The sequence below is a fragment of the Schistocerca piceifrons genome, chromosome X, assembly GCF_021461385.2.
Source record: "Schistocerca piceifrons isolate TAMUIC-IGC-003096 chromosome X, iqSchPice1.1, whole genome shotgun sequence".
NCBI lineage: Eukaryota > Metazoa > Arthropoda > Insecta > Orthoptera > Acrididae > Schistocerca > Schistocerca piceifrons.
The window spans coordinates 973,454,332-973,526,420 of NC_060149.1; positions in this window are offsets into that span (position 1 = coordinate 973,454,332).

The following is a 72,089-nucleotide window of genomic DNA, read 5'->3' on the forward strand; positions in this document are numbered from 1 at the left end:
CATTGTAACGTTTGTAATAAATCCAGACGCTATATCTGTGTTTCATCGTTAATGTGAAGGTACAAGGGATAGAGTAATGCTGCAGTAGTGCTTCGGAATCTAATACTGATCAGCCAGGAAACGCTCAAAGCAAACCACAGACAATGAGATGATTTACTCTTCTTGTACCTAAGTCGGCAATTTGCCTTTTGTATTAAATCTGACGCAATTTCTGTGTTTCATCGTCAAGGTAAAGGTCCAAGTTATACAGTAAAGCTGCAGTAGTGCATCGGAATATAATCCTGATCTCCCAGGAAACGCTCAAAGCAAACCTCAAACAATGAAAAGATTTATTCTTCTTGTACTGAAGTCGGCATTGTGCCTTTTGTATTAAATCCCGACGCAATTTTTGTGTTTCATCCTCAATGTGAATTTACAAGGCATACAGTTAAGCTGCAGTAGTGCATCGGAAACTAATACAGATCTCCCAGGAAACGCTCAAAGCAAACCACAAACAATGAGAAGATTTCATCTGCTTGTAAATAAGTCAGCATTGTGGCATTTGTATTAAATCCCGGCGCAATATGCGTGTTTCATCGTCAATGTGAAGGTCCAAGGGATAGATTAAGGCTGCAGTAGTGCACCGGAATCTAATACAGATCTCCCTGGAAACGCCCAAAGCAAACGACAAACACTGAGGAGATTTACTCTTCTTGTACTTATGTCGGCATAGTGCCTTTTGTATAAAATACCGACGCAATTTCTGTGTTCCATCGTGAATGTGAAGGTCCGACGGATAGAGTAAAGCAGCAGTAGTACATCGGATTGTAATACTGATATCCCAGGACACACTCAAAGCAAACCACAAACATTGATAAGATTTTCTCTCCTTGTACTCAAGTTGATAATGTGACTTTTGTATTAAAACCCGACGCAATTTCTGTACTTCATCGACAATGTGAAGGTCCGAGGGATAGAGTAAACTGCAGTAGTGCATCGGAATCTAATACTGATCTCCCAGGAAACGCTCAAAGCAAACCACAAACAAAGAGATGATTTACTCTTCTTGTACTTAAGTCGGCATTGTGACTTTTGTATTAAATCCTGACGCAATGTCTGTGTTTCATCGACAAAGTGAAGGTCCAAGGGATAGAGTAAATCTGCAGTAGTGCATCAAAATCTAACACTGATATCCCAGGTAACGCTCAAAGCAAAACACAAACAATGAAAAAATCTACTCTTCTTGTACTTAAGTCGGCATTGTGCCAATTGTATTAAATCCCGACGGAATTTCTGTGTTTCATCGTCACTGTGAATGCCCAAGGGATAGAGTGGAGCTGCAGAAGTGCATCGGAATCAAATACTGATCTCCCAGGAAACGCTCAAAGCAAACCACAAACAATGAGAAGATTTACTCTTCTTGTACTAAAGTCGGCAATGTGCCTTTTGTATTACATCCCGAGGCAATTTCTGAGTTTCATCATCAATGTGAAGGTCCAAGGATTAGAGTAAAGCTGCAGTAGTGCATTGGGATATAATACTCATCTCCCAGAAAACGCTCAAAGCAAACCACAAGCAATGAGAAGGTTTACTCTTCTTGTACTTAGGTCGGCATTGTGCCTTTTGTATTGAATCCCGAGACTATTTCTGCGTTTCTTCGTTAATGTGAAGGTCCAAGGGATAGAGTAAAGCTGCAGTGTGCATCGGAATCTAATACTGATCTCCCAGGAAACACTCAAAGCAAACCACAAACAATGAGCATATTTACTCTTCTTGTATTTAAGACGGCGTTTTCCTTTTGTATTATATCCCGACGCAATTTCTGTGTTTCATCGTCAGTGTCAAGGTCCAAGGGATAGGGTAAAGCTGCAGTAGTGCATCGCAATCGAATACTGATCTCCCAGGAAACGCTCAAATCTAACAACAATCAATGAGGGGATTTACTCTTCTTGTACTTAAGTCGGCATTGTTCCTTTTGTATTAAATCCAGACGAAATTTCTGTGTTTCGTCGTCAATGTGAAGGACCAAGGAATAGAATAAAGCTGCAGTAGTGCATCGGAGTCTAATACTGATCTCCCATGCAACGTTCATAACAAACCACAAACAATGACATGATTTAACCTTCTTGTACATAAGTCGGCATTGTGCCTTTCGTATTAAATCCGACGCAGTTTCTGTGTTTCATCGTCAATGTGAAGGTCCAAGGGATAGAGTAAAGCTGCAGTAGAGCATCGGAATCTAATACTGATCTCCCAGGAAACGCTCAAACAAACCATATACAAGAGAAGATTAAACCTTCTTGTACATATGTCGGCACTGTGCCTTTTGTATTAAATCCCGAGGCAATTTCCGCGTTTCATCGTCAATGTGAAGGTCCAAGGGATCGAGTAAAGCTGCAGTAGGGCATCGGAATCTAGTACTGATCCCCCAGGAAACGCTCAAAGCAAACCACAAACAATTAAAAGTTTTACACTTCTTGTACTTAAGTCGACATTGTGCTTTTGTTTAAATCCCGACGCAATATCTGAGTTTCATCGGCAATGTGAGTTTCCAAGGGATAGTGTAAAGCAGCAGTAGTGCATCGGAATCTAATACTGATCTCCTGGGAAACGATCAAAGCTAACAACAAACAATGTGAAGATTTACTCTTCTTGTACTTAAGTTGGCATTGTGCCTTTTGTATTAAATCCCGGGGCAATTTCTAATATTCATCGTCAATGTGAAGGTCCAAGTGGTACAACATAGCTGCAGTATTGCATCGGAATCTAATACAGATCTCCCAGGAAACGCTCAAAGCAAACCACAAAATATGAGAAGGTTTAACCATCTTGTACGTTAGTCGGCATTGTGCCTTTCGTATTAAATCCCGACGCTATTTCTGTGTTTCATCGTCAATGTGAAGGTCCAATGGATAGAGTGAAGCTGCTGTAGTGCATTGGAATCTAAAGCTGATCTCCGAGGATACGCTCAAAGGAAACCATAACCAAAGAGAATATTTACTCTTCTTGTACTTAAGTCGGCATTGTGCCTTTCGTATTAAGTCCCGACGCATTTTCTATGTTTCATCGTCAATGTAAAGGTCCATGGGATAGAGTGGAGCTGCAGCAGTGCATCGGAATCTATTACTGATCTCCCAGGAAAAGCTCAAAATACCACAATTAATCAGAAGGTTTAACCTTCCTGTACTTAATTCGGCTTTCTGCCTTTTGTTATTAAATCCCGACGCAATTTCTGTGTTTCATCTTCAATATGAAGGTCCGAGCGATAAAGTAAAGCAGCAGTGGTGCATCGGAATCTAATACTAATCTCCCAGGAAACGTTCATAGCAAACCATAAACAAAGAGAATATTTACTCTTCTTGTTCTTAAGTCGGCATTATGACTTTTGTATTAAATTCCGACGCATTTTCTGTGTTTCATCGTCAATGTGAAGGTCCAAGGGATAGAGTAAAGCGGCAGTAGTGCATCGGAATCTAGTACTGATCCTCCAGGAAACGCTCAATGCAAACCACAAACAATGAGAAGATTTACTCTTCTTGTACTTAAGTCGGCATTGTGCCTTTTGTATTATATTCCGACGCAATTTCTGTGTTTCATCGTCAATGTGAAGGTCCAAGGGATAGAGTAAAGCTGCAGTAGTGCTTCGGAATCTAATACTGATCTCCCAGGAAACGCTCAAACAAACCACATACAATGAGAATATTAAACCTTCTTTTACTTGAGTCGGCATTGTGCCTTTTGTATTATATTCCGACGCAATTTCTGTGTTTCATCGTCAATGTGAAGGTCCAAGGGATAGAGTAAAGCTGCAGTAGTGCTTCGGAATCTAATACTGATCTCCCATGAAACGCTCAAAGCAAAAAACAAACATTAAGAAGATTTACTTTTTTTATGGACTTAAGTTGGCATTGTGCCTTTTGTATTAAATCCCGACGCAATATTAGTGTTTCATTGTCAATGTTAAGGTCCAAGGGATAGACTAAAGCTGCAGTAATGCATCGGAATCTAATACTGATCCCCCAGGAAACGCTCAAAGCAAACCACAAACAAAGAGAAAATTTTCTCTTCTTTTACTTAAGTCGGCATTGTGCCTTTTGTATTAAATCGCGCCGCATTTTCTGTGTTTCATCGTCAATGTGAAGGTCCAAGGCATAGAGTAAATCTGCAGTAGTGCATCGGAATCTAGTACTGATCCCCCAGGAAACGGTCAAAGCAAACCACAAACAATGAAAAGATTTATACTTCCTGTACTTAAGTCGGCATTGTGCCTTTCGTATTGAATCCCGACGCAATTTCCCTATTTCATCGACAATGTGAAAGTCCAAGTGTTAGAGTAAAGCTGCAGTAGTGCATCGGAATCTAATACTGATCTCCCAGGAAAGGCTCATAGCAAACCACAAACAATGAGATGATTTAACATTCTTGTACGTAAGTCTGCATTGTGCCTCTTGTATTACATCCCGACGCAATTTCTGTGTTTCATCGTCTATGGGAAAGTCCAAGGAATACTGTAGAGCTGCAGTAGTGCATCGGAATCTAATACTGATCTCCCAGGAAACACTAAAAGCGAAACATAAACAAAGAGAATATTTTCTCATCTAGTACATAAGTTGGCATTGTGCCATTTGTATTAAATCGCGATTGATTTTCTGTGTTTCGCCGTCTATGTGAAGGTCCAAGGGATAGAGTAAAGCTGCAGTAGTGCATCGGAATGTAACACTGATCTCCCAGGAAACACTCAAAGCAAACCACAAACAGTGAGAAGATTTACTCTTCTTGTAGTGAAGTCGGCATTGTGCCTTTTGTATTAAATCCCGACGCTATTTCCCTGTTTCCTCGTCAATGTGAAGGTCCAAGGGATATAGTAAAGCTGCAGTAGATCATCGGAATCTAATACTAATCTCACAGGAAATGCTGAAAGCAAACCTCAAACAATGAGAAGATTTACTCTTCTTGTACATAAGTCGGCATTGTGCCTTTTGTATTATATCCCGGGGCAATTTCTGTGATTCATCTACAATGTGAAGATCCAAGTGGTAGAGCAAAGCTGCAGTATTGCATCGGAATCTAATACAGATCTCCCACGAAATGCTGAAAGCAAACCACAAACAATGAGAAGACTTAACCTTCTTGTACGTTAGTCGGCATTGTGCCTTTCGTATTAAATACCGACGCTATTTCTGTGTTTCATCGTCAATGTGAAGGTCCATGGGATGGAGTCAAGCTGCAGTATTGCATCGGAATGTAGTCCAGATGCCCCAGGAAACGCTGAAAGCAAACAACAAACAATGAGAAGATTCACACTTCTTGTACTTAATTCGGCATTGTGCTTTTTGTAATAAATCCCGACGAAATTTCTGTGTTTAACCGTCAATGTGTAGGTCCAAGGGATAGTGTAAAGCTGCAGTAGTGCAACGGAATCTAATACTGATTTCCCGGGAAACGCTCACAGCTAACCACAAACAATGAGATTATTTACTCTTCTCGTACTTAAGTCGGCATTGTGCCTTTTGTAATAAATCCCGACGCAATTTCTGTGTTTTATCGTCAAAGTGAAGGTCCAAGGGATAGAGTAAAGCTGCAGTAGTGCATCGTAATCTAATACTGAAATCCCAGGAAACGCTCAAAGCAAACCACAAACAATGAGAAAATTTACTCTTCTTATACTTAAATTGGCATTGTGCCTTTTGTATTAAATTCCGAAGCAATTTCTGTGTTTCATCGTCAATGTGAAGTTCCAAGGGATAGAGATAAGCTGCAGTAGTGCATCGGAATCTAATACAGATATCCTAGGAAACGCCCAAAGGTAACCACAAACAATGAGAGGATTTACTCTTCTTGTACTTAAGTCTGCATTGTGGCTTTTGTCTTTAATTCCGACGCAATTTCCGTGTTTCATTGTCAATGTGAAGGTCCAAGGGATAGAGTAAAGCTGCAGTAGTGCATCGGAAACTAATACTGACCTCCCAGGTAACTCTGAAAGCAAACCACATCCAATGAGATGATTTACTCCTGTAGTACTTAAGTCGGCATTGTGCATTCTGTATTAAATCCCGACGCAATTTCTGTGTTTCATCGTCAATGTGATGTGCCAAGGGATAGAGTAAAGCTGCAGTAGTGCTTCGGAATCTAATACTGATCTCTGAGGAAACGCTCATAGCAAACAATAAACAATGAGTAGATTTACTCTTCTTGTACTTAAGACGGCATTCTGCCTTTTGTATTACATCCCGACGCAATTTCTGTGTATCATCGTCAATGTGAAGTTCCAAGGGATAGAGTAAAGCTGCAGTAGTGTATCGGAATCTAATACTGATCTCTCAGGAAAAGCTCAAACACACCTCAAACATTGAGAAGATTTCACCTTGTTTTACTTAAGTCGGCATTGTGCGTTTTGTGTTAAATCCCGACGCAATATCTGTGTTACATCGTCAATGTGAAGGTCCAAGGGATATGGTAAAGCTGCAGTAGTGAATCGGAATCTATTACTGATTTCCCAGGAAAAGCTCAAACGAACCACATACAATGAGAAGATTTACCCTTCTTGTACTTAAGTCGGCATTGTGGATTTTGTATTAAATCCCGACGAAATTCCTGTGGTTCATCGTCAATGTGAAGGTAAGAGGGATAGAGTAAAGCTGCAGTAGTGCATCGGAATCTAATACTGATGTCCCAGGAAACGCTCAAACAAACCACATACAATGAGAATATTAAACCTTCTTTTACTTGAGTCGGCATTGTGCCTTTTGTATTATATTCCGACGCAATTTCTGTGTTTCATCGTCAATGTGAAGGTCCAAGGGATAGATTAAAGCTGCAGTAGTGCATCGGAATGTAATACTGATATCCCAGAAAACGCTCAAAGAAAACCTCAAACTCTGAGAAGATTTTCTCTTCTTGTACTCAAGTTGATATTGTGCCGTTTGTATTTAAACCCGACGCAATTTCTGTACTTCATCGACAATGTGAACGTCCAAGGGATAGAGTAAAGCTGCAGTAGTGCATCGGAATCTAATACTGATCTCCCAGTAAACGATCAAACAAACCACATACAATGAGAAGATTAAACCTTCTTGTACTCGAGTCGGCATTGTGCCTTTTGTATTATATTCCGACGCAATTTCTGTGTTTCATCGTTAATGGGATGGTACAAGGGATAGAGTAAAGCTCCAGTAGTGCATCGGAATCTAATACTGATCTCCCAGGAAACGCTTAATCAAACCAGAAGCAATGAGAAAATTTACTCTTCTTGTACTTAAGTCGGCATTGTAACTTTTGTATTAAATCCAGACGATATTTCTGTGTTTCATCGCCAATGTGAAGGTCCAAGGGATAGAGTAAAGCTGCAGTAGTGCATCGGAATCTAATACTGAAATCCCAGGAAATGCGCAAAGCAGAAAACAAACAATGGGAAGATTTACTCTTCTTGGACTTAAGTCGGCATTGTGCCTTTTGTATTAAATCCCGACGCAATTTTAGTGTTTCATCGTCACTGTGAAGGTCCAAGGGATCGACTGAAGCTGCAGTAATGCATCGGAATCTAGTACTGATCTCCTAGGAAACGCTCAAAGCAAACCACAAACAAAGGGAAAATTTACCCTTCTTTTACTTAAGTCGGCACTGTGCCTTTTGTATTAAATCCAGACGCATTTTCTGTTTCATCGTCAATGTGAAGGTCCAAGGGATAAAGTAAATCTGCAGTAGTGCATCGGATTCTAGGACTGGTCCCCCAGGAAACGCTCAAAGCAAACCACAAACAATGAAAAGATTTACACATCTTGTACTTAAGTCATCATTGTGCCTTTTGTATTTAATCACGACTTAATTTCTGAGATTCATCGTCAATGTGGAGGTCCAAGGGATAGTGTAAAGCTGCAGTAGTGCATCGGAATCTAATACTGATCTCCCAGGAAACGCTCGAAGCAAAAAACAAACAATGAGAAGATTTACTCTTCTTGGACTTAAGTCGGATTTGTGCCTTTTGTATTAAATCCCGACGCAATTTTAGTGTTTCATCGTCAATGTGAAGGTCCAACGGATAGATTGAAGCTGCAGTAATGCATCGGAATCTAATACTGATCCCCCAGGTAACGCCCAAAGGAAACCACAAACAATGAGAAGATTTACTCTTCATGTACTCAAGTTGGTATTGTGCCTTTTGTATTAAATCCCAACGCAATTTCTCTATTTCATCTACAATGTGAAAGTCCAAGTGTTAGAGTAAAGCTGCAGTAGTGCATCGGAATCTAATACTGATCTCCCAGGAAAGACTCACAGCAAACCACAAACAATGCGATGATTTAACATTCTTGTACGTAAGTCTGCATTGTGCCTCTTGTATTACATCCCGACGCAATTTCTGTGTTTCATCGTCTATGGGAAAGTCCAAGGGATACAGTAGGGCTACAGTAGTGCATTGGAATCTAATACTGATCTCCCAGGAAACACTAAAAGCGAAACACAAACAAAGAAAACATTTTCTCATCTAGTACATAAGTTGGCATTGTGCCATTTGTATTAAATCGCGATTGATTTTCTGTGTTTCGTGTCTATGTGAAGGTCCAAGGGATAGAGTAAAGCTGCAGTAGTGCATCGGAATATAATACTGATCTCCCAGGAAACGCTCAAAGCACACCACAAACAGTGAGAAGATTTACTCTTCTTGTACTTAAGTCGGCATTGTGCCTTTTGTATTAAATCCCGACGCAATTTTAGTGTTTCGTCGACAATGTGAAGGTCCAAGGGATAGACCAAAGCCGCAGTAATGCATCGGAATCTAATACAGATCTCCCAGGAAACGCTCAAAGCAAACCACAAACAAAGAGAAAATTTACTCTTCACTTACTTAAGTCGGCATTGTGCCTTTTGTATTAAGTCCCGACGCATTTTCTGTGTTTCATCGTCAAAGTGAAGTTCCAAGGGATAGAGCAAATCTGTAGTAGAGCATCGTAATCTAGTACTGATCCCCCAGGAATCGATCAAAGCAAACCACAAACAATGAAAGATTTACACTTCTTGTCCTTAAGTCAGCATTGTGCCTTTCGTATTAAATCCCGACGCTATTTCTGTGTTTCCTCGAGAATTTGAAGGTCCAAGGCATATAGTAAAGCTGCAGTAGTGCATCGGATTCTAATACTGATCTCCCAGGAAAGGCTCATAGCAAACCACAAACAATGAGTTGATTTAACCTTCTTGTACGTAAGTCAGCCTTGTGTCTTTCGTATTAAATCCCGACGAAATATCTGTGTTTCATTGTCAATGTGAAGGTCCAAGGGATAGACTAAAGCTGCAGTAATGCATCGGAATCTAATACACATTTCCCAGGAAACGCTCATAGCAAACCTTCAACAAAGAGAAAATTTTCTCTTCTTGTACTTAAGTCTGCATTGTGCCTTTTGTATTTAATCCCGACGCATTTTCTGTGTATCATCATCAATGTGAAGGTCCAAGGGATAGAGTAAAGCTGCAGTAGTGCATCGGAATCTAGTACTGATCCCCCAGGTAACGTTCAAAGGAAACCACAAACAATGAGAAGATTTACTATTCTTGTACTATAGTCTGCATAATGCCTTTTGAATTAAACCCGACGCGATTTCTGTGGTTCTTCGTCAATGTGAAGGTATAAGGGATAGAGTAAAGCTGCAGTAGTGCATCGGAATCTAATACTGATCTCCCAGGAAACGCTAAAAGCAAAACACAAACAAAGAGGACATTTACTAATCTTGTACATATGTCGGCATTGTGCCATTTGTATTAAATCGCGATTGATTTTCTGTGTTTCGCCGCCTATGTGAAGGTCCAAGGGATAGAGTAAAGCTGCAGTAGTGCATCGGAATATAATACTGATCTCCCAGGAAACGCTCAAAGCTAACCACAAACAATGAGAAGATTTACTCTTCCTGTACGTAGGTCGGCATTGTGCCTTTTGTATTAAATCCCGACGCAATTTCTGTGTTTCATCGTCAATGTGAATGTCCAAGGGATGGAGTCAAGCTGCAGTATTGCATCGGAATGTAGTCCAGATACCCAGGAAACGCTGAAAGCAAACAACAAACAATGAGAAGATTCACACTTCTTGTACTTAATTCGGCATTGTGCTTTTTGTAATAAATCCCGACGAAATTTCTGTGTTTAACCGTCAATGTGTAGGTCCAAGGGATAGTGTAAAGCTGCAGTAGTGCAACGGAATCTAATACTGATTTCCCGGGAAACGCTCACAGCTAACCACAAACAATGAGATTATTTACTCTTCTCGTACTTAAGTCGGCATTGTGCCTTTTGTAATAAATCCCGACGCAATTTCTGTGTTTTATCGTCAAAGTGAAGGTCCAAGGGATAGAGTAAAGCTGCAGTAGTGCATCGTAATCTAATACTGAAATCCCAGGAAACGCTCAAAGCAAACCACAAACAATGAGAAAATTTACTCTTCTTATACTTAAATTGGCATTGTGCCTTTTGTATTAAATTCCGAAGCAATTTCTGTGTTTCATCGTCAATGTGAAGTTCCAAGGGATAGAGATAAGCTGCAGTAGTGCATCGGAATCTAATACAGATATCCTAGGAAACGCCCAAAGGTAACCACAAACAATGAGAGGATTTACTCTTCTTGTACTTAAGTCTGCATTGTGGCTATTGTCTTTAATCCCGACGCAATTTCCGTGTTTCATTGTCAATGTGAAGGTCCAAGGGATAGAGTAAAGCTGCAGTAGTGCATCGGAAACTAATACTGACCTCCCAGGTAACTCTGAAAGCAAACCACATCCAATGAGATGATTTACTCCTGTAGTACTTAAGTCGGCATTGTGCATTCTGTATTAAATCCCGACGCAATTTCTGTGTTTCATCGTCAATGTGATGTGCCAAGGGATAGAGTAAAGCTGCAGTAGTGCTTCGGAATCTAATACTGATCTCTGAGGAAACGCTCATAGCAAACAATAAACAATGAGAAGATTTACTCTTCTTGTACTTAAGACGGCATTCTGCCTTTTGTATTACATCCCGACGCAATTTCTGTGTATCATCGTCAATGTGAAGTTCCAAGGGATAGAGTAAAGCTGCAGTAGTGTATCGGAATCTAATACTGATCTCTCAGGAAAAGCTCAAACACACCTCAAACATTGAGAAGATTTCACCTTGTTTTACTTAAGTCGGCATTGTGCGTTTTGTGTTAAATCCCGACGCAATATCTGTGTTACATCGTCAATGTGAAGGTCCAAGGGATATGGTAAAGCTGCAGTAGTGCATCGGAATCTATTACTGATTTCCCAGGAAAAGCTCAAACGAACCACATACAATGAGAAGATTTACCCTTCTTGTACTTAAGTCGGCATTGTGGATTTTGTATTAAATCCCGACGAAATTCCTGTGGTTCATCGTCAATGTGAAGGTAAGAGGGATAGAGTAAAGCTGCAGTAGTGCATCGGAATCTAATACTGATGTCCCAGGAAACGCTCAAACAAACCACATACAATGAGAATATTAAACCTTCTTTTACTTGAGTCGGCATTGTGCCTTTTGTATTATATTCCGACGCAATTTCTGTGTTTCATCGTCAATGTGAAGGTCCAAGGGATAGATTAAAGCTGCAGTAGTGCATCGGAATGTAATACTGATATCCCAGAAAACGCTCAAAGAAAACCTCAAACTCTGAGAAGATTTTCTCTTCTTGTACTCAAGTTGATATTGTGCCGTTTGTATTAAAACCCGACGCAATTTCTGTACTTCATCGACAATGTGAACGTCCAAGGGATAGAGTAAAGCTGCAGTAGTGCATCGGAATCTAATACTGATCTCCCAGTAAACGATCAAACAAACCACATACAATGAGAAGATTAAACCTTCTTGTACTCGAGTCGGCATTGTGCCTTTTGTATTATATTCCGACGCAATTTCTGTGTTTCATCGTTAATGGGATGGTACAAGGGATAGAGTAAAGCTCCAGTAGTGCATCGGAATCTAATACTGATCTCCCAGGAAACGCTTAATCAAACCAGAAGCAATGAGAAAATTTACTCTTCTTGTACTTAAGTCGGCATTGTAACTTTTGTATTAAATCCAGACGATATTTCTGTGTTTCATCGCCAATGTGAAGGTCCAAGGGATAGAGTAAAGCTGCAGTAGTGCATCGGAATCTAATACTGAAATCCCAGGAAATGCGCAAAGCAGAAAACAAACAATGGGAAGATTTACTCTTCTTGGACTTAAGTCGGCATTGTGCCTTTTGTATTAAATCCCGACGCAATTTTAGTGTTTCATCGTCACTGTGAAGGTCCAAGGGATCGACTGAAGCTGCAGTAATGCATCGGAATCTAGTACTGATCTCCTAGGAAACGCTCAAAGCAAACCACAAACAAAGGGAAAATTTACCCTTCTTTTACTTAAGTCGGCACTGTGCCTTTTGTATTAAATCCAGACGCATTTTCTGTTTCATCGTCAACGTGAAGGTCCAAGGGATAAAGTAAATCTGCAGTAGTGCATCGGATTCTAGGACTGGTCCCCCAGGAAACGCTCAAAGCAAACCACAAACAATGAAAAGATTTACACATCTTGTACTTAAGTCATCATTGTGCCTTTTGTATTTAATCACGACTTAATTTCTGAGATTCATCGTCAATGTGGAGGTCCAAGGGATAGTGTAAAGCTGCAGTAGTGCATCGGAATCTAATACTGATCTCCCAGGAAACGCTCGAAGCAAAAAACAAACAATGAGAAGATTTACTCTTCTTGGACTTAAGTCGGATTTGTGCCTTTTGTATTAAATCCCGACGCAATTTTAGTGTTTCATCGTCAATGTGAAGGTCCAAGGGATAGATTGAAGCTGCAGTAATGCATCGGAATCTAATACTGATCCCCCAGGTAACGCCCAAAGGAAACCACAAACAATGAGAAGATTTACTCTTCATGTACTCAAGTTGGTATTGTGCCTTTTGTATTAAATCCCAACGCAATTTCTCTATTTCATCTACAATGTGAAAGTCCAAGTGTTAGAGTAAAGCTGCAGTAGTGCATCGGAATCTAATACTGATCTCCCAGGAAAGGCTCACAGCAAACCACAAACAATGCGATGATTTAACATTCTTGTACGTAAGTCTGCATTGTGCCTCTTGTATTACATCCCGACGCAATTTCTGTGTTTCATCGTCTATGGGAAAGTCCAAGGGATACAGTAGGGCTACAGTAGTGCATTGGAATCTAATACTGATCTCCCAGGAAACACTAAAAGCGAAACACAAACAAAGAAAACATTTTCTCATCTAGTACATAAGTTGGCATTGTGCCATTTGTATTAAATCGCGATTGATTTTCTGTGTTTCGTGTCTATGTGAAGGTCCAAGGGATAGAGTAAAGCTGCAGTAGTGCATCGGAATATAATACTGATCTCCCAGGAAACGCTCAAAGCACACCACAAACAGTGAGAAGATTTACTCTTCTTGTACTTAAGTCGGCATTGTGCCTTTTGTATTAAATCCCGACGCAATTTTAGTGTTTCGTCGACAATGTGAAGGTCCAAGGGATAGACCAAAGCCGCAGTAATGCATCGGAATCTAATACAGATCTCCCAGGAAACGCTCAAAGCAAACCACAAACAAAGAGAAAATTTACTCTTCACTTACTTAAGTCGGCATTGTGCCTTTTGTATTAAGTCCCGACGCATTTTCTGTGTTTCATCGTCAAAGTGAAGTTCCAAGGGATAGAGCAAATCTGTAGTAGAGCATCGTAATCTAGTACTGATCCCCCAGGAATCGATCAAAGCAAACCACAAACAATGAAAGATTTACACTTCTTGTCCTTAAGTCAGCATTGTGCCTTTCGTATTAAATCCCGACGCTATTTCTGTGTTTCCTCGAGAATTTGAAGGTCCAAGGCATATAGTAAAGCTGCAGTAGTGCATCGGATTCTAATACTGATCTCCCAGGAAAGGCTCATAGCAAACCACAAACAATGAGATGATTTAACCTTCTTGTACGTAAGTCAGCCTTGTGTCTTTCGTATTAAATCCCGACGAAATATCTGTGTTTCATTGTCAATGTGAAGGTCCAAGGGATAGACTAAAGCTGCAGTAATGCATCGGAATCTAATACACATTTCCCAGGAAACGCTCATAGCAAACCTTCAACAAAGAGAAAATTTTCTCTTCTTGTACTTAAGTCTGCATTGTGCCTTTTGTATTTAATCCCGACGCATTTTCTGTGTATCATCATCAATGTGAAGGTCCAAGGGATAGAGTAAAGCTGCAGTAGTGCATCGGAATCTAGTACTGATCCCCCTAATAACGTTCAAAGGAAACCACAAACAATGAGAAGATTTACTATTCTTGTACTATAGTCTGCATAATGCCTTTTGAATTAAACCCGACGCAATTTCTGTGGTTCTTCGTCAATGTGAAGGTATAAGGGATAGAGTAAAGCTGCAGTAGTGCATCGGAATCTAATACTGATCTCCCAGGAAACGCTAAAAGCAAAACACAAACAAAGAGGACATTTACTAATCTTGTACATATGTCGGCATTGTGCCATTTGTATTAAATCGCGATTGATTTTCTGTGTTTCGCCGCCTATGTGAAGGTCCAAGGGATAGAGTAAAGCTGCAGTAGTGCATCGGAATATAATACTGATCTCCCAGGAAACGCTCAAAGCTAACCACAAACAATGAGAAGATTTACTCTTCCTGTACGTAGGTCGGCATTGTGCCTTTTGTATTAAATCCCGACGCAATTTCTGTGTTTCATCGTCAATGTGAATGTCCAAGGGATGGAATAAAGCTGCAGCAATGCAACGGAGTCTAACTCTGATCTCCCAGGAAACGCTCATAGCAAACCACAAGCAATGAGACGATTTAACCGTCTTGCTCGTAAGTCGGCATTGTGTCTTTCGTATTAAATCCCGACGCCATATCTGTGTGTCTTCGTCAATGTGAAGGTCCAAGCGATAGAGTAACCAGCACTGGTGCTTCGGAATCAAATACTGATCTCCCAGGAAACGCTTATATCTAACCACAAACAAAGAGAATATTTACTCTTCTTGTACTTAAGTCAGCATAGTGCCTTTTGTATTAAATCCCGACGAAATTTCTGTGTTTCATCGACAATGTGATGGTCCAAGGGTTAGAGTAAAGCTTCAGTAGTGCATCGGAATCTAGTACTGATCCCCCAGGAAACGCTCAAAGCAAACCACAAACAATGAGAAGATTTACTCTTCCCTTACATAAGTCGGTATTGTGTCTTTTGTATTAAATCCCGACGCAATCTCAGTGGTTCATCGTCAATGCGAAGGTCCAAGGGATGGAGTAAAGCTGCAGTAGTGCGCCGGAATCTAATACTGATCTCCCAGGAAACACTCAAACAAACCATTTATAATGAGAAGATTAAACCTTCTTTTACTAACGTCGGCATTGTGTCTTTTGTATTAAATCCCGACGCAATTTCTGTGTTTCATCGCCGATGTGAAGGTCCAAGGGATAGAATGAAGCTGCAGTAGTGCATCGGAGTCTAATACTGAACTCCCAGGGAACGCTCATAGCACACCACTAACTATGAGATAATTTAACCTTCTTGTACCTAAGTCTACATTGTGCATTTCGTATTAAATCCCGATGCAATTTCTGAGGTTCATCGTCAAACTGAAGGTCCAAGCGATAGAGAAATGCTCCAGTAGTGCATTGGAATCTAATACTGATCTCCCAGGAAACGCTCATGGCAAACCTTAAACAAAGAGAATATTTACTCTTCTTGTACTTAAGACGGCATTGTGCCTTTTGTATTAAATCCCGACGCAATATCTGTGTTTCATGATCAATGTGATGGTCCAAGGGATAGGGTAAAGCTGCAGTAGTGCATCGGAATCTAGTACTGAACTCCCAGGAAACGCTCTAAGCAAACCACAAACAATGAAAAGATTGACAGTTCTTGTACTTAAGACGGCATTTTGCCTTTTGTATTAAATCCCGAATTAATTTCTGAGTTTCATCGTCAATGTGATGGTCCAAGGGATAGTGTAAAGCTGCAGTAGTGCATCGGAATCTAATACTGATCTCCCAGGAAACGTTCATGGCAAACCTTAAACAAAGAGATTATTTACTCTTCTTGTACTTAAGTCGGCATTGTGCCCTTTTTATTAAATCCCGACGCTTTTTCTGTGTTTCATCGTCAATGTGAACGTCCAAGGGATAGAGTAAAGCTGCAGTGGTGCATCGGAATCTAATTCTGATCTCCCAGGAAACGCTAAATCAAACCACAAACAATGAGATGATTTACTCTTCTTGTACTGCAGTCGGCATTGTAACTTTTGTATTAAATCCAAACGCAATTTATGTGTTTCATAGTCAATATCAAGATCCAAGGGATTGAGTAAAGCTGTAGTAGTGCATCGGAATCTAATACTGATCTCCCAGGAAACGCTCAAAGCAAACCAGAAACAATGCGAAGATTTACTCTTCTTGTACATAAGTCTTCATTGTGCCTTTTGTATTAAATCCCGACGCAATTTCTGTGTTTTATCGTCAATGTGAAGGTCCAAGGGATAGAGTAAAGCTGCAGTAGTGCATCGGAATCTAATACTGTTCTCCCAAGAAACGCTCAAAGCAAACCACAATCATTGAGAAGATTGACTCTTCTTGTACTTAAGTCGGATTTTTGCCTTTTGTATTAAATCCCGACGCAATTGCTGTGTTCCATCGCGAATGTGAAGGTCCAAGGGATAGAGTAAAGCTGCAGTAGTGCCTCGAAACTTAATACTGATATCCCAGGAAACGCTCAAAGCAAACCACAAACAATGAGAAGGATTAAACTTCTTGTATATAAGTGTGCATTGTGCCTTTTGTAATAAATCCTGACGCAATTTCTGTGTTTCATCGTCAATGTGAAGGTCCAAGGGATAGAAAAAAGCTGCAGTAATGCATCGGAATCTAATACAGATCTCCAGGAAACGCTCATATCAAAACCACAAACTATGAGATGATTTAACCTTGTTGTTCGTAGGTCGGCATTGTGCCTTTCGTATTAAATCCCGACGCAATTTCTGTGACTCATCCTCAATGTGAGGGTAGAAGGGATAGAAAAAAGCTGCAGCAGTGCATCAGAATCTAATACAGATCTCCCAGGAAACGCTCATATCAAAATTACAAACTATGAGATGATTTAACCTTGTTGTTCGTAGGTCGGCATTGTGCCTTTCGTATTAAATTCCCGACGCAATTTCTGTATCTCATCGATAATGTGAGAGTCCAAGAGTTAGAGTAAAGCAGCAGTAGTGCATCGGAATCTAACATTGATCTCCCAGGAAACACTCAAAGCAAACCACAAACAATGAGGAGGATTACTCTTCTTGTATTTAAGTGTGCATTTGTAATAAATCCCGACGCAATTTCTGTGTTTCATCGTCAATGTTTAGGTCCAAGGGATAGAGTAAAGCTGCAGTCGTGCCCCTAAATGTTATACTAATATCCCAGGAAACGCTCAAAGCAAACCACAAACAATAAGAACGATTACTCTTCTTGCATTTAAGTGTGCATTGTGCCTTTTGTAATAAATCCCGACGCAATTTCTGTGTTTCATCGTCAATGTGAAGGTCCAAGGGATAGAATAAAGCTGCAGTAGTGCATCGGAGTCTAATACTGATCCCCCAGGAAACACTCATTGCAAACCACAAACAATGAGATGCGATAACCTTCTAGTACGTAAGTCGGCATAGTGCCTTTCGTATTAAATCCAGACGCAATTTTTGTGTTTCATCGTCAATGTGACGGTTCAAGCGATAGATTAGGGCAGCAGTAGTGCATCGAAATCGAATTCTGATCTTATAGGAAACGCTCAAAGCAAACCACAAACATTGAGAAGATTTACTCTTCTTGTACTTAAGTCGGCATTGTGCCTTTTGTTTTAAATCCAGACGCAATTTCTGTGGTTCATCGTCAATGTGAAGTTCCAAGGGATAGGGTAAAGCTGCAGTAGAGCATCGGAATTTAATACTGATGTCCCAGGAAACACACAAACAAACCACTTCTACTGAGAAGATTAAACCTTCTTGTATTTACGTCGCCATTGTGACTTTTGTATTAAATCCTGACGCAATTTCTGTGATTCATCCTCAATGTGAAGGTCCAAGGGATATATTAAAGCTGCTGTAGTGCATCGGATCTGATACTGATCTCCCAGGAAATGCTCATAGCAAACCACAACCAACTAGAAAATTTACTCTTCTTGCACTTAAGACGGCATTGTGCCTATTGTATTAAATCCCGACGCATTTTCTATCTTTCATCGTCAATGTGAAGGTCCAAGGGATAGAGTAAAGCTGCAGTAGTGCATCGGAATCTAGTACTGATTCCCCAGGAAACGCTCAAAGCAAACCACAAACAAATAGAAAATTTACTCTTCTTGCACTTAAGTCGGCATTGTGCCTATTGTATTAAATCCCGACGCATTTTCTATCTTTCATCGTCTATGTGAAGGTCCAAGGGATAGTGTAAAGCTGCAGTAGTGCACAGAATCAATTACTGATCTCCCAGGAAAAGTTTAAACAAACCACAAACGATGAGAATATTTAACCTTCTTGTACTTAAGTCGGCATTGTGGATTTTGTATTAAATCCTGACGCAATTTCTGTGATTCATCGTCAATCTGAAGGGCCAAGGGATAGAGTAAAGCTGCAGTAGTGCATCGGAATCTAATACTGATCTCCCAGGAAAAGCTTAAATCTAACCACAAACAAAGAGAATATTTACTCTTCTTCTACTCAAGTCGGCATTGTGCCTTTTGTAATAAATCGCGACGCAATTTCTGTGTTTCATCCTCAATCTGAAGGTCCAAGGGATCTAGTAAAGCTGCAGTAGTGCATCGGAATCAAATACTGATCTAGCAGGACACGCTCATAGTAAACTGCAAACAATGACATGATTTAACGTTCTTGTACGTAAGTCGGCATTGTGCCTTTCGTGTTAAATCGCGACGCAATTTCTGTGTTTCATCGTCAATGTGAAGGTCCAAGGGATAGAGAAATGCTCCAGTAGTGCATCGGAATCTAGTACTAAACTCCCAGGAAACTCTCTAAGCAAACCACAAACAATAAAAAGATTGACACTTCTTGTACTTAAGTCGGCATTGTGCCTTTTGTATCAAATCCCGAATTAATTTCTTTGTTTCATCGTCAATGTGATGATCCAAGGGATAGTGTAAAGTTGCAGTAGTGCATCGGAATCTAATACTGAACTCCCAGGAAACGCTCATGGCTAATCTTAACCAAAGAGATTATTTACTCTTCTTGTACTTAAGTCGGCATTGTGCCCTTTGTATTAAATCCCGACGCATTTTCTGTGTTTCATCGTCAATTTGAAAGTCCAAAGGATAGAGTAAAGCTGCAGTAGTGCATCGGAATCTAGTACTGATCCCCCAGGAAACGCTCAAAGCAAACCATCAACAAAGGGAAGATTTACTCTTCTTGTACGTAAGTCATTATTGTGCCTTTTGTATTAAATCCCGAAGCAATTGCTGTGGTTCTTCGTCAATGCGAAGGTCCAAGGAATAGAGTAAAGCTGCAGTAGTGCATCGGTATGTAATACTGATCTCCCAGGAAACATTCAAACTAACCATATATAATGAGAAGATTAAACCTTCTTGTACTTCCGTCGGAATTGTGCCCTTTGTATTAAATCCCGACGCAATTTCTGTGTTTCATCGTCAATGTGAAGCTCCAAGGGATAGAGTAAATAAAGCTGCAGTGGTGCATCGGAATCTAATTCTGATCTCCCAGGAAACGCTTAATCAAACCACGAACAATGAGAAGATTTACTCTTCTTGTACTTAAGTCGGCATTGTGCCTTTTGTATTAAATCCCGACGCAATATCTGTGTTCCATCGCGAATGTGAAGGTCCAAGGGATAAAGTAAAGCTGCAGTAGTGCCTCGAAACGTAATACTGATATCCCACGAAACGCACAAAGCAAACCACAAACAATGAGAAGATTTACACTTCTTGTACTTAAGTCGGCATTGTGCCTTTTGTATTAAATCCCGACGCAATATCTGTGTTCCATCGCGAATGTGAAGGTCCAAGGGATAGAGTAAAGCTGCAGTAGTGCCTCGAAACGTAATACTGATATCCCACGAAACGCTCAAAGCAAACCACAAACTATGAGAAGATTTACTCCTCTTGTACTTAAGTCGAGATTGTAACTTTTGTATTAAATCCCGACGCTATTTCTGTGTTTCATCGTCAATGTCAAGTTCCAAGGGATAGAGTAAAGCTGCAGTAGTGCATCAGAATCTAATACTGATCTCCCAGGAAGCGCTCAAATCAAACCACAAACAATGCGAAGATTTACTCTTCTTGTACGTAAGTCTTCATTGTGCCTTTTGTATTAAATGCCGACGGAATTTCTGAGTTTCATCATCAATGTGAAGGTCCAAAGGATAGAGTAAGCCTGCAGTAGTGCATCGGAATCTAATACTGATCTTCCAGGAAACGCACAAAGCAAACCACAAACAATGAGAAGATTTACACTTCTTGTACTTAAGTCGGCATTGTGCCTTTTGTAATAAATCCCGACGCAATTTCTGTGTTTCATCGTCAATGTCAAGGTCCAAGGGATAGAAAAAAGCTGCAGTAGTGCATCGGAATCTAATACAGATCTCCCAGGAAACGCTCATATCAAAACCACAAACTATGAGATGATTTAACCTTGTTGTTCGTAGGTCGGCATTGTGCCTTTCGTATTAAATCCGGACGCAATTTCTGTGATTCATCCTCAATGTGAAGGTCCCAGGGATATATTAAAGCTGCAGTAGTGCATCGGATCTAATACTGATCTACCAGGTATCGCTCAAAGCAAACCAAAAACAATGTGAAGATTTACTCTTCTTGTACTCAAGTTGGTATTGTGCCTTTTGTATTAAATCCCGACGCAATTTCTGTATCTCAACGGCAATGAGAAAGTGCAAGAGTTAGAGTAAAGCAGCAGTAGTGCATCGGAATCTAACATTGATGTCCCAGGAAACGCTCATAGCAAACCACAAACAATGAGATGAGTTAACCTTCTAGGACGTAAGTCGGCATAGTGCCTTTCGTATTACATCCAGACGCAATATCTGTGTTTCATCGCCAATGTGAAGGTTCAAGCGATAGATTAAAGCAGCAGTAGTGGATCGGAATCTAATACTGATCTCCGAGGAAACGCTCAAAGCAAACCACAAACATTGAGAAGATTTACTCTTCTTCTACTTAAGTCGGCATTGTGCCTTTTGTTTTAAATCCAGACGAAATTTCTGTGGTCCATCGTCAATGTGAAGTTCCAAGGGATAGAGTAAAGCTGCAGTAGTGCATCGAAATCACATACTGATGTCCCTGGAACGCTCAAAGCAAACCACAAACAATGAGAAGATTTACTCTTCTTGTACTTATGTCGGCATTGTGCCTTTTGTATTAAATTCCGACGCAATTTCTGTGTTTCATCGTCAATGTGAAGTTCCAAGGGATAGAGTAAAGCTGCAGTAGTGCACCCGAATCTAATACTGACCTCCCACGAGAAGCTCAAAGCAAACCACAAACAAAGAGAAAATTTACTCTTCTTGTACATAAGTCGGCATTGTGCCTTTTGTATTAAATCCCGACGCATTTTTTTGTTTCATCGTCAATGTGAAGGTCCAAGGGATAGAGTAAAGCTGCAGTAGTGCGTGAGAATCTAATTCTGATCTTTCTGGAACCGCTCAAAGCTATCCACAAACAATGAGAAGATTTACTCTTCTTGTACTTAAGTCGGCATTGTGCCCTTCGTTTTAAATCCCGACGCAATTTCTGTGTTTCATCGTCAATGTGAGGGTCCAAGGGATATATTAAAACTGCAGTAGTGCATCGGGTCTAATACTGTTCTCCCAGGTAACGCTCAAAGCAAACCACAAACAATGTGAAGATTTACTCTTCTTGTACGTAAGTCCTCATTGTGCCTTTTGTATTAAATCCCGACGCAATTTCTGTATCTCATCGACAATGTGAAAGTCCAAGTGTTAGAGTAAAGCAGCAGTAGTGCATCGTAATCTAACATTGATCTAATAGGAAACACTCAAAGCAAACCACAAACAATGAGGAGGATTACTCTTCTTGTATTTAAGTGTGCATTGTGCCTTTTGTAATAAATCCCGACGCAATTTCTGTGATTCATCGTCAATGCGTAGGTCCAAGGGATAGAGTAAAGCTGCAGTCGTGCCTCGAAATGTAATACTGATATCCCAGGAAACGCCCAAAGCAAACCACAAACAATGAGAACGATTACTCCTCTTGTATTTAAGTGTGCATTGTGCCTTTTGTAATAAACCCCGACGCAATTTCTGTGATTCATCGTCAATGTGAAGGTCGAAGGGATAGTATAAAGCTGCAGTAGTACTTCGGGGTCTAATACTGATCTCCCAGGCAACGCTCATAGCAAACCACAAACAAAGAGAAAATTTACTCTTCTTGTACATAAGTCGGCATTGTGCCTTTTGTATTAAATCCCGACGCATTTTTTTGTTTCATCGTCAATGTGAAGTTCCAAGGGATAGAGTAAAGCTGCAGTAGTGCGTGAGAATCTAATTCTGATTTTCCTGGAACCGCTCAAAGCTATCCACAAACAATGAGAAGATTTACTCTTCTTGTACTTAAGTCGGCATTGTGCCCTTCGTTTTAAATCCCGACGCAATTTTTGTGTTCCATCGTGAATGTGAAGGTCCAAGACTTAGAGTGAAGCAGCAGTAGTGCATCGGAATCTAACATTGATCTCCCAGGAAACGCTCAAAGGAAACCGCAAACAATGAGTAGTATTACTCTCCTTGTATTTAAGTGTGCATTGCGCCTTTTGTAATAAATCCCGACGCAATATCTGTGTTTCGTCGTCAATGTGTAGGTCCAAGGGATAGATTGAACCTGCAGATGTGCATCGGAATCGAATACTGATCTTCCGGGAAACGCTTAAAGCAAACGACAAACAATGAGTAGATTAACTCATCTTGTACTGAATTCGGCATAGTGCCCTTTGTATTAAATCCCGACACCATTTCTGTGTTTCATCGTCAATGGGAAGGTCCAAGCGATATTGTTAAGCTGCAGTAGTGCATCGGAGTGTAATACTGATCTCCCAGGGATCGCTCAAAGCAAACCACAAACAATGAGAAGATTTACTCTCCTTGTACTTAAGTCGGCATTGTGCTTTTGGTATTAGATCCCGACGCAATTACAGTGTTTCATCGTCAATGTGAAGGTTCAAGAGATGGAGTAAAGCTGCAGTAGTGCATCGGAATCTAATACTGGTCTCCCACGAAAGGCTTAAAGCAAACCACAAACAGTGAGAGAATTTACTTTTCTTGTACTAAAGTCGTCATTGTGCTTTTCGTATTAAATCTTTACACATATTCTGTGTTTCATCGTCAATGTGAAGGCCCAAGGGATAGAGTAAAGCTGCAGTAGTGCATCGGAATCTAGTACTGATCCCCAAGGAAACGCTCAAAGCAAACCACAAAAAATGAGAAGATTTACTCTGCTTGTACTTAAGTTGACATTGTAAATTTTGTTTTAAATCCCGACGCAATATCTGTGTTTCATCGTCAATCTGAAGGTCCAAGGGTTAGAGTAAAGCTGCAGTAGTTCATCGGAATCTAATACTGATCTTCCAGGAAACGCTCAAAGCAAACCACAAACAATGAGAAGATGTACTCTTCTTCTCCTTAAGTCGGAATTGTGCCTTTTGTATTAAATCCCGTGGCTAATTCTTTGTTTCATCGTCAAAGTGAAGGTCCAAGGGATAGTGTGAAGCTGAAGTAGTGCATCGGAATCTATTACTGATCTAATAGGAAACGCTCAAACAAACCACAAACAATGAGAAGATTTAACCTTCTTTTACTTAAGTCGTCGTTGTGCCTTTTGTATTAAATCCGTACGCAATGTCTGTGTTTCATCGTCAATGTGAAGGTCCAAGGGATAGAGTAAACCTGCAGTACTTCATCGGAATCTAATACTGATCTTCCAGGAAACGCTCAAAACAAACCACAAACAATGAGAAGATTTACTCTTCTTGTTCTTAAGTCGGCATTGTGCCTTATGTATTAAATCCCGTGGCTATTTCTTTGTTTTATCGTCAATGTGAAGGTCCAAGTGATAGTGTAAAGCTGAAGTAGTGCATCGGAATCTATTACTGATCTAACAGGAAACGCTCAAACAAACCACAAACAATGAGAAGATTTAACCTTCTTTTACTTAAGTCGTCGTTGTGCCTTTTGTATTAAATCTGGACGCAAATTCTGTGTTTCATCGTCAATGTGAAAGTTCAAGGGATAGTGTAAAGCTGCAGTAGTGCATCAGAATCTAATATTGATCTCCCAGAAAACGCTCAAAACAAACCACAAACAATGAGAAGATTTACTCTCCTTGTACTTAAGTTGACATTGTACATTTTGTTTTAATTCCCGACGCAATTTCTGTGTTTAATCGTCAATCTGAAGGTCCAAGGGATAGACTAAAGCTGCAGTAGTGCATCGGAATATTATACTGATCCCCCAGAAACCGCTCAAACAAACCACATACAATGAGATGATTTAACCTTTTTGTACATAAGTCAGCAATGTGCCTTCTGTATTAAATCCCGACGCAATTTCTATGTATCAACGTCAATGTGAAGGTCCAAGGGATAGATAAAGCTGCAGTAGTGGATCGGAATATAATACTGATGCCCCAGAAAACGCTCAAACAAACGACATACAATGAGAAGATGTAACCCTTTTGTACTTATGTCGGCATTGTGCCTTTTGTATTAAATCCCGAAGCAATTTCTAAGTATCTGCGTCAATGTGAAGGTCCAAGGGATAGAGTAAAGCTGCAGTAGTGCATCGGAGTCTAAAACTGATCTCCCAGGAAACGCTCAAATCAAACCACAAACAATGCGAAGATTTACTCTTCTTGTACATAAGTCTTCATTGTGCCTTTTGTATTAAATCCCGACGCAATTTCTGTGTTTCATCGTCAATGTGAATGTCCAAGGGATAGTGTAAGGCTGCAGTAGTGCCTCTAAATGTTATACTAATATCCCAGGAAACGCTCAAAGCAAACCACAAGCAATAAGAACGATTACTCTTCTTGTATTTAAGTGTGCATTGTGCCTTTTGTAATAAATCCCGACGCAATTTCTGTGTTTCATCGTCAATGTGAAGGTCCAAGGGATAGAATAAAGCTGCAGTAGTGCATCGGAGTCTAATACTGATCTCCCAGGAAACGCTCATAGCAAACCACAACTAACGAGAAAATTTACTCTTCTTCCACTTAAGACGGCATTGTGCCTTTTGTATTAAATCCCGACGCATTTTCTAACTTTCATCGTCAATGTGAAGGTCCAAGGGATAGAGTAAAGCTGCAGTAGTGCATCGGAATCTATTACTGATTCCCCAGGAAACGCTCAAAGCAAACCACAAACAATTAGAATATTTAGTCTTCTTGTACATAAGTCGGCATTGTGCCTTTTGTATTAGATCCCGACGCATTTTCTGTGTTTCATCGTCACTTTGAAGGTCCAAGGGATAGAGTAAAGCTGCAGTAGTGCATCGGAATCTAATACTGATCTCCCAGGAAACGCTTAAATCTAACCACAAACAAAGAGAATATTTACTCTTCTTCTACTCAATTCGGCATTGTGCCTTTTTTATTAAATCGCGACGAAATTTCTGTGATTCATCCTCAATCTGAAGGTCCAAGGGATCTAGTAAAGCTGCAGTAGTGCATCGGAATCAAATACTGATCTCCCAGGACACGCTCATAGTAAACCGTAAACAATGAGATGCTTTAACATTCTTGTACGTAAGTCGGCATTGTGCCTTTCGTGTTAAATCGCGACGCAATTTCTGTGTTTCATCGTCAATGTGAAGGTCCAAGGGATAGAGAAATGCTCCAGTAGTGCATCGGAATCTAGTACTGAACTCCCAGGAAACGCTCTAAGCAAACCACAAACAATAAAAAGATTGACACTTCTTGTACTTAAGTCGGCATTGTGCCTTTTGTATTAAATCCCGAATTAATTTCTGTGTTTCATCGTCAAAGTGATGGTCCAAGGGATAGTGTAAAGCTGCAGTAGTGCATCGGAATCTAATACTGATCTCCCAGGAAACGCTCATGGCTAACCTTAATCGAAGAGATTATTTACTCCTCTTGTACTTAAGACGGCATTGTGCCCTTTGTATTAAATCCCGACGCATTTTCTGTGTTTCATCGTCAATTTGAAAGTCCAAGGGATAGAGTAAAACTGCAGTAGTGCATCGGAATCTAATACTGATCTCCCAGGAAGCGCTCAAATCAAACCACAAACAATGCGAAGATTTAGTCTTCTTGTACGTAAGTCTTCATTGTGCCTTTTGTATTAAATGCCGACGCAATTTCTGTGTTTCATCGTCAATGTGAAGGTCCAAAGGATAGAGTAAGGCTGCAGCAGTGCATCGGAATCTAATACTGATCTTCCAGGAAACGCACGAAGCAAACCACAAACAATGAGAAGATTTACACTTCTTGTATTTAAGTCGGCATTGTGCCTTTTGTATTAAATCCCGACGCAATTTCTGTGTTCCATCGCGAATGTGAAGGTCCAAGGGATAGAGTAAAGCTGCAGCAGTGCCACGGAATGTAATACTGATTTCCCAGGAAACGCTCAAATCAAACCACAAACAATGCGAAGATTTACTCTTCTTGGACGTAAGTCTTCATTGTGCCTTTTGTATTAAATGCCGACGCAATTTCTGTGTTTCATCGTCAATGTGAAGCTCCAAGGGATAGAATAAAGCTGCAGTAGTGCATCGGAGTCTAATACTAATCTCCCAGGAAACGCTCATAGCAAACCACAAACTATGAGACGATTTAACCCTCTTGTACATAAGTCGGTTGTGCCTTTCGTCTTAAATCCCGACGCAATTTCTGTGTTTCATCGTCAATGTGAAGGTCCAAGGGATACAGAAATGCTCCAGTAGTGCATCCGATTCTAGTACTGAACTCCCAGGAAACGCTCTAAGCAAACCACAAACAATGAAAAGATTGACACTTCTTGTACTTAGGTCGGCATTGTGCTTTTGTATTAAATCCCGAATTAAATTCTGAGTTTCATCGTCAATGTGATGGTCCAAGGGATAGTGTAAAGCTGCAGTAGTGCATCGGAATCTAATACTGATCTCCCAGGAAACGCTCATGGCAAACCTTAAACAAAGAGATTATTTACTCTTCTTGTACTTAAGTCGGCATTGTGCACTTTGTATTAAATCCCGACGCATTTTCTGTGTTTCATCGTCAATTTGAAAGTCTAATTGATAGAGTAAAGCGGCAGTAGTGCATCGGAATCTAGTACTGATCACCCAGGAAACGCTCAAAGCAAACCATCAACAATGAGAAGATTTACTCTTCTTGTACTTAAGTCGGTATTGTGCGTTTTGTATTAAATCCCGAAGCAATTTCTGTGGTTCATCGTCAATGCGAAGGTCCAAGGGATAGAGTAAAGCTGCAGTAGTGCATCGGTATGTAATACTGATCTCCCAGGAAACATTCAAACTAACCATATATAATGAGAAGATTAAACCTCCTTGTACTAACGTCGGCATTGTGCCCTTTGTATTAAATCCCGACGCAATTTCTGTGTTTCATCGTCAATGTGAAGCTCAAAGGGATAGAGTAAATAAAGCTGCCGTGGTGCATCGGAATCTAATTCTTATCTCCCAGGAAACGCTTAATCAAACCACGAACAATGAGAAGATTTACTCTTCTTGTACTTAAGTCGGCATTGTGCCTTTTGTATTAAATCCCGACGCAATATCTGTGTTCCATCGCGAATGTGAAGGTCCAAGGGATAAAGTAAAGCTGCAGTAGTGCCTCGAAACGTAATACTGATATCCCACGAAACGCACAAAGCAAACCACAAACAATGAGAAGATTTACACTTCTTGTACTTAAGTCGGCATTGTGCCTTTTGTATTAAATCCCGACGCAATATCTGTGTTCCATCGCGAATGTGAAGGTCCAAGGGATAGAGTAAAGCTGCAGTAGTGCCTCGAAACGTAATACTAATATCCCACGAAACGCTCAAAGCAAACCACAAACTATGAGAAGATTTACTCTTCTTGTACTTAAGTCGAGATTGTAACTTTTGTATTAAATCCAGACGCTATTTCTGTGTTTCATCGTATATGTCAAGATCCAAGGGATAGAGTAAAGCTGCAGTAGTGCATCAGAATCTAATACTGATCTCCCAGGAAGCGCTCAAATCAAACCACAAACAATGCGAAGATTTACTCTTCTTGTACGTAAGTCTTCATTGTGCCTTTTGTATTAAATGCCGACGGAATTTCTGAGTTTCATCATCAATGTGAAGGTCCAAAGGATAGAGTAAGCCTGCAGTAGTGCATCGGAATCTAATACAGATCTCCCAGGAAACGCTCATATCAAAACCACAAACTATGAGATGATTTAACCTTGTTGTTCGTAGGTCGGCATTGTGCCTTTCGTATTAAATCCCGACGCAATTTCTGTGTTTCATCGTCAATGTGAAGTTCCAAGGGATAGAGTAAAGCTGCAGTAGTGCACCCGAATCTAATACTGACCTCCCACGAGAAGCTCAAAGCAAACCACAAACAAAGAGACAATTTACTCTTCTTGTACATAAGTCGGCATTGTGCCTTTTGTATTAAATCCCGACGCATTTTTTTGTTTCATCGTCAATGTGAAGGTCCAAGGGATAGAGTAAAGCTGCAGTAGTGCGTGAGAATCTAATTCTGATCTTCCTGGAACCGCTCAAAGCTATCCACAAACAATGAGAAGATTTACTCTTCTTGTACTTAAGTCGGCATTGTGCCCTTCGCTTTAAATCCCGACGCAATTTCTGTGTTTCATCGTCAATGTGAGGGTCCAAGGGATAGAAAAAAGCTGCAGTAGAGCATCGGAATCTAATACAGATCTCCCAGGAAACGCTCATATCAAAACCACAAACTATGAGATGATTTAACCTTGTTGTTCGTAGGTCGGCATTGTGCCTTTCGTATTAAATCCCGACGCAATTTCTGTGTTTCATCCTCAATGTGAAGGTCCAAGGGATATATTAAAACTGCAGTAGTGCATCGGGTCTAATACTGATCTCCCAGGTAACGCTCAAAGCAAACCACAAACAATGTGAAGATTTACTCTTCTTGTACGTAAGTCCTCATTGTGCCTTTTGTATTAAATCCCGACGCAATTTCTGTATCTCATCGACAATGTGAAAGTCCAAGTGTTAGAGTAAAGCAGCAGTAGTGCATCGTAATCTAACATTGATCTAATAGGAAACACTCAAAGCAAACCACAAACAATGAGGAGGATTACTCTTCTTGTATTTAGGTGTGCATTGTGCCTTTTGTAATAAATCCCGACGCAATTTCTGTGATTCATCGTCAATGCGTAGGTCCAAGGGATAGAGTAAAGCTGCAGTCAGGCCTCGAAATGTAATACTGATATCCCAGGAAACGCCCAAAGCAAACCACAAACAATGAGAACGATTACTCCTCTTGTATTTAAGTGTGCATTGTGCCTTTTGTAATAAATCCCGACGCAATTTCTGTGATTCATCGTCAATGTGAAGGTCGAAGGGATAGTATAAAGCTGCAGTAGTAGTTCGGGGTCTAATACTGATCTCCCAGGAAACGCTCATAGCAAACCACAAACAAAGAGAAAATTTACTCTTCTTGTACATAAGTCGGCATTGTGCCTTTTGCATTAAATCCCGACGCATTTTTTTGTGTCATCGTCAATGTGAAGGTCCAAGGGATAGAGTAAAGCTGCAGTAGTGCGTGAGAATCTAATTCTGATCTTCCTGGAACCGCTCAAAGCTATCCACAAACAATGAGAAGATTTACTCTTCTTGTACTTAAGTCGGCATTGTGCCCTTCGTTTTAAATCCCGACGCAATTTTTGTGTTCCATCGTGAATGTGAAGGTCCAAGACTTAGAGTGAAGCAGCAGTAGTGCATCGGAATCTAACATTGATCTCCCAGGAAACGCTCAAAGGAAACCACAAACAATGAGTAGTATTACTCTCCTTGTATTTAAGTGTGCATTGCGCCTTTTGTAATAAATCCCGACGCAATATCTGTGTTTCGTCGTCAATGTGTAGGTCCAAGGGATAGATTAAACCTGCAGAAGTGCATCGGAATCGAATACTGATCTTCCGGGAAACGCTTAAAGCAAACGACAAACAATGAGTAGATTAACTCATCTTGTACTGAATTCGGCATAGTGCCCTTTGTATTAAATCCCGACACCATTTCTGTGTTTCATCGTCAATGGGAAGGTCCAAGCGATATTGTTAAGCTGCAGTAGTGCATCGGAGTGTAATACTGATCTCCCAGGGATCGCTCAAAGCAAACCACAAACAATGAGAAGATTTACTCTCCTTGTACTTAAGTCGGCATTGTGCTTTTGGTATTAGATCCCGACGCAATTACAGTGTTTCATCGTCAATGTGAAGGTTCAAGAGATGGAGTAAAGCTGCAGTAGTGCATCGGAATCTAATACTGGTCTCCCACGAAAGGCTTAAAGCAAACCACAAACAGTGAGAGGATTTACTTTTCTTGTACTAAAGTCGTCATTGTGCTTTTCGTATTAAATCTTTACACATATTCTGTGTTTCATCGTCAATGTGAAGGCCCAAGGGATAGAGTAAAGCTGCAGTAGTGCATCGGAATCTAGTACTGATCCCCAAGGAAACGCTCAAAGCAAACCACAAACAATGAGAAGATTTACTGTTCTTGTACATAAGTCGGCATTGTAAAATTGTATTATATCCCGACGCAATTTCTGTGTTTCATCGTCAGGGTGAAGGACCAAGGGATAGAGTAAAGCTGCAGTAGTGCATCGGAATCTAATACTGATCTCCCAGGCAACGCTCAAACAATCCATATTCAATGAGAAGAAGATTTAACCTTTTTGTATTTAAGTGGGCATTGTTCTGTTTTTATTAAATCCCGACGCAATTTCTGTGTTCCATCGTGAATGTGAAGGTCCAAGGGTTAGAGTAAAGCTGCAGTAGTGAATCGGAATCTAATACTGATCTCCGAGGAAACGCCCAAAGCAAACCACATCCAATGAGAAGATTTACTCCTCTTGTACTTAAGTCAGCATTGTCCCTTTGGTATTAAACCCCGACGCAATTTCTGTATTTTATCTTCAGTGTGAAGGTCCAGGGAAAGAGTAAAGCTGCAGTAGTGCATCGGAATCTAGTACTGATCCCCAACGAAACGCTCAAAGCAAACCACAAACAATGAGAAGATTTACTCTGCTTGTACTTAAGTTGACATTGTAAATTTTGTTTTAAATCCCGACGCAATATCTGTGTTTCATCGTCAATCTGAAGGTCCAAGGGTTAGAGTAAAGCTGCAGTAGTTCATCGGGATCTAATACTGATCTTTCAGGAAACGCTCAAAGCAAACCACAAAAAATGAGAAGATGTACTCTTCTTGTCCTTAAGTCGGCATTGTGCCTTTTGTATTAAATCCCGTGGCTAATTCTTTGTTTCATCGTCAAAGTGAAGGTCCAAGGGATAGTGTGAAGCTGAAGTAGTGCATCGGAATCTATTACTGATCTAATAGGAAACGCTCAAACAAACCATAAACAATGAGAAGATTTAACCTTCTTTTACTTAAGTCGTCGTTGTGCCTTTTGTATTAAATCCGTACGCAATGTCTGTGTTTCATCGTCAATGTGAAGGTCCAAGGGATAGAGTAAACCTGCAGTACTTCATCGGAATCTAATACTGATCTTCCAGGAAACGCTCAAAACAAACCACAAACAATGAGAAGATTTACTCTTCTTGTTCTTAAGTCGGCATTGTGCCTTATGTATTAAACCCCGTGGCTATTTCTTTGTTTTATCGTCAATGTGAAGGTCCAAGTGATAGTGTAAAGCTGAAGTAGTGCATCGGAATCTATTACTGATCTAACAGGAAACGCTCAAACAAACCACAAACAATGAGAAGATTTAACCTTCTTTTACTTAAGTCGTCGTTGTGCCTTTTGTATTAAATCTGGACGCAAGTTCTGTGTTTCATCGTCAATGTGAAAGTTCAAGGGATAGAGTAAAGCTGCAGTAGTGCATCAGAATCTAATATTGATCTCCCAGAAAACGCTCAAACAAACCACAAACAATGAGAAGATTTACTCTCCTTGTACTTAAGTTGACATTGTACATTTTGTTTTAATTCCCGACGCAATTTCTGTGTTTAATCGTCAATCTGAAGGTCCAAGGGATAGACTAAAGCTGCAGTAGTGCATCGGAATATTATACTGATCCCCCAGAAACCGCTCAAACAAACCACATACAATGAGATGATTTAACCTTTTTGTACATAGGTCAGCAATGTGCCTTCTGTATTAAATCCCGACGCAATTTCTATGTATCAACGTCAATGTGAAGGTCCAAGGGATAGAGTAAAGCTGCAGTAGTGGATCGGAATATAATACTGATGCCCTAGAAAACGCTCAAACAAACGACATACAATGAGAAGATGTAACCCTTTTGTACTTATGTCGGCATTGTGCCTTTTGTATTAAATCCCGAAGCAATTTCTAAGTATCTGCGTCAATGTGAAGGTCCAAGGGATAGAGTAAAGCTGCAGTAGTGCATCGGAGTCTAAAACTGATCTCCCAGGAAACGCTCAAATCAAACCACAAACAATGCGAAGATTTACTCTTCTTGTACATAAGTCTTCATTGTGCCTTTTGTATTAAATCCCGACGCAATTTCTGTGTTTCATCGTCAATGTGAATGTCCAAGGGATAGTGTAAGGCTGCAGTAGTGCCTCTAAATGTTATACTAATATCCCAGGAAACGCTCAAAGCAAACCACAAGCAATAAGAACGATTACTCTTCTTGTATTTAAGTGTGCATTGTGCCTTTTGTAATAAATCCCGACGCAATTTCTGTGTTTCATCGTCAATGTGAAGGTCCAAGGGATAGAATAAAGCTGCAGTAGTGCATCGGAGTCTAATACTGATCTCCCAGGAAACGCTCATAGCAAACCACAACCAACGAGAAAATTTACTCTTCTTCCACTTAAGACGGCATTGTGCCTTTTGTATTAAATCCCGACGCATTTTCTAACTTTCATCGTCAATGTGAAGGTCCAAGGGATAGCGTAAAGCTGCAGTAGTGCATCGGAATCTATTACTGATTCCCCAGGAAACGCTCAAAGCAAACCACAAACAATTAGAATATTTAGTCTTCTTGTACATAAGTCGGCATTGTGCCTTTTGTATTAGATCCCGACGCATTTTCTGTGTTTCATCGTCAATTTGAAGGTCCAAGGGATAGAGTAAAGCTGCAGTAGTGCATCGGAATCTAATACTGATCTCCCAGGAAACGCTTAAATCTAACCACAAACAAAGAGAATATTTACTCTTCTTCTACTCAATTCGGCATTGTGCCTTTTTTATTAAATCGCGATGAATTTTCTGTGATTCATCCTCAATCTGAAGGTCCAAGGGATCTAGTAAAGCTGCAGTAGTGCATCGGAATCAAATACTGATCTCCCAGGACACGCTCATAGTAAACCGTAAACAATGAGATGCTTTAACATTCTTGTACGTAAGTCGGCATTGTGCCTTTCGTGTTAAATCGCGACGCAATTTCTGTGTTTCATCGTCAATGTGAAGGTCCAAGGGATAGAGAAATGCTCCAGTAGTGCATCGGAATCTAGTACTGAACTCCCAGGAAACGCTCTAAGCAAACCACAAACAATAAAAAGATTGACACTTCTTGTACTTAAGTCGGCATTGTGCCTTTTGTATTAAATCCCGAATTAATTTCTGTGTTTCATCGTCAAAGTGATGGTCCAAGGGATAGTGTAAAGCTGCAGTAGTGCATCGGAATCTAATACTGATCTCCCAGGAAACGCTCATGGCTAACCTTAATCGAAGAGATTATTTACTCCTCTTGTACTTAAGTCGGCATTGTGCCCTTTGTATTAAATCCCGACGCATTTTCTGTGTTTCATCGTCAATTTGAAAGTCCAAGGGATAGAGTAAAGCTGCAGTAGTGCATCGGAATCTAATACTGATCTCCCAGGAAGCGCTCAAATCAAACCACAAACAATGCGAAGATTTACTCTTCTTGTACGTTAGTCTTCATTGTGCCTTTTGTATTAAATGCCGACGCAATTTCTGTGTTTCATCGTCAATGTGAAGCTCCAAAGGATAGAGTAAGGCTGCAGCAGTGCATCGGAATCTAATACTGATCTTCCAGGAAACGCACGAAGCAAACCACAAACAATGAGAAGATTTACACTTCTTGTATTTAAGTCGGCATTGTGCCTTTTGTATTAAATCCCGACGCAATTTCTGTGTTCCATCGCGAATGTGAAGGTCCAAGGGATAGAGTAAAGCTGCAGCAGTGCCACGGAATGTAATACTGACTTCCCAGGAAACGCTCAAATCAAACCACAAACAATGCGAAGATTTACTCTTCTTGGACGTAAGTCTTCATTGTGCCTTTTGTATTAAATGCCGACGCAATTTCTGTGTTTCATCGTCAATGTGAAGCTCCAAGGGATAGAATAAAGCTGCAGTAGTGCATCGGAGTCTAATACTAATCTCCCAGGAAACGCTCATAGCAAACCACAAACTATGAGACGATTTAACCCTCTTGTACATAAGTCGGTTGTGCCTTTCGTCTTAAATCCCGACGCAATTTCTGTGTTTCATCGTCAATGTGAAGGTCCAAGGGATACAGAAATGCTCCAGTAGTGCATCCGATTCTAGTACTGAACTCCCAGGAAACGCTCTAAGCAAACCACAAACAATGAAAAGATTGACACTTCTTGTACTTAGGTCGGCATTGTGCTTTTGTATTAAATCCCGAATTAAATTCTGAGTTTCATCGTCAATGTGATGGTCCAAGGGATAGTGTAAAGCTGCAGTAGTGCATCGGAATCTAATACTGATCTCCCAGGAAACGCTCATGGTAAACCTTAAACAAAGAGATTATTTACTCTTCCTGTACTTAAGTCGGCATTGTGCACTTTGTATTAAATCCCGACGCATTTTCTGTGTTTCATCGTCAATGCGAAGGTCCAAGGGATAGAGTAAAGCTGCAGTAGTGCATCGGTATGTAATACTGATCTCCCAGGAAACATTCAAACTAACCATATATAATGAGAAGATTAAACCTCCTTGTACTAACGTCGGCATTGTGCCCTTTGTATTAAATCCCGACGCAATTTCTGTGTTTCATCGTCAATGTGAAGCTCAAAGGGATAGAGTAAATAAAGCTGCCGTGGAGCATCAGAATCTAATTCTGATCTCCCAGGAAACGCTTAATCAAACCACAAACAATGAGAAGATTTACTCTTCTTGTACTTAAGTTGGAATTGTAACTTTTGTATTAAATCCAGACGCTATATCTGTGTTTCATCTTCAACGTCAAGATCCAAGGGATAGAAAAATGCTGCAGTAGTGCATCGGAATCTAATACAGATCTCCCAGGAAACGCTCATATCAAAAAACCACAAACTATGAGATGATTTAACCTTGTTGTTCGTAGGTCGGCATTGTGCATTTCGTATAAAATCCCGACGCAATTTCTGTGATTCATCGTCAATGCGTAGGTCCAAGGGATAGAGTAAAGCTGCAGTCGTGCCTCGAAATGTAATACTGATATCCCAGGAAACGCTCAAAGCAAACCACAAACAATGAGAACGATTACTCCTCTTGTATTTAAGTGTGCATTGTGCCTTTTGTAATAAATCCCGACGCAATATCTGTGTTTCATCGTCAATGTGAAGGTCCAAGGGATAGAATAAAGCTGCAGTAGTGCATCGGAGTCTAATACAGATCTCCCAGGAAACGCTCATAGCAAACCACAAACAATGAGATGAGTTAACCTTCTAGGACGTAAGTCGGCATAGTGCCTTTCGTATTACATCCAGACGCAATATCTGTGTTTCATCGTCAATGTGAAGGTTCAAGCGATAGATTAAAGCAGCAGTAGTGGATCGGAATCTAATACTGATCTCCGAGGAAACGCTCAAAGCAAACCACAAACATTGAGAAGATTTACTCTTCTTGTACTTAAGTCGGCATTGTGCCTTTTGTTTTAAATCCAGACGCAATTTCTGTGGTCCATCGTCAATGTGAAGTTCCAAGGGATAGAGTAAAGCTGCAGTAGTGCATCGGAATCTCATACTGATGTCCCTGGAAACGCTCAAAGCAAACCACAAACAATGAGAAGATTTACTCTTCTTGTACTTATGTCGGCATTGTGCCTTTTGTATTAATTCCCGACGCAATTTCTGTGTTTCATCGTCAATGTGAAGTTCCAAGGGATAGAGTAAAGCTGCAGTAGTGCATCGGAATCTAATACTGACCTTCCACGAAACGCTCAAAGCAAACCACAAACAAAGAGAAAATTTACTCTTCTTGTACATAAGTCGGCATTGTGCCTTTTGTATTAAATCCCGACGCATTTTTTGTGTTTTATCGTCAATGTGACAGTCCAAGGGATAGAGTAAAGCTGCAGTGGTGCATAAGAATCTAATACTGATCTTCCTGCAACCGCTCAAAGCTAACCACAAACAATGAGAAGATTTACTCTTCTTGTACTTAAGTCTGCATTGTGCCTTTTGTATTAAATCCCGACCCAATTTCTGTGTTTCATCGTCAATTTAAGGGTGCAAGGGATAGAATAAAGCTGCAGTAGTGCATCGGAGTCTAACACTGATCTCCCAGGAAACGCTCATAGCAAACCACAAACAATGAGATGAGTTAACCTTCTAGGACGTAAGTCGGCATAGTGCCTTTCGTATTACATCCAGATGCAATTTCTGTGTTTCATCGTCAATGTGAAGGTTCAAGCGATAGAGTAAAGCAGCAGTAGTGGATTGGAATCTAATACTGAACTCCGAGGAAACGCTCAAAGCAAACCACAAACAATGAGAAGATTTACTCTTCTTGTACTTAAGTCGGCATTGGGTCTTTTATATTACATCCCGTGGCAATTCGTGTGTTTCATCGTCAATGTGAAGGTCCAAGGGATAGAGTAAATCTGCAGCAGTGCATCGGAATCTAATACGCTCAAAGCAAACCACAAACATTTAGAACATTTACTCTTCGTGTACTTAAGTCGGCGTTGTGCCTTTTGTATTAAATCCAGACGCAATTTCTGTGTTTCATCGTCAATGTGAAGATCCTCGGGATAGAATAAAGCTGCAGTAGTGCTTCGGAATCTAATACTGATCTCCGTGGAAACGCTCAAAGCAAACCACAAAAATGAGAAGATCTACTCTTCTCGCTCTTAAGTCGGCATAGTGCTTTTCGTATTAAATACCAACGCAATATCTGTGTTTCATCGTCAGTGTGAAGGTCCATGGGATAGAGTAAAACTGCAGTAGTGTTTCGGAATCTAATACTGATCCCCAGGAAGCGCACAAAGCAAACCACAAACAATGAGACGATTTACTCTTCTTGTACTAAAGTCGGCATTGTGCATTTTGTATTAAATCCCGAAGCAATTTCTGTGTTTCATCGTCAGGGTGACGGTCCAAGGGATAGAGTAAAGCTGCAGTAGTGCATCGGAGTATAATACTGATCCCCCAGGAAACGCTCATACAAACCTCATACAATGAGAAGATTTAACCTTTTTGTACTTAAGTCGGCATTGTGCGTCTTGTATTAAATCCTGACGCAATAACTGTGTTTCATCGTCAATGTGAGGGTCCAAGGGATAGAAAAAAGCTGCAGTAGTGCATCGGAATTTAATACAGATCTCCCAGGAAACGCTCATATCAAAACCACAAAATATGAGATGATTTAACCTTGTTGTTCGTAGGTCGGCATTGTGCCTTTCGTATTAAATCCCGACGCAATTTCTGTGTTTTATCCTCAATGTGAAGGTCCAAGGGATATATTAAAGCTGCAGTAGTGCATCGGATCTAATACTGATCTCCCAGGTAACGCTCAAAGCAAACCTCAAACAATGTGAATATTTACTCTTCTTGAACGTAAGTCCTCATTGTGCCTTTTGTATTAAATCCCGACGCAATTTCTGTATCTCATCGACAATGTGAAAGTCCAAGAGTTAGAGTAAAGCAGCAGTAGTGCATCGGAATCTAACATTGATCTCCCAGGAAACACTTAACGCAAACCTCAAACAATGAGGAGGATTACTCTTCTTGTATTTAAGTGTGCATTGTGCCTTTTGTAATAAATCCCGGCGCAATTTCTGTGTTTCATCGTCAATGTGTAGGTCCATGGGTTAGAGTAAAGCTGCAGTCGTGCCTCGAAATGTAATACTGATATCCGAGGAAACGCTCAAAGCAAACCACAAACAATGAGAACGATTACTCTTCTTGTATTTAAGTGTGCATTGTGCCTTTTGTAATAAATCCCGACACAATTTCTGTGTTTCATCGTCAATGTGAACGTCCAAGGGATAGAATAATGCTGCAGTAGTACTTCGGAGTCTAATACTGATCTCCCAGGAAACGCTCATAGCAACCACAAACAATGAGATGAGTTAACCTTCTAGTACGTAAGTCGGCATAGTGCCTTTCGTATTAAATCCAGACTCAATTTCTGTGTTTCATCGTCAATGTGAAGGTTCAAGCGATAGGTTAAAGCAGCAGTAGTGCATCGGAATCTAATACTGATCTCCGAGGAAACGCTCAAAGCAAACCACAAACATTGAGAAGATTTACTCTTCTTGTACTTAAGTCGGCATTGTGCCTTTTGTTTTAAATCCAGACGCAATTTCTGTGGTTCATCGTCAATGTGAAGTTGCAAGGGATAGAGTAAAGCTGCAGTAGTGCATCGAAATCTAATACTGATGTCCCTGGAAACGCCCAAAGCAAACCTCAAACAATGAGAAGAATTACTCCTCTTGTACTTATGTCGCCATTGTGCATTTTGTATTAAATCCCGACGCAATCTCTGTGCTTCATCGTCAATGTGAAGGTCCAAGGGATAGAGTAAATCTGCAGTAGTGCATCGGAATCCAATACTGATCTCCCAGGAAACGCTCAAAGAAAACCACAAAGAAAGAGAATATTTACTCTTCTTGTACTTACATCGGCATTGTGCCTTTTGTATTAAATCCCGACGCAATTTCTGTGTTTCATCGTCAATTTGAAGGTCCAAGCGATAGAATAAAGCTGCAGTAGTGCATCGGAATCTAATACTGATCTCTACCAGGAAACGCTCAAAGCAAACCGCAAACATTGAGAAGATTTACTCTACTTGTACTTAAGTTGACATTGTAAATTTTGTTTTAAATCCCGACGCAATTTCTGTGTTTCATCGTCAATGTGAAGGTCTAAGGGATATAGTTAAGGTGCAGTAGTGCATCGGAATCTAATACTGATATCCCTGGAAACGCTCAAAGCAAACGACAAACAATGAGTAGATTGACTCATCTTGTGCTGAAGTCGGCATTGTGCCTTTTGTATTGAATCTCGACGCATTTTCTGTGTTTCATCGTCAATGTGAAAATCCAAGGGATAGAGCAAAGCTGCAGTAGTGCATCGGAATCTAGTACTGATCCCCCAGGAAACGCACAAAGCAAACCACAAACAATGAGAAGATTTACTCTTCTTGTACTTAAGTCGGCATTGTGCTTTTTGTATTAAAACCCGACGCAATTTCTGTTTCATCGTCAGGGTGACGGTCCAAGGGATAGAGTAAAGCTGCAGTAGTGCATCGGAATATTATACTGATCCCCTAGAAAACGCTCAAACAAACCACATACAATAAGAAGATTTAACCTTTTTTTACTTAAGTCAGCATTGTGCCTTTTGTATTAAATCCCGACGCCATTTCTATGTATCATCGTCAATGTGAAGGACCAAGGGATAGAGTGAAGCTGCAGTAGTGCATCGGAATCGAATACTGATCTTCCAGGAACCGTTCATAGCTAACCAGTAACAATGAGAGGATTAGACCCTCTTGTACTTAATTAGGCATTGTGCTTTTTGTATTAAATCCTGACGCAATATCTGTGTTACATCGCCAATGTGAACTTCCAAGCGATAGAATAAAGCTGAAGTAGTGCATCGGAATCTGGTACTGATCCCCCAGAAAACGCACAGAGCAAACCACAAACAATGAGAAGATTTACTCTTCTTGTACTCAAGTTAGCATTGTGCCTTTTGTATTAAATCCCGACGCAAATTTTGTGTCCCATCGTGAATGTGAAGGTCCAAGTGTTAGAGTAAAGCAGCAGTAGTGCATCGGAATCTAACATTGATCTCCCAGGGAACGCCCAAAGCAAACCTTATCCAATGAAAAGATTTACTCTTTTTGTACTTAAAACGGCATTGTGCCTTTTGTATTAATTCCCGAAGCAATTTCTGATTTTCATCGGCAATGAGAAGGTCCAAGAAATAGAATAAAGCTTAAGTAGTTCATCGGAATCTAATACTGATCTTCCAGGAAACGCCAAAGCAAACCACAAACATTGCGAAGATTTACTCTTCTTGTACTTAAGTCGGCATTGTGCCTTTTGTATTAAAACCCGATGCAATTTCTGTGTTTCATCGTCAATGTGAAGGTCCTAGGGATAGAGTAAAGCTGCAGTAGTGCATCGCAATCTAATACTGATCTCACACGAAACACTCAAAGTAAACCACAAACAATGAGAAGATTTACTCTACTTATACTCAAGTTGGCATTGTGCCATTTGTATTAAATCCCGACGCAATTTCTGTGTTTCATCGTCAATGTGAAGGTCCAAGGTATAGAGTAAAGCTGCAGTAATGCAAACGGGAACTAATACTGATCTTACGGGAAACGCTCAAAGCAAATCACAAACAATGACAAGGTTTACTCTTCATGGACTTAAGTGGTATTGTGCATTTTGTATTAAATCCCGACGCAATTTCAGTGTTTCATCGTCAATGTGAAGGTTCAAGAGATGGAGTAAGGCTGCAGTAGTGCATGGGAATCTAATACTGATCTCCCTAGGAAACGCTCAAAGCAAACCACAAACAATAAGAGGATTTACTCTTCTTGTACTTAACTCGGCATCGTGCCCTTTGTATTAAATCCCAACACCATTTTTGTGTTTCATCGTCAATGGGAAAGTCCAAGCGATATTGTTAAGCTGCAGTAGTGCATCGGAGTCTAATACTTCTTGTACTAAAGTCGGCATTGTGCCTTTCGTATTAAATCCCGACGCAATTACTCTGTTTCATCGTCAGGGAGAAGGACCAAGGGATGGAGTAAAGCTGCAGTAGTGCATCGGAATCTAATACTGATCTCCCAGGAAACGCTCAAACAATCCATATTCAATGAGAAGATTTAACCTTTTTGTATTTAGGTCGGCATTGTGCTGTTTGTATTAAATCCCGACGCAATTTCAGAGTTCCATCGTGAATGTGAAGGTCCAAGTGTTAGAGTAAAGCTGCAGTAGTGCATCGGAATCTATTACTGATCTCCGAGGAAACGCCCAAAGCAAACCACATCCAATGACAAGATTTTATCTTCTTGTACTTAAGTCAGCATTGTCCCTTTGGTATTAAATCCCGACGCAATTGCTGTGTTTTATCGTCAGTGTGAATGTCTGAGGGATAGTGTAAAGCTGCAATAGTGCATCGGAATCTAGTACTGATCCCCAACGAAACGCTCAAAGCAAACCACAAACAATGAGAAGATTTACTCTGCTTGTACTGAAGTTGACATTGTAAATTTTGTTTTAAATCCCGACGCAATATCTGTGTTTCATCGTCAATCTGAAGGTCCAAGGTTAGAGTAAAGCTGCAGTAGTTCATCGGAATCTATTACAGATTTTCCAGGAAACGCTCAAAGCAAACCACAAACAATGAGAAGATTTACTCTTCTTGTCCTTAAGTCGGCATTGTGCCTTTTGTATTAAATCCCGTGGCTAATTCTTTGTTTCATCGTCAAAGTGAAGGTCCAAGGGATAGTGTGAAACTGAAGTAGTGCATCGGAATCTATTACTGATCTAATAGGAAACGCTCAAACAAACCACAAACAATGAGAAGATTTAACCTTCTTTTACTTAAGTCGTCGTTGTGCCTTTTGTGTTAAATCCGTACGCAATTTCTGTGTTTCATCGTCAATGTGAAGGTCCAAGGGATAGAGTAAAGCTGCAGTAGTGCATCGGAACCTAATACTGATCTCCCAGGAAATGCTCAGAACAAACTACAAACAATGAGGAGATTTACTCTTCTTGTACTTAAGTCAGCATTGTGCTCCTTGTATTAAATCCCGACGCAATTTCTGTGTTTCATCGTCAGGGCGAGGTTCCAAGGGAAAGAGTAAAGCTGCAGTAGTGCATCGGAATATAGTACTGATCCCCCAGAAAACGCCCAAACAAACCACTTACAATGAGAAAATTTAACCCTTTTGTACTTAAGTCAGGAATGTGCCTTTTGTATTAAATGCCAACGCAATTTCTGTGTTTCATCGTCAATGTGAAGGTCCAAGGGATAGATTAAAGCTGCAATAGTGCATCGTAATCTAATAATGATCTCGTAGGAAGCGCTCAAAGCAAACCACTAACAATGAGATGATTTACTCTTCTTGTACTTAAGTCGGCATTGTGCGTTTTGTATTACAGTCCGACGCAATGTCTGTGTCTCAACATCGATGTGAAGGTCCAAGGAATAGAGGAAAGCTGCAGTACTTCATCGGAATCTAATACTGATCTTCCAGGAAACGCTCAAAACAAACAACAAACAATGAGAAGATTTACTCTCCTTGTACTTTAGTTGACATTGTACATTTTGTTTTAAATCCCGACGCAATTTCTGTGTTTAATCGTCAATCTGAAGGTGCAAGGGATAGACTAAAGCTGCAGTAGTGCATCGGAATCTTATACTGATCTCCCAGGAAACGCCCAAAACAAACCACAAACAATGAGAAGATTCACTCTTCTTGTTCTTAAGTCGGCATTGTGCCTTTTGTATTAGAGCCCGACGCAATTTCTGTGTTCAGTCGTCAATGTGAAGGTCCAAGCGATAGAGTAAAGCTGCAGTAGTGCATCGGAATCTAATACTGATCTCCCAGGAAACGCTCAAAGCAAACCGCAAACAGTGAGAAGATTTACTCTTCTTGTACTTCGGTTGACATTGTAAATTTTGTTTTAATTCCCGACGCAATATTTGTGTTTCATCGTCAATCTGAAGGTCCAAGGGATAGAGTAAAGCTGCAGTACTTCATCGGAATCTGATACTGATCTTCCAGGAAACGCTCAAAGCAAACCACAAACAATGAGAAGATTCACTCTTCTTATTCGTAAGTCGGCATTGTGCCTTATGTATTAAATCCCGTGGCAATTTCTTTGTTTTATCGTCAATGTGAAGGTCCAAGTGATAGTGTAAAGCTGAAGTAGTGCATCGGAATCTATTACTGATCTAACAGGAAACGCTCAAACAAACCACAAACAATGAGAAGATTTAACCTTCTTTTACTTAAGTCGTCGTTGTGCCTTTTGTATTAAATCTGGACGCAAATTCCGTGTTTCATCGTCGATGTGAAGGTCCAAAGGATAGAGTAAAGCTGCAGTAGTGCAACAGAAACTAATATTGATCTCCCAGAAAACGCTCAAAACAAACCACAAACAATGAGCAGATTTACTCTCCTTGTACTTAAGTTGACATTGTACGTTTTGTTTTAAATCCCGACGCAATTTCTGTGTTTAATCGTCAATCTGAAGGTATAAGGGAAAGACTAAAGCTGCAGTAGTGCATAGGAATATAATACTGATCCTCCAGAAACCGCTCAAACAAACCACATACAATGAGATGAGTTAACCTTTTTGTACATTAGTCAGCATTCTGCCTTCTGTATTAAATCCCGACGCAATTTCTATGTATCATCGTCAATGTGAAGGTAGAAGGGATACAGTACAGCTGCAGTAGTGCATCGGAATCTAATACTGATCTTCCAGGAACCGTTCAAAGCTAACCACTAACAATGAGAAGATTAACTCCTCTTGTACTTAAGTCGGCATTGTGCTGTTTTGTATAATTTCCGACGCAATATCTGTGTTTCATCGTCAATGTGAATGTCCAAGCGATAGAATAAAGCTGCAGTAGTGCTTCGGAATCTAGTACTGATCCCTCAGGAAACGCACAAAGGAAACCATAAACAATGAGAAGTTTTACTCTTCTTGTACTGAAGTCGGCGTTGTGCCTTTTTATATTAAATCCCGACGCAATTTTTGTGTTCCATCGTGAATGTGAAGGTTCAAGTGTTAGAGTAAAGCAGCAGTAGTGCATCGGAATCTAACTTTGATCGCTTAGGAAACACTCAAAGGAAACCAAAAACAATGAGTAGTGTTTCCTTGTATTTAAGTGTGCATTGTGCCTTTTGTAATAAATCCCGAGGCAATTTCTGTGTTTCGTCGTCAATGTGAAGGTCCAAGGAATAGAATAAAGCCGCAGTAGTGCATCGGAGTCTAATACTGATCTCCCATGCAACGTTCATAACAAACCACAAACAATTAGAAGATTTACTCTTCTTGTACTAACGTCGGCATTGTGCCTTTTGTATTAAATCTGGACGCAAATTCTATGTTACATCGTCAATGTGAAGGTCCAAGGGATAGAGTAAAGCTGGAGTAGTGCATCGGGAACTAATACTGATCTCCCAGGAAACGCTCAAAGCTAACTACAAACAATGAGTAGATTTACCTTCTTGTACTTAAGTCGGCATTGTGAAATTAGTATAAAATCCGGACGCAATTTCTGTGTTTCATCGTCAATGTGAAGGTCCAAGGGATAGAGTAAAGCTGCAGTAGTGCACCGGAATCTAATACTGATCTCCCAGGAAACGCTCAAAGTAAAACACAAACAATGAGAAGATTAATCTGCTTGTACGCAAGTTGGCATTGTGCCTTTTGTATTATTTCCCGACGCAATTTCTGTGTCTCCTCGCCAATGTGAAGGTCCAAGGGATAAAGTAAAGCTGCAGTAGTGGAACGGGAACTAATACTGATCTTACGGGAAACGCTCAAAGCAAATTACAAACAATGAGAAGGTTTATTCTTCATGTACTTAAGTCGGTATTGTGCCTTTTGTATTAAATCCCGACGCAGTTTCAGTGTTTCATCGTCAATGTGAAGGTTCAAGAGATGGAGTAAAGCTGCAGTAGACCATCGGAATCTAATACTGATCTCCCAGGAGACGCTCAAAGCAAACCACAAACAATGAGAGGATTTACTCTTCTTGTACTTAAGTCGGCATTGTACCTTTTCTGTTAGAGCCCGACACAATTTCTGTGTTCCAACGTCAATGTGAAGGTCCAAGGGATAGAGTAAAGCTGCAGTAGTGCATCGGAACCTAATACTGATATCCCAGGAAACGCTCAAGGCAAACCGCAAAAAGTGAGAAGATTTACTCTTCTTGTACTTAAGTTGACAATTTAAATTTTGTTTAAAATCCCGACGCAATTTCTGTGTTTCATCGTCAATCTGAAGGTCCAAGGGATAGAGTAAAGCTGCAGTAGTTCATCGGAATCTGATACTGATCTTCCAGGAAACGCTCGAAGCAAACCACAAACGATGAGAAGATTTACTCTTCTTGTTCTTAAGTCGGCATTGTGCCTTTTGTAATAAATCCCGTGGCATTTGCTTTGTTGTATCGTCAATGTGAAGGTCCAAGGGATAGTGTAAAGCTGAAGTAGTGCATCGGAATCTATTACTGATCTAACAGAAAACGCTCAAACAAACCACAAACAATGAGAAGATTTAACCTTCTTTTACTTAAGTCGTCATTGTGCCTTTAGTATTAAATCCGGACGCAATCTCTGTCTTTCATCGTCAATGTGAAGGTCCAAGGGATAGAGTGAAGCTGCAGTAGTGCATCGGAATATAATACTGATCCCCCAGAAAACGCTCAAACAAACCACATACAATGAGAAGATTTAACCCTTTTGTACTTAAGTCGGCATTGTGCCTTTTGTATTAAATCCCGACGCAATTTCTATGTATCTGCGTCAATGTGAAGGTCCAAGGGATAGAGTAAAGCTGCAGTAGTGCATCGGAATCTAGTACTATTCCCCAGGATACGCACAAAGCAAACCACAAACCATGAGAAGATTTACTCTTCTTGTACTTAAGTCCGCATTGTCCCTTTTTGAATTAAATCCCGACGCAATTTCTGTGATTCATCGTCAGTGTGACGGTCCATGGGATAGAGTAAAGCTACAGTAGTGCAACGGAATCTAGTACTGATCCCCCAGGAAACGCACAAACCAAAACACAAACAATGAGAAGATTTACTCTTCTTGTACTTAAGCCGGCATTGTCCTTTTTCTATTAAATCCCGACGCAATTTCTGTGTTTCATCGTCAGGGTGACGGTCCAAGGGATAGAGTAAAGCTGCAGTAGTGCATCGGAATCTAATACTGATCTTCCAGGAACCGCTCACATCTAACCACTAACAATGAGAAGATTAAATCCTCTTGTACATGAGTCGGCATTGTGCTTTTTGTATTAATTCCCGACGAAATATCTGTGTTTCATCGTCAATGTGAAGGTCCAAGCGATAGAATAAAGCTGCAGTAGTGCATCGGAATCTATTACTGATCTCCCGATAAACGCTCAAAGCAAACAACAAACAATGAGATGTTTTTCTCTTCTTGTACTTAAGTCGGCGTTGTGCCTTTTGTATTTAATCCCTACGCAATATTTGTGTTCCATCGTGAATGTGAAGGTCCAAGTGTTAGAGTAAAGCAGCAGTAGTGCATCGGAATCTAACATTGATCGCCCAGGAAACGGTCAAAGGAAACCAAAAACAATGAGTAGTGTTACTCTCCTTGTATTTAAGTGTGCATTGTGCCTTTTGTACTTAAGTCGGCATTGTGCCTTTTGTATTAAATCCCGAAGCAAATTCTGTGTTTCATCGTCAATGTGAAGGTCCAAGGGATAGAGTAAAGCTGCAGTAGTGCAACGGGAAATAATACTGATCCTCCTGGAAACGCTGAGAGCAAACCCCAAACAACGAGAAGATTTACTCATCATGTACTTTAGTCGGCATTGTACCCTTTGTATTAAATCCCAACGCAATTTCAGTGTTTCATTGTCAATGTGATGGTTCAAGGGATAGAGTAAAGCTGCAGTAGTGCATCGCAATCTAACACTGATCTCCCAGGAAACGCTCAAAGCTAACTACAAACAATGAGTAGATTTACCCTTCTTGTACTTAAGTCGGCAGTGTGAATTTTGTATTAATTCCCGACGCAATTTCTGTGTCTCATTGTCAATGTGAAGGTCCAAGGGATAGTGTAAAGCTGAAGTAGTGCATCGGAATCTATTACTGATCTAACAGAAAACGCTCAAACAAACCACAAACAATGAGAAGATTTAACCTTCTTTTACTTAAGTCGTCATTGTGCCTTTTGTATTAAATCTGGACGCAATTTCTGTGATTCATCGTCAATGTGAAGGTCCATAGGATAGAGTAAAGCTGCAGTAGTGCATCGGAACCTAATACCGATCTCCCAGGAAATGCTCAAAACAAACCACAAACAATGAGAAGATTTACTCTCCTTGTACTTAAGTTGATATTGTAAATTTTGTTTTAAATCCCGACGCAATTTCTGTGTTTAATCGTCAATCTGAAGGTCCAAGATATAGAGTAAAGCTGTAGTAGTGCATCGGAAAATAAAACTGATTCCCCAGAAAACGCTCAAACAATGCACATACAATGAGAAGATTTAACCTTTTTGTACTTAAGTCAGCATTGTGCCTTCTGTATTAAATCATGACGCAATTTCTATGTTTCATCGTCAATCTGAAGGTCCAAGGGATAGAGTAAAGATGCAGTAGTTCATCGGAATCTAATACTGATCTTCCAGGAAACGCTCAAAGCAAACCACAAACAATGAGAAGATTTACTCTTCATGTACTTAAGTCGGCATTGTGCCTTTTGTATTAAATCCCGACGTAGTTTCAGTGTTTCATCGTCAATGTGAAGGTTCAAGAGATGGAGTAAAGCTGCAGTAGCACATCGGAATCTAATACTGATCTCCCAGGAAACGCTCAAAGCAAACCACAAACAATGAGAGGATTTATTCTTTTTGTACTTAAGTCGGAATTGTGCCTTTTGTATTAGAGCCCGACACAATTTCTGTGTTCCAGCGTCAATGTGAAGGTCCAAGGGATAGAGTAAAGCTGCAGTAGTGCATCGGAATCTAATACTGATCTCCCAGGAAACGCTCAAAGCAAACCGCAAACAGTGAGAAGATTTACTCTTCTTGTACTTAAGTTGACATTGTAAATTTTGTTTCAAATCCCGACGCAATATCTGTGTTTCATCGTCAATCTGAAGGTCCAAGGGATAGAGTAAGGCAAAAGTAGTTCATCAGAATCTAATACTGATCTTCCAGGAAACGCTCAAAGCAAACCACAAACAATGAGAAGATTTACTCTTCTTGTTCTTTAGTCGGCATTGTGCCGTTTGTATTAAATCCCGTGGCTATTTCTTTGTTTCATCGTCAATGTGAAGGTCCAAGGGATAGTGTAAAGGTGACGTAGTGCATCGGAATCTATTACTGATCTAACAGGAAACACTCAAACAAACCACGAACAATGAGAAGATTTAACCTTCTTTTACTTAAGTCGTCATTGTGCCTTTCGTATTAAATCTGGACGCAATTTCCGTGTTTCATCGTCGATGTGAAGGTCCAAGGGACAGAGTAAAGCTGCAGTAGTGCATCGGAATCTATTACTGATCTCCCGATAAACGCTCAAAGCAAACAACAAACAATGAGATGTTTTTCTCTTCTTGTACTGAAGTCGGCGTTGTGCCTTTTGTATTTAATCCCTACGCAATTTTTGTGTTCCATTGTGAATGTGAAGGTCCAAGTGTTAGAGTAAAGCAGCAGTAGTGCATCGGAATCTAACATTGATCGCCCAGGAAACGGTCAAAGGAAACCAAAAACAATGAGTAGTGTTACTCTCATTGTATTTAAGTGTGCATTGTGCCTTTTGTACTTAAGTCGGCATTGTGCCTTTTGTATTATATCCCGAAGCAAATTCTGTGTTTCATCGTCAATGTGAAGGTCCAAGGGATAGAGTAAAGCTGCAGTAGTGCATCGGGAAATAATACTGATGCTCCTGGAAACGCTGAGAGCAAACCCCAAACAACGAGAAGATTTACTCATCATGTACTTTAGTCGGCATTGTACCCTTTGTATTAAATCCCAACGCAATTTCAGTGTTTCATTGTCAATGTGAAGGTTCAAGGGATAGAGTAAAGCTGCAGTAGTGCATCGCAATCTAAAACTGATCTCCCAGGAAACGCTCAAAGCTAACTACAAACAATGAGTAGATTTACCCTTCTTGTACTTAAGTCGGCATTGTGAATTTTGTATTAATTCCCGACGCAATTTCTGTGTCTCATTGTCAATGTGAAGGTCCAAGGGATAGTGTAAAGCTGAAGTAGTGCATCGGAATCTATTACTGATCTAACAGAAAACGCTCAAACAAACCACAAACAATGAGAAGATTTAACCTTCTTTTACTTAAGTCGTCATTGTGCCTTTTGTATTAAATCTGGACGCAATTTCTGTGATTCATCGTCAATGTGAAGGTCCATAGGATAGAGTAAAGCTGCAGTAGTGCATCGGAACCTAATACCGATCTCCCAGGAAATGCTCAAAACAAACCACAAACAATGAGAAGATTTACTCTCCTTGTACTTAAGTTGATATTGTAAATTTTGTTTTAAATCCCGACGCAATTTCTGTGTTTAATCGTCAATCTGAAGGTCCAAAATATAGAGTAAAGCTGTAGTAGTGCATCGGAAAATAAAACTGATCCCCCAGAAAACGCTCAAACAAACCACATACAATGAGAAGATTTAACCTTTTTGTACTTAAGTCAGCATTGTGCCTTCTGTATTAAATCATGACGCAATTTCTATGTTTCATCGTCAATCTGAAGGTCCAAGGGATAGAGTAAAGGTGCAGTAGTTCATCGGAATCTAATACTGATCTTCCAGGAAACGCTCAAAGCAAACCACAAACAATGAGAAGATTTACTCTTCATGTACTTAAGTCGGCATTGTGCCTTTTGTATTAAATCCCGACGTAGTTTCAGTGTTTCATCGTCAATGTGAAGGTTCAAGAGATGGAGTAAAGCTGCAGTAGCACATCGGAATCTAATACTGATCTCCCAGGAAACGCTCAAAGCAAACCACAAACAATGAGAGGATTTATTCTTTTTGTACTTAAGTCGGAATTGTGCCTTTTGTATTAGAGCCCGACACAATTTCTGTGTTCCAGCGTCAATGTGAAGGTCCAAGGGATAGAGTAAAGCTGCAGTAGTGCATCGGAATCTAATACTGATCTCCCAGGAAACGCTCAAAGCAAACCGCAAACAGTGAGAAGATTTACTCTTCTTGTACTTAAGTTGACATTGTAAATTTTGTTTCAAATCCCGACGCAATATCTGTGTTTCATCGTTAATCTGAAGGTCCAAGGGATAGAGTAAGGCAGCAGTAGTTCATCAGAATCTAATACTGATCTTCCAGGAAACGCTCAAAGCAAACCACAAACAATGAGAAGATTTACTCTTCTTGTTCTTTAGTCGGCATTGTGCCGTTTGTATTAAATCCCGTGGCTATTTCTTTGTTTCATCGTCAATGTGAAGGTCCAAGGGATAGTGTAAAGGTGACGTAGTGCATCGGAATCTATTACTGATCTAACAGGAAACACTCAAACAAACCACGAACAATGAGAAGATTTAACCTTCTTTTACTTAAGTCGTCATTGTGCCTTTCGTATTAAATCTGGACGCAATTTCCGTGTTTCATCGTCGATGTGAAGGTCCAAGGGACAGAGTAAAGCTGCAGTAGTGCATCGGAATCTATTACTGATCTCCCGATAAACGCTCAAAGCAAACAACAAACAATGAGATGTTTTTCTCTTCTTGTACTGAAGTCGGCGTTGTGCCTTTTGTATTTAATCCCTACGCAATTTTTGTGTTCCATTGTGAATGTGAAGGTCCAAGTGTTAGAGTAAAGCAGCAGTAGTGCATCGGAATCTAACATTGATCGCCCAGGAAACGGTCAAAGGAAACCAAAAACAATGAGTAGTGTTACTCTCATTGTATTTAAGTGTGCATTGTGCCTTTTGTACTTAAGTCGGCATTGTGCCTTTTGTATTAAATCCCGAAGCAAATTCTGTGTTTCATCGTCAATGTGAAGGTCCAAGGGATAGAATAAAGCTGCAGTAGTGCATCGGGAAATAATACTGATCCTCCTGGAAACGCTGAGAGCAAACCCCAAACAACGAGAAGATTTACTCATCATGTACTTTAGTCGGCATTGTACCCTTTGTATTAAATCCCAACGCAATTTCAGTGTTTCATTGTCAATGTGAAGGTTCAAGGGATAGAGTAAAGCTGCAGTAGTGCATCGCAATCTAATACTGATCTCCCAGGAAACGCTCAAAGCTAACTACAAACAATGAGTAGATTTACCCTTCTTGTACTTAAGTCGGCATTGTGAATTTTGTATTAATTCCCGACGCAATTTCTGTGTCTCATTGTCAATGTGAAGGTCCAAGGGATAGTGTAAAGCTGAAGTAGTGCATCGGAATCTATTACTGATCTAACAGAAAACGCTCAAACAAACCACAAACAATGAGAAGATTTAACCTTCTTTTACTTAAGTCGTCATTGTGCCTTTTGTATTAAATCTGGACGCAATTTCTGTGATTCATCGTCAATGTGAAGGTCCATAGGATAGAGTAAAGCTGCAGTAGTGCATCGGAACCTAATACCGATCTCCCAGGAAATGCTCAAAACAAACCACAAACAATGAGAAGATTTACTCTCCTTGTACTTAAGTTGATATTGTAAATATTGTTTTAAATCCCGACGCAATTTCTGTGTTTAATCGTCAATCTGAAGGTCCAAGATATAGAGTAAAGCTGTAGTAGTGCATCGGAAAATAATACTGATCCCCCAGAAAACGCTCAAACAAACCACATACAATGAGAAGATTTACTCTTCATGTACTTAAGTCGGCATTGTGCCTTTTGTATTAAATCCCGACGTAGTTTCAGTGTTTCATCGTCAATGTGAAGGTTCAAGAGATGGAGTAAAGCTGCAGTAGCACATCGGAATCTAATACTGATCTCCCAGGAAACGCTCAAAGCAAACCACAAACAATGAGAGGATTTATTCTTTTTGTACTTAAGTCGGAATTGTGCCTTTTGTATTAGAGCCCGACACAATTTCTGTGTTCCAGCGTCAATGTGAAGGTCCAAGGGATAGAGTAAAGCTGCAGTAGTGCATCGGAATCTAATACTGATCTCCCAGGAATCGCTCAAAGCAAACCGCAAACAGTGAGAAGATTTACTCTTCTTGTACTTAAGTTGACATTGTAAAATTTGTTTCAAATCCCGACGCAATATCTGTGTTTCATCGTCAATCTGAAGGTCAAAGGGATAGAGTAAGGCAGCAGTAGTTCAGCAGAATCTAATACTGATCTTCCAGGAAACGCTCAAAGCAAACCACAAACAATGAGAAGATTTACTTTTCTTGTTCTTTAGTCGGCATTGTGCCGTTTGTATTAAATCCCGTGGCAATTTCTTCGTTTCATCGTCAATGTGAAGGTCCAAGGGATAGTGTAAAGGTGACGTAGTGCATCGGAATCTATTACTGATCTAACAGGAAACACTCAAACAAACCACAAACAATGAGAAGATTTAACCTTCTTTGACTTAAGTCGTCATTGTGCCTTTCGTATTAAATCTGGACGCAATATCTGTGATTCATCGTCAATGTGAAGGTCCATAGGATAGAGTAAAGCTGCAGTAGTGCATCGGAACCTAATACCGATCTCCCAGGAAATGCTCAAAACAAACCACAAACAATGAGAAGATTTACTCTCCTTGTACTTAAGTTGATATTGTAAATTTTGTTTTAAATCCCGACGCAATTTCTGTGTTTAATCGTCAATCTGAAGGTCCAAGATATAGAGTGAAGCTGTAGTAGTGCATCGGAAAATAATACTGATCCCCCAGAAAACGCTCAAACAAACCACATACAATGAGAAGATTTAACCTGTTTGTACTTAAGTCAGCATTGTGCCTTTTGTATTAAATCCCGACGCAATTTCTATGTGTCATCGTCAATGTGAAGGTCCAAGGGATAGAATAAAGCTGCAGTAGTGCACCGGAATCAAATACTGATCTCCCAGGAACCGTTCAAGCTAACCACTAACAATGAGAAGATTAACTCCTCTTGTACTTAAGTCGGCTTTGTGCTTTTTGTTTTAATTCCCGACGCAATTTCTGCGTTTCATCGTCAATGTGAAGGTCCAAGCGATAGAATAAAGCTGCAAGTATGCATCGGAATCTAGTACCGTTCCCCCAGGAAACGCACAAAGCAAACTACAAACAATGAGAAGATTTACTGTTCCTGTACTTAAGTCGGCAGTGTGCCTTTTGTATTTAATTCCCAACGCAATTTTTGTGTTCCATCGTGAATGTGAAGGTCCAAGTGTTAGAGTAATGCAGCAGTAGTGCATCGGAATCTAACATTGATCGACCAGGAAACGCTCAAAGGAAACCAAAAACAATGAGTAGTGTTACTCTCCTTGTATTTAAGTGTGCATTGTGCCTTTTGTAATAAATCCCGACGCAATTTCTGTGTTTCGTCGTCAATGTGTAGTACCAAGGGATAGAGTAAAGCTGCAGTAGTGCATCGGGAACTAGGTCTGATCTTCCAGGAAACGCTCAAAGCAAACCCCAAACATTGAGAAGATTTACTCATCACGTACTTCAGTCCGCATTGTGCCTTTTGCATTAAATCCCGACGCAATTTCAGTGTTTCATCGTGAATGTGAAGGTTCAAGGGATAGAGTTAAGCTGCAGTAGTGCATCAGAATCTAATACTGATCTCCCAGGGAACGCCCAAAGCAAACCTCAACCAATGAAAAGATTTACTCTTCTTGTACTTAAAACGGCATTGTGACTTTTGTATTAATTCCCGAAGCAATTTCTGATTTTCATCGGCAATGTGAAGGTCCAAGGGATAGGGTACACCTGCAGTAGTTCATCGGAATCTAATACTGATCTTCCAGGAAACGCTCAAAGCAAACCACAAACACTGAGAAGATTTACTCTTCTTGTACTTAAGTCGGCATTGTGCTTTTTGTATTAAATCCCGACGCATTTTCTGTGTTTCATCGACAATGTGAAGGTCCAAGGGATAGAGTAAAGATGCAGTAGTGGAACGGGAACTAATACTGATCTTACGGGAAACGCTCAATGCAAATCACAAACAATGAGAAGGTTTACTCCTCATGTACTTAAGTCGGCATTGTGCCTTTTGTATTAAATCCCGACGGTGAGTCTGTGTTTCATCGTCAATGTGAAGGTTCAAGAGATGGAGTAAAGCTCCAGTAGTGCATCTGAATCTAATACTGATCTCCCAGGAAACGCTCAAAGCAAACCACAAACAATGAGAAGGTTTATTCTTCATGTACTTATGTCGGCATTGTGCCATTGGATTAAATCCCGACGCATCTTCTGTGTTTCATCGTCAATGTGAAGGTCCATGAGATAGAGTAAAGCTGCAGTAGAGCATCGCAATTTAGTACTTATCCACCAGGAAAATCTCAAAGAAAACCACAAACAATTTGAGAATTTACTCTTCTTGAACTTATGTTGGCCTTGTGCCTTTTGTATTAAATCCCGACGCAATTTCTGTGTTTCATCGTCAGGGTGACGGACCAAGGGATAGAGTAAAGCAGCAGTAGAGCATCGGAATCTGATACAGATCTATCAGGAAACGCTCAAAGCAAACCACAAACAAAGAGAACAATTTCTCTTCTTGTACTTAAGTCGGCATTGTTCCCTTAGTGTCAAATCCCGACGCAATTTCTGTGTTTCATCGTCAATGTGAGGGTCCAATTGATAGAGTAAAGCTGCAATAGTGCATCTTAATGTAATACTGATCTCGAAGAAAGCGTCCATAACCAACCACTACCAATGAGAAAATTTACTCTTCTTGTACTTAAGTCGGCATTGTGCGTTTTGTATTAGAGCCCGTCGCAATTTCTGTGTTTCATCGTCAATACGAAGATCCAAAGGATAGAGTAAAGCTTCAGTAGTGCATCGGAAACTAATACTGATCTCCCAGGAAACGCTCAAAGCAAACCGCAGACAATGAGAAGATTTACTCTTCTTGTACTTAAGTTGACATTGTAAATTTTGTTTTAAATCCCGACGCAATTTCTGTGTTTCATCGTCAATGTGAAGGTCCAAGGGATAGAATAAAGCTGCAGTAGTGCATCGGAATATAATACTATTCTCCCAGGAAACGCTCAAAGCAAACCACAAACAATGAGAATTTTTAATCTTCTTGTACGTAAGTCGGCATTGTGCCTTTCGTATTAAATCTCGACGCAATTGCTGGGTTTCATCGTCAATGTGAAGGTCCAAGGGATAGAGTAAAGCTGCAGTAGTGCATCGGAATTGTAATACTGATATCCCAGGAAACGCCCAAAACAAAACACAAACAGTGGGAAGATTTACTGTTCTTGTACTCAAGTTGGCATTGTGGCTTTTGTATTATATCCCGACGCAATATCTGTGTTTCACCGTCAATGTAAAGGTCCAAGGGATAGATTAAAGCTGCAGTAGTGCACCGGAATCTAATACTGATCTCACAGGAATCGCTCAAAGCAAACCAAAAACAATGAGAAGATTTACTCCTCTTGTACTTAAGTGTGCATTGTGCGTTTTGTATTAAATCCTGACGCTATATCTGTGTTTCATCGCCAATGTGAAGGTCCAAGGGATATGGTAAAGCTGCAGTAGTGCATGGGAATCTAATACAGATCTCCAAGGAAACGCTCAAACCAAACTACATACAATGAGGAGATTTTCTCTTCTTGTACTTATATCGGCTATGTGCAATTTGTAATAAATCCCGACGCAATATCTGTGTTTCATCGTCAATGTGAAGGTCCAAGGGATAGAGTAAAGCTGCAGTAGTGCATCGGAATCTAATACTGATCTCCCAGGAATCTCTGAAAGCAAACAACTAAAAATGAAAAGATTTACTATTCTTGTACTTAAGACGGCATTGTTCCTTTTGTATTAAATGCCGACGCAATTTCTGTGTTTCATCGTCAATGTGAAGGTCCAAGGGATAGAGTAAAGCTGCAGTAGTGCACCGGAATATAATACTATTCTCCCAGAAAACGCTCAAAGCAAACCACAAACAATGAGAAGATTTACTCATCTTGTACTTAAGTTAGCATTCTGCCTTCTGTATTAAATCCCGACGCTATTTCTGTGTTTCATCGTCAATGTGAAGGTCCAAGGGGTAGGGTAAAGCTGCAGTAGTGCATCGGAATCTGATACAGATCTCCCAGGAAACGTTCAAAGCAAACCGCAAACAATGAGATGATTTACTCTTCTTGTACTTATGTCGACTATGTGCCTTTTGTAATAAATCCAGACGCAATTTCTGTGTTTCTTCGTCAATAAGAAGGTCCAAGGGATAGATTAAAGCTGCAGTATTGCATCCGAATCTAATCCTGATCTCCCAGGAATCAATCAAGGCAAACCACAAACATCGAGAAGATTTACCTTTCTTGTGCTTAAGTCGGCATTGTGCCTTTTGCATTAAATCCCGACGCAATATCTGTGTTTCATCGTGAATGTGAAGGTCCAAGGGATAGAGTAAAGCTACAGTAGTACACCGCAATCTACTACTAATCTCACAGGAAACGCTCAAAGCAAACCACATAGAATGAGAAGATTTACTCGTTTTGTACCTAAATCGGCAATGTGCATTTTGTATTAAATCCCGACCCAATTTCTGTGTTTCATCGTCAATGTGAAGGTCCAAGGGATAGAGTAAAGCTACAGTAGTGCATCGGAATCTAATACTATTGTCGCAGGAAACGCTCAAAGCAAACCACAAACAATGATAAGATTAATTCATCTTGTACTTAAGTCATCATTATGCCTTTTGTATTAAATCCGGACGCTATTTCTGTGTTTCATCGTCAATGTGAAGGTCCAAGGGATAGGGTAAAGCTGCAGTAGTGCATCGGAATCCAATACAGATCTCCCAGGAAACGTTCAAAGCAAACCGCAAACAATGAGATGATTTATACCTCCTGTACTTAAATCGGCATTGTGCCATTTTTATTTAATCGCCACGCAATTTCTGTGTTTCATCGTCAATCTGAAGGTCCAAGGGATAGAGTAAAGCTGCAGTAGTGCATCGGAAACTAATACAGTTCTCCCAGGAAACGCTCAGAGCAAACCGCAAACAATAAGGAGATTTACTTTTCTTGTACTTATGTTGACATTGTAAATTTTGTTTTAAATCCCGACGCAATTTCTGTGTTTCATTGTCTATCTGAAGGTCCAAGGTATAGAATAAAGCTGCAGTAGTGCATCGGAATCTAATACTGATCTTCCACGAAACGCTCAAAGCTAACCACAAACAATGAGAAGTTCTCCTCATCTTGTGCTTAAGTCGGCATTGTGCATTTTGTATTAAATCCCGACGAAATATCTGTGCTTAATCGTCAATGAGAAGGTCCAAGATATAGAGTTAAGCTACAGTAGTGCATCGAAATCTAGTACTGATCTCCCAGGAATCGCTCAAAGCAAACCTCAAACATTGAGAAGATTCACTCTTCTTGTACTTAAGTCGGCATTGTGCCTCTTGTATTAAATCCCAACGCAATTTCTGTGTTTCATCGACAATGTAAAGGTCCAAGGGATAGAGTAAAGCTGCAGTAGTGCATTGGAACCTAATACTGATCTTTCAGGAAACGCTCAAAGCAAACCACAAACAAAGACAGTATTTACTCTTAATGTACTTAAGTCCTCATTGTGTCCTTTGTATTAAATCCCGACTCATTTTCTGTGTCTCGTCGTCAATGTGAAGGTCCGAATGATAGAGTAAAGATGCAGTAATGCATCGGAATCTAACACTAATCTTCCAGGAAACGCTAAAAGCAAACCACAAACAATGAGAAGATTTACTCTTCTTGTACTTAAGACGTCATTGTGCCATTTGTATTAAAGTCTGACGCATTATCTGTGATCCATCGTGAATGTGAAGGTCCAAGGGATAGAGTAAAGCTCCAGTAGTGCATCGGAATCTAGTACTTATCCCCCAGGAAACGCTCAGAGCAAACAACAGTCAATGAGAAGATTTACACATTTTGTATTAAGTCGGCAATGTGCCGTTTGTATTAAATCCCGACACATTTTCTTCGTTTCATCGTCAATGTGAAGATCCAAGGGATAGTGTTAAGCTGCAGTAGTGCATTGGACTCTATTACTGATCTCCCAGGAAACGCTCAAACAAACCACAAACAATGTGAAGATTTAAGTTTCTTGTACATAAGTCGACATTGTGCCTTTCGTTTTAAATCCCGTTCAATTTCTGTGTTTCATCGTCAATGTGAAGGTCCAAGGGTTGGAGTAAAGCTGCCGTAGTGCAGCGCAATCAAATACTGATTTCCCAGGAAACGCTCAGAGCAAACCACAAACAATGAGAAGATTTACATTTTCCTGTACGTAAGTAGGCATTGTGCCTTTTGTATTAAATCCCGAGGCAATGTCTGCGTTTCATCGTCAATGTGAAGGTCCATGAGATAGAGTAAAGCAGCTGTAGTGCATCGGAATCTTGTACAGATCTCCCAGGAATCGGTCAAAGCAAACCACAATCAAAGAGAGGATTTACTCTCCTTGTACTTAAGTCGGAATAGTGCCTTTAGTATTAAATCCCGTTCAATTTCTGTGTTTCATCGTCAATGAGAAGGTCCAAGAGATAGAGAGAAGCTGCAGTAGTGCATCGGAACTTAGTACTGATCGCGGAGGAAACGCTCAGAGCAAACCACAAACAATGAGAAGATTTACTTTTCTTGTACTTAAGTCGGCATTGTGCCTTATGTATTGAATCCCGACGCATTATCTGTGTTCCAGCGTGAATGTGAAGGTCCACGGGATGGAGTAAAGCTGCAGTAGTGCGTCGGAATCTAATACTGATTTCAAAGAAAACGCTCAAAGCAAACCACAAACAAGGAGAAGATTTACGCTTCTTGTACTTAAGTCAGCATTGTGCCAATTGTATTAATTCCTGACGCAATGTCTATGTTTCATCGTCAATGTGAAGGTCTATGGGAAAGAGTGAAGCTGCAGTAGTGCAGCGGAATGAAATACTGATATCCCAGGAAACGTTCAAAGCAAACCACAAACAATGATAAGATTTAACCTTCTTGTACGTTAGTCGGCATTGTGCCTTTCGTATTAAAACTTGACGCAATTTCTGTGTTTCATCGTCAATGTGAAGGTCCAAGGGATAGAGTAAACCTGCAGTAGTGCATCGGTATCTAATCCTGATCTCCCAGGAATCGCTCAAAGCAAACCTCAAACAATGAGAAGATATACTCTTCTTGTACTTAAGTCCGCATTGTGCCTTTAGTATTCAACTCCGACGCAATTTCTTTGTTACATCGCCAATGTGAAGGTACAACGGATAGTGTAAAGCTGCAGTAGTGCATCGGAATCTATTACCGATCTCCCAGAAAGGCTCAAACGAACCCCAAACAATGAGAAGATTTAACCATCTTGTACATAAGTCGGCATTGTGCTCTTCGTCTTAAATCCCGTTAAATTTCTGTGTATCATCGTCAATGTGAAGGTCCAGGGGATAGAGTAAAGCTAAAGTAGTGCATCGGAATCTAATACTGATCTCTCAGGATACGCTCAAAGCAAACCACAAACAATGAGAAGATTTACTCTTCTTGTACTTAAGTCGGCATTGCGCGTCTTTTATTAAATCCTGACGTAATTTCTGTGTTCCATCGTGATTGTGAAGTTCCAATGGATAGAGTAAAGCTGAAGTGGTGCATCGGAATTTAATACTGATTTACCAGGATACGCTCAAAGCAAACCTCAAACAATGAGGAGTTTTACTCCTTTTGTACTTAAGACGGCATGGTGCATTTTGTATTAAATCCCGAAGCAATTTCTGTGCTCCATCGTGAATGTTTAGGTCCATGGGATGTAGTAAAGCTGCAGTAGTGCATCGGAATCTAATACTGATATCCCAGGAAACGCTCAAAGCAAACCACATACAATGAGAAGATATACTCTTCTCGTACTTAAGTCGGCATTGTGCCAATTGTATTAATCCCCGACGCAATGTCTGTCTTTCATCGTCAATGTGAAGGCCGATGGGATAGAGTAAAGCTGCAGTAGTGCAGCGGAATGAAATACTGATATCCCAGGAAACGCACAAAGCAAACCACAAACAATAATAAGATTTAAACTTCTTGTACGTAAGACGGCATTGTGACTTTCGTATTAAATCTCGACGCAATTTCTGTGTTTCGTCGTCAATGTGAAGGTAAAAGGGATAGAGTAAAGCTGCAGTAGTGCATCGGAATCTAACACAGATCTCCCAGGAAACGCTCAAAGCAAACCGCAAGCAATGAGAAGATTTACTCTTTTGTACTTAAGTTCACATTGTGCCTTTTGTTTTAAATCCGGACACAATATCTGTGTTTCATCGTCAATCGGAAGGACCAAGGGATAGAGTAAAGCTGCAGTAGTGCACCGGAATCTAATACAGATCATCCAAGAAACGCTCAAAGCAAACCACAAACAATGGGAAGATTTACTCTTCTTGTACATAATTCGGCATTGTGCATTTTGTATTAAATCCCGATGTTATTTCTGTGATCCATCGTCAATGTGAAGGTCCGAGGGATAGAGTAAAGTTGCACTAGTGCATCGGAATCTAATCCTGATCTCCCAGGAAACGCTCAAAGCAAACCACAAACAATAAGAAGATTTACTCTTCTTGTACTTATGTCGGCATTGTGCCTTTTGTATTATATCCCGAAGCAATATCTGTGTGTCATCGTCAATGTGAACGTCCAAGTGATAGAGTAAAGCTTCAGTAGTGCATCGAAATATTACACTGATCTCCAACGAAACGCTCTAAGTAAACCACAAACAATGAGAAGATTTAACCCTCTTGTACTTATTTTGCATTGAGCCTCCTGTATTAAATCCCGACGCAATTTCTGTGTTTCATCGTAATGTGAAGGTCCAAGGGATAGAGTAAAGCTGCAGTTGTGCATCGGAATCTAATACTGATCTCCCAGGAAACGCTCAAAGCAAAATGCAAACAATGGGAAGACTTACTCTTCTTGTACTTAAGTTCAAATTGTGCCTTTTGTTTTAGTTTCCGACGCAAAATCTGCGTTTCATCGTAAATTGGAAGGTCCCTGGGGTAGAGTAAAGCTGCAGTAGTGCGTGGGAATCCAATACAGATCTTGCGGGAAACGCTCAAAGCAAAACACAAACAATGCGATGATTTACTCTTCTTGTCCTTAATTCGGCATTGTGCCTTTTGTATTACAACCCGTCGCTATTTCTGTGGTCCATCGTCAATGTGAAGGTCCAAGGGATAGAGTAAAACTGCAGTAGTGCATCGGAATCTAATACTGATCTCCCAGGAAACGCTCAAAGCAAACCATAAACAATGAGCAGATTAACTCTACTTGTACTTAACTCGGCATTGTGCCTTTTGTATCAAATCCTGACGTAATTTCTGTGTTTCATCGTGAATGTGAAGGTCCAAGGGATAAAGTAAAGGTGCTGTAGTGCATCGGAATCTAATACTAATCTCCCAGGAAGTGCTCAAAGCAAACCACAAACAATAAGAAGATTTACTCTGCTTGTAATTAAGTCGGCATTGTGCCTTTTGTATTAAATCGCGGTGCAATTTCTGTGTTTCATCGTCAATGTGAAGGTCCAAGAGACAGAGTATAACAGCAGTAGTGCATCGGAATCTAATACTGATCTCTCCGGAAACGCTCAAAGCAAAGCACAGACACTGAGAAGATTTACTCGTCTTGTACTTAATTTGGCACTGTGCCTTTTGAATTAAATCCCGTCGCTATTTCTGTGTTCCATCGTCAATGTGAAGCTCCTAGGGATAGAGTAAAGCTGCAGTAATGCATCGGAATCTAATACTGATCTCCCAGGAAACGCTCAAAGCAAAGCACAAACAATGAGAAGACTTTACCTTCTTGTACTTAAGTTGGCATTGTGCCTTTTCTATTAAATCCCGACGCAATTTCTGTGTTTCATCGTCAATGTGAAGGACCAAGGTATAGAGTAAAGCTGCAGTAGTGCATCGAAATCTAATACTGATCTCCCAGGTAACGATAGAAGCAATCCACAGTCAATGAAGAAATTTACTATTTTTGTACTTAAGTTGACATTGTGCCTTTTGCTTTAAATCCCGACGCAATTTCTGAGTTTCATCGTCAAGCTGAAGGTCCTAGGGATAGAGTAAAGCTGCAGTAGTACATCGGAATCTAATACTGATATTATAGAAAACGTTCAAAGAAAACAACAAACAATGAGAAGATTTACTCATCTTGTTTTTAAGTCGGCATTGTGCCTTTTGTATTAAAACCCGACGATATTGCTGTGTTTCATCGTCAACGTGAAGGTCCAAGGGATAGAGTAAGGCTGCAGTAGTGCATCGGAATGTAATAGTGATATCCCAGGAAACGTTCAAAGCAAACCACAAACAATGAGAAGATTTACTCTTCTTGTACTCAAGTTGGCATTGTGCCTCTTGTGTTAAATTCCGACGCAAATTCTGTGTTTCATCGACAATGCGAAAGTCCAAAGGATAGAGTAAAGCTGCAGTAGTGCATCGGAATCTAACACTGATCTCCTAGGAAAGAGTCTAAGCAAACCACAAACAATGAGAAGATTTACTCTTCTTGTACATAAGTCGGCATTGTGCCTTTTGTATTAAATCCTGACGCAATTGATGTGTTTCATCGTCAATGTGAAAAACCAAGGGATAGAGTAAAGCTGCTGCAGTGCAGTGGAATCTAACACTGACCTCCAAGGAAACGCTCAAAGTAAACCACAAACAATTAAGAGATTTACTCATCTTGTACTTAAGTCGGCATTGTGCCTTTTGTATTAAATCCCGACGCTATTTCTGTGTTTCATCGTCAATGTGAAGATCCAAGGGATAGTGTAAAGCTGCAGTTGTGCATCGGAATCTATTACTGATCTCCCAGGAAACGCTCAAACAAACCACAAACAATGAGTAGATTTAATCTTCTTGTACATAAGTCGGCATTGTGCCTTTCGTCTTAAATCTCGTACAATTTCAGTGTTTCTATGTCAATGTAAAGGTCCATGGGATATAGTGAAGCTGAAGTGGTGCATCGGAGTTCAATACTGATCTCCCAGGAGACGCTGAAAGCAAACCACAAACAATGAGAAGATTCAATCTTCTTGTACTTAAGTCGGGATTGTGTCTTTTGTATTAAATCGCGACGCAATTTCTGTGTTCCATCGTGAATGTGAAGGTCCAAGGGATAGAATAAAGGTGCACTAGTGCCTTCGATTCTAGTACTGTTGACCCTGGAAACGTTCAAAGCAAACCACAAACAACGAGAAAATTCACTCTTCTTGTACTTAAGTCTGCATTGTGCCCTTTGTATTAAATCCCGACGCAAATTCTGTTTTCCATCGTGAATGTTAAGGTCCTAGGGATAGAGTAAACCTGCAGTAGTGCAACGAATCTAGTACTGATCTCCCAGGAAACGCTCAAAGCCAACCACAAACATCGAGAAAATTTACTCTTCCTGTAGTTAAGTTGGCATTGTGATTTCGTATTAAAACCCGACGCAATTTCTGTGTTTCATCGTCAACGTGTAGTTCCAAGGGATGGAGTAAGGCTGCAGTAGTGCATCGGAATCTAATACAGATCTCCCAGGAAACGCACAAAGCAAACCACAAACGATGAGAAGATTTACTCTTCTCGTTTTTAAGTCGGGATTGTGCATCTTGTATTAAATCCCGTCGCAATTTTTGTGTTTCATCGTCAATGTGAACGTCCAAGGGATAGAGTAAAGCTGTTGTAGTGCATCGCTATCTAATACTGATCTCCCAGGAATCGCTCAAAGCGTACCTCAAACATTGAGAAGGTTTACTCTTCTTGTACTTAAGTCGGCATCGTGCCTTTTGTATTAAATACCGACGCTATTTCTGTGTCTCATCGTCATGTGAAGGTCCAACGGATAGAGTAAAGCTGCAGTAGTGCATCGGAATCTAATACTGATCTCCCAGGAAACGCTCAAAGCAAACCACAAACATAGAGGGGATTTGTTCTTCTAGCACTTAAGTGGCATTGTGCCTTTCGTATTAATTTCCGACGCAATTCCTGGGTTACATCGTCAATGTGAAGGTCCAAGGGATAGAGTAAAGCTGCAGTAGTCGATCGGAATCTAATACTGATCTCCAAGGAAACCCTCAATCAATCCACAAATAATGATAAAATTTAATATTCTTTTACCTCAGTCGGCATTGTGCCTTTTGTATTAAAACCCGAGGAAATTTCTGCGTTTCATCGTCAATGTGAAGGTCCATGGGAAGAATAAAGCTTCAGTAGCGCATCGGAATCTAATACTGACCTCCCAGGAAACGCTCAAAGCAAACCACAAACAAAGAGGGGATTTGCTCTTCTTGTACTTCAGTCGGCATTGTGCCTTTTGTATTAAATTCCGGGGCAATTTCTGTGTTTCATCGTCAATGTGAACGTCCAGGGGATAGAGTAAAGCTGCAGTAGTGCAAACGAATCTAGTTCTGATCTCCCAGGAAACACTCAAAATAAACCACAGTTATCAAGAAAATTTACACTTCTTGTTCTTAAGTTGGCATTGTGCCTTTCGTATTAATTTCCGACGCAATTTCTGTGTTACATCGTCAATGTGAAGGTCCAAGGGATAGAGTAAAGCTGCAGTAGTCAATCGGAATCTAATACTGATCTCCAAGGAAACCCTCAATCAAACCACAAACAATGAGAAAATTTAATATTCTTGTACTTCAGTCGGCATTGTGCCTTTGGTATTAAAACCCGAGGCAATTTCTGCGTTTCATCGTCAAGGTGAAGGTCCATGGGATAGAATAAAGCTGCAGTAGTGCATCGGAATCTAATACTGATCTCCCCAGAAACGCTCAAAGGAAATCACAACCAATGAGAAGATTTATTCTTCTCGTACTTAAGTCGGCATTGTGCCTTTTGTATTAAAACCCGATGCAATTTCTGTGTTATATCGCCAATGTGAAGGTCCAAGGGATAGAGTAAATCTGCATTAGTGCTTCGTAATCTAATACTGATCTCCCAGCAAGTGCTCAAGGCAAACCGCTAACAATAAGAAGATTAAATCTTCATGTACTTAAGTCGGCATTGTGCCTTTTGTATTTAATCCCGACGCAATTTCTTTGTTCCATCGAGAGTGTGAAGGTCCAAGGGATAGAGTAAAGCTGCAGTGGTGCATCGGAATGTGATACTGATATATCAGGAAACGCTCTAAGCAATCCACAACCAATGAGAAGATTTACTCTACTTGTACTCAAGTTGGCATTGTTAATTTTGTATTATATTCCGACGCAATTTCTGTGTTTCACCTTCAATGTGAAAGTCCAAGGGATAGAGTAAAGCTGCAGTAGTGCATCGAAATCTAACATTGATCTCCAAGGAAACTTCCAAAGCAAACCACAAGCATTGAGAAGATTTGACCTTCTTGGACTTAAGTCGGCATTGTGCCTTTTGTATTAAATCCCGACGCAATTTCTGTGTTTCAACGCAATGTGAAGGTCCAAGGGAGTGAGTAATGCAGCAGTTGTGCATCGGAATCTAATACTGATCTCGCAGGAAACGCTCAAAGCAAACTGCAAACAATGAGTAGTTTTACTCTTCTAGTACTTATGTCGGCATTGTGCTTTCAATATTAAATCCTGACGCAATTTCTGTTTTACAACGTCAATATGAACGTGCAATGGATAAAGTTGCAGTAGTGCATCGGAATTTAATTTTGATCTCCCAGGAAACGCACAAAGCAAACCACAAACAATGAGAAGATTTACTTTTCTTGTACTTAAGTCGGCATTGTGCCTTTTGTATTAAATCACGACTAATTTTCTGTGTTTCATCTTCAATGTGAAGGTCCAAGGGATAGAGTAAAGCTGCAGTAGTGCATCGGAATCTGGTACTGATCCCCCAGGAAACGCTCAGAACAAACCACAAACAATGTGAAGATTTACACTTCTTGTATTTAAGTCAGCATTGTGCCTTTTGTATTCAATCCCGACGCAATTCCTTTGTTTCATCGTCAATGTGAAGGTCCGAGTAAAAGTGAAAAGCTGCAGTAGTGCATCGGAATCTCTTACTGATATCCCAGGAAACGCTCAAACAAACCACAAACAATGAGAAGATTTACTCCTCTTGTACTTAAGTCGGCATTGTACCTTTTGTATTAAATCCCGACGCAATTTCTGTGTTTCATCGTGAATGTGAAGGTCCTAGGGATAGAGTAAAACAGCAGTAGTGCAAACGAATCTAGTACTCAATATCCCAGGAAACGCCTAAAGCAAACCACAAACAATGAGAAGATTTACTCTTCTTCTACTTAAGTCGGCATTGTGCCTTTCGTATTAAATCCCGGCGCCATTTCTGTGTTTCATCGTCAATGTGAAGGTCCAAATGATACAGTTAAGCTGCAGTCGTGCATCGGATTCTAATACTGATATCCCAGGAAACGCACAAAGTAATCCACAAGCAATGAGAGGATTTACTGTTCTTGTACTGAAGTTGGCATTGTGTCTTTTGTATTAGATCCCGACGCAATATCTGTGTTTCATCGTCAATGTGAAAGTCCAAAGGATAGAGTAAAGCTGCAGTAGTGCATCGGAATCTACCACTGATCTCCAAGGAAACGCTCAAAGTAAACCACAAACTATGAGAAGGTTTAACCTTAATGTACTTAAGTCGGCATTGTGCCATCTGTATTAAATCCCGACGCAATTTCTGAGTTTCATAGTCAAAGAGAAGGTCCAAGGGATAGAGTAAAGCTGCAGTAGCCTTTCGGAATCTAGTACTGATCCCCTAAGAAACGCTCAAAGCAAACCACAAACAATGAGAAGATTTGTTCCTCTTGTACTTAAGTCGGCATTGTGCTTTTAGTATAAAATCACGACGCAATTTCTGTGTTTCTTCGTGAATGTGAAGGTCCAGGTGATAGAGTAAAGCTGCAGTAGTGCATCGGAATCTAATAATGATCTCCTACGCAACGCTCAAATGAAACTGCCAAAAATTAAAAGATTTACTCATCCTGTACTTAAGTCCGCATTGTGCCAATTGTATTAAATACCTGCGCAATATCTGTGTTTCATCGTCAATGTGTAGGTCCAACGGATAGATTAAAGCTGCAGTAGTGCATCGGAATCTAACACAGATCTCCCAGGAAACTCTCAAAGCAAACCGCAAGCAATGAGAAGATTTACTCTTTTGTACTTAAGTTCACATTGTGCCTTTTATTTTAAATCCCGACACAATATCTGTGTTTCATCGTCAATCGGAAGGACCAAGGGATAGAGTAAAGCTGCAGTAGTGCAACGGAATCTAATACAGATCATCCAAGAAACGCTCAAAGCAAAACACAAACAATTAGAAGATTTACTCTTCTTGTCCTTATGACGGCATTTTGCCTTTTGTATCTAATCCCGACGCAATTTCTGTGTTTCATCCTCAATGTGAACGTCCAAGGGGTGGAGTAAAGCTGCAGTGGTGCATCGGAATCTAATACTGATCCCCCAAGAAACGCTCAAAGCAAACCACAGAGAGTGAGAAGTTTTACTCCTCTTGTACTTAAATCGGCATTGTGCCTTTTGTATTTAACCCCAACGCGTTTACTTTGTTTCACCATCAATTTGAAGGTCCAAGTGATAGAGTAAGTCTACAGTCGTGCATCGGAATTTAATACTGATCTCCCAGACAACGATCAAAGCAAGCCACAAACAATGAGAAGACCTAACCTTCCTGTACTTATGTCGGCATTGTGCATTTTGTATAAATTCCCGACGCTATATCTGTGTTTCATCGTCAATGTGAAGGTCCAAGGGCTAGAGTAAAGCTGTAGTATTGCATGGGAATCTAATACAGATCTTCTGGGAAACGCTCAAAGCAAACCACAAACAATGCGAAGATTTACTCTTCTTGTACTTAATTTGGCACTGTGCCATTTGAATTGAATCCCGTCGCTATTTCTGTGTTCCATCGCCAATGCGAAAGTCCAAAGGATAGAGTAAAGCTGCAGTAGTGCATCGGAATCTAATACTAATCTCCCAGGAAGCGCTCAAAGCAAACCGCAAACAATGAGAAGATTTGCTCTTCTTGTACATAAGTCGGCATTGTGCCTTTTGTATTAAATCCTGACGCAATTTCTGTGTTTCATCGTCAATGTGAAAGACCAAGGGATATCGTAAAGCTGCTGCAGTGCAGTGGAATCTAACACTGACCTCCAAGGAAACGCTCAAAGTAAACCACAAACAATTAAGAGATTTACTCATCTTGTACTTAAGTCGGCATTGTGCCTTTTGTATTAAATCCCGGCGCAGTATCTGTGTTTCATCGTAAATGTGAACGTCCAAGGGATAGAGTAAAGCTGCAGTAGTGCATCGGATTATAACACTGAACTCCAACGAAATGCTCAAAGTAAACCACAAACAATGAGAAGATTTAACCCTCTTGTACTTAAGTCAGCATTGAGCCTTCTGTATTAAATCCCGACGCAATATCTGTGTTTTATCGTCAATGAGTAGGTCCAAGGGATAAAGTAAAGCAGCTGTAGTTCATCGGAATCTAATACTGATCTCCCAGGAAACGCTCAATGCAAACCACAAACAATGAGAAGTTTTACTCCTCTTGTACTTAAGTCGACATTGTGCTGTTTGTATTAAATCCCGGCGCTAATTCTGTGTTTCATCGTCAATGTGAAGGTCCAAGGGATAGAGTAAAGCTGCAACTGTGCATCGGAATCTAATACTGATCTCGAAGGAAAAGCTCAAAGCAAACCGCAAACAACGAGAAGATTTACTCTTCCTGTACTTAAATCACATTGTGCCTTTTGTTTTACTTCCCGACGCAATTTCTGTGTTTCATCGTCAATCGGAAGGTCCCAGGGATAGAGTATAGCTGCAGTAGTGCATGGGAATCTAATACAGATCTTCCGGGAAACGCTCAAAGCAAACCACAACCAATGCGAAGGTTTACTCTTCTTGTACTTAATTCGGCATTGTGCCTTTTCTATTAAATCCCGTCGCTATTTCTGTGGTCCATCGTCAATGTGAAGGTCCAAGGGATAGAGTAAAGCTGCAGTAGTACATCTGAATCTAATACTGATCTCCTAGGAAATGCACAAAGCAAACCACAATCAATGGGATGATTTACTCTTCTTGTACTTAAGTCGGCATTATGCCTTTTGTATTAAATCCCGACGCAATTTCTGTGGTTCATCGTCAAAGTGGAGATTCAAGGGATAGTGTAAAGCAGTAGTAGTGCATTGGAATCTAATTCTGATATCCATGGAAACGCACAAAGCAAACCACAAGCAATGAGAAGATTTACTCTTCTTGAACTCAAGATGGTATTGTGCCTTTTGTATTAAATGCCGAGGCAATTTCTCTGTTTCATCGTCAATGTGAGAGTCCAAGGGATAGAATAAAGCTGCAGTAGTGCATCGGAATCTAACACTGATCTCCAAGGAAACGCTTAAAGTAAACCACAAACAATGAGAAGATATATCCCTCTTGTACTTAAGTCGACATTGTTCCTTCTGTATTAAGTCCCGAAGCAATATCTGTGTTTCATCATCAATGAGAAGATCCAAGGGATAGAGTAAAGCTGCAGTACTGCACCGGAATCTAGTTCTGATCCCCCAAGATACGCTCAAAGCAACCACAGACAATGAGAAGATTTACTCCTCTTGTACTTTAGTCGGCATTGTGCCTTTTGTATTTAACCCCGACGCATTTTCTGTGTTTCATCGTCAATGCGAAGGTCCAAGTGATGGAGTAAAGCTGCAGTAGTGCAACGGAATCTAATATAGATCTCCAAGGAAACGCTCAAAGCAAACCACAAACAATGAGATGATTTACTCTTCTTGTACTTCAGTCGGCATTGTACTTTTTGTATTAAATCCAGGCCCTATTTCTGTGTTTCATCGTCAATGTCAAGGTCCAAGGGATAGAGTAAGTCTACAGTAGTGCATCGGAATCTAGTACTGATCTCCCAGGCAGCGATCAAAGCAAACCACAAACAATGAGAAGACTTAACCTTCTTGTACTTAAGTCGGCATTGTGCCTTTTGTATAAAATCCCGACGCAATTTCTGTGTTTCATCGTCATTCGGAAGGTCCAAGTTATAGAGTAAAGCTGCAGTAGTGCAAAAGAATCTAATACAGATCTGCCGGGAAACGCTCAAAGCAAACCACAAACTATGCGAAGATTTACTCTTCTTGTACTTAATTCGGCATTGTGCCTTTTGTATTCAATCGCGTCGCAATTTCTGTGTTCCATCGTCACTGTGGATGTCCAAGGGATAGAGTAAAGCTGCAGTAGTGCAACGGAATCTAATACTGAACTCCCAGGAAACGCTCAAAACCAACCACAAACAAAGATATATATTTACTCTTCTTGTACTTAAGTCGGCATTGTGCCTTATGTATTATATCCTGACGCATTTTGTGTGTTTCATCGTCCATGTGAAGTTCCAAGGGATAGAGAAAAGCTGCGGTAGAGCATCGGATTCTAGTACTGATCCTCCAAGAAACGCTCAAAGCAAACCACAAACAATGAGAACATTTACTCCTCTTGTACCTAAATCGGCATTGTGCCTTTTGTATTAACTTCCGACGCAATTTCTGTGTTTCACCGTCAATGTGAAGGTCCAGGGGATAGAGACAAGCTGCAGTAGTGCATCGGAATCCAATACTGATCTCCCAGGAAACGCTCAAAGCAAACCACAAACAGAGATAAGATTTACTCTTCTTGTACTTATGTCGGCATTGTGCCTTTTGTATTAAATCCCGACGCAATTTCTGTGTTTCATCGTCAATGTGATGGTCCAAGCGATAGAGTAAAGCTGCAGTAGTGCATCGGAATCTAATACAGATCTCCCAGGATACGCTCAAAGCAAACGACAAACAATGAGAAGATTTACTCTTCTTGTACTTAAGACGGCAATATGCATTTTGTATTATATCCCGACGCAATTTCTGTGTTTCATCGTCAATGTGAAGGTCCGAGGGATAGAGTAAAGCTGCAGTAGTGCATCGGAATCTAATACTGATCTCCCAGGAAACGCACAAAGCAAACCACAAACAATGGGAAGATTTACTCTTCTTGTACTTGAGTCGGCATTGTGCCTTTTGGATTAAATCCCGTCGCCATATCTGTGTTTCATCGTCAATGTGAAGGACCAATGTATTAAGTGAAGCTGCAGTAGTGCATCGGAATCTAATACTGATCTCCCAGGGAACGATCGAAGCAAGCCACAAACAATGAAAGAATTTACTATTTTTGTACTTAAGTTGACATTGTGCCTTTTGTTTTAAATCCCGACGCAATTTCTGAGTTTCATCGACAATCTGAAGGTCCTAGGGATAGAGTAAGGCTGCAGTAGTGCATCGGAATCTAATACTGATCTTCCAGGAAATGCTCAAAGAAAACCACAACCAATGAGAAGATTTACTCTTCTTCTTCTTAAGTCGACATTGTGCCTTTTCTATTAAAACCCGATGACATTGCTGTGCTTCAACGTCAATGTGTAGGTCCAAGGGATAGACTAAAGCTGCTGTAGTGCATCGGGTTGTAATAGTGATATCCCAGGAAACGTTCAAAGCAAACCACAAACAATGAGAAGATTTACTCTTCTTGTACTGAAGTTGGCATTGTGCCTCTTGTGTTAAATTCCGACGCAATTTCTGTGTTTCATCGACAATGCGAAAGTCCAAGTGATTGATGGTTCAAATGGCTCTTAGCACTATGGGACTCAACTTCTGAGGTCATTAGTCCCCTAGAACTTAGAACGAGTTAAACCTAACTAACCTAAGGACATCACCAACATCCATGCCCGAGGCAGGATTCGAAGCTGCGACCGTAGCGGTCGTCCGGTTCCAGACTGCAGCGCCTTTAACCACACGGCCACTTCGGCCGGCCCCAAGGGATAGAGTAAAGCTGCAATAGTGCATCGGAATCTAACACTGATCTCCCAGG